Source organism: Cajanus cajan, chromosome 6 (assembly GCF_000230855.2).
Source record: "Cajanus cajan strain Asha chromosome 6, NIPB_CcT2T_4, whole genome shotgun sequence".
NCBI lineage: Eukaryota > Viridiplantae > Streptophyta > Magnoliopsida > Fabales > Fabaceae > Cajanus > Cajanus cajan.
Window position 1 is genome coordinate 41,864,377 of NC_138522.1, and position 72,089 is coordinate 41,936,465.

At 31.5% G+C, this 72,089-nt stretch overlaps 3 protein-coding genes across 4 annotated transcripts; 2 read left to right on the forward strand and 1 right to left on the reverse strand.

Moving 5' to 3' along the window:
- Positions 1–16,244: 16,244 nt before the first annotated feature.
- Positions 16,245–17,464, forward strand: LOC109800336 (uncharacterized). The gene is made up of 2 exons (XM_020361130.3): positions 16,245–16,604; positions 16,713–17,464. Exons 1-2 carry the CDS (start codon positions 16,386–16,388, stop codon positions 17,118–17,120), a joined length of 627 nt encoding a protein of 208 aa, XP_020216719.1. The 5' UTR covers positions 16,245–16,385; the 3' UTR covers positions 17,121–17,464.
- An 11,797-nt stretch (positions 17,465–29,261) lies between these two features.
- Positions 29,262–33,033, forward strand: LOC109791734 (putative mitochondrial adenine nucleotide transporter BTL3). 2 transcript variants are annotated; one of them, XM_083077119.1, is made up of 5 exons: positions 29,262–29,937; positions 30,094–30,397; positions 31,432–31,555; positions 31,628–31,899; positions 32,512–33,033. In XM_083077119.1, the coding sequence occupies exons 1-5, from the start codon at positions 29,528–29,530 to the stop codon at positions 32,578–32,580; spliced, it is 1,179 nt and encodes a 392-aa protein (XP_082933245.1). In that variant the 5' UTR covers positions 29,262–29,527; the 3' UTR covers positions 32,581–33,033. The 2 variants fall into 2 exon arrangements, with proteins under 2 accessions (XP_082933245.1, XP_020206697.1); XM_020351108.3 differs by having other exon boundaries at positions 29,264–29,937; positions 31,432–31,899.
- An 8,503-nt stretch (positions 33,034–41,536) lies between these two features.
- On the reverse strand, positions 41,537–42,723 carry LOC109791818 (peptidase). The gene is made up of 2 exons (XM_020351199.3): positions 42,193–42,723; positions 41,537–42,002 (listed from the first exon to the last, which is right to left on the reverse strand). Exons 1-2 carry the CDS (start codon positions 42,435–42,437, stop codon positions 41,915–41,917), a joined length of 333 nt encoding a protein of 110 aa, XP_020206788.1. The 5' UTR covers positions 42,438–42,723; the 3' UTR covers positions 41,537–41,914.
- Positions 42,724–72,089: the final 29,366 nt, after the last annotated feature.

Below are 72,089 nucleotides of genomic sequence, written 5' to 3' on the forward strand. Positions count from 1 at the left end.
ACAAAATTGTGAAAGTATTGAATATTATGAGATGTATTTTTAGACTAAATGCTTTAGAAAAATGACGACATTAACTTGAATTATGCAAAAAAAAATTCATTTCCTTTAAGAAATGAAAGTGTCAATGATGATGAAACTTACAAATTTGAATCAATGAGTAGATGATATCACATAATGCTATTTTTTAGGCATATTATGAATTATGAAATGGAAATGAATACATGCATTAATAGATTTTTTTTGGTGGCAAGTGTTATTTTGAAAGAAACACATGATATATGATAAAAGTAAAAGAAAAATGCATGATATATATTGTGAGATGATGAACAAGATGAAAAAAATATTATGTATATGTTTATTTTTTTAATACATGTGCTATATTTTGAATACAAGGGTAAGTACTCCCACTACGACTTATAGAGGTTCTATGGGCCATAAACATGTGTACCTCTCACCAAGTGGTTCTAAGGTCCTAAAATGAGTTTCTAGAGCCAAGGATTTTGCCTCAAATATTAATCATAATAATAGGTAAACAATTAGAAGTGATAATACCTTTAAGACAAAATCAAACTTTAGGTGAGGCCTTCGTGATAACCAAACAAAATGTATATCTAAAAGGTTACCGCGACTCAATCTCTTTTCTATCTTATAAGATGCACTCAGGTTTGGGTGTAGGACCCTACTCATGGTTGTGTGAGAACATGTAAGTGTAGTGTGTAGAGGGAGCAATTCCTAATCATCCCAACTTTCAAAATGAATAGTACATGTATAACAAAAGATCATCTATCCTATGATTTGAACACATGCAAAACATAAAACATAATACGTTCATGAAATAAATTATTTACGAAAAAACAAAAATAGAAAATCAATGGATAAGATAAAAAAAATTAAAAGTTACAATAATTTACTTAATTAATTCTAAAAAGGCTCGACTCTCGAAACTTCCCACTAGAGTTATTATCTTAGCAACCTAAGTCTCCAATGAACAAAGAAAATAAATTAAAAATAAGGGATTTCAACGATGTTTATTTTAGGAAAAACATTATAAAAAAAACTCATATAATAGAAAGCGGTATAAGAAAACATATTTCAGTTTGAAAGTCGGTTACGTGTAAAAAAGATATTAACATTTTACAATGTTTATTGTAATAATGGTTACCTTTAATTAATTAAGTAAATTATTTATAACTTTTAAAATATTTTCTCTCCAAAATTAATTATGACAATTAAATATATTCTATTTAACAAGTGTGTTTATTTTATTTTAATGAAAACTAAAATTATTATTATTATTATTGTTACGAAATAAATAAAAAAAATGAGAGCTAATTTTATTAGTTTTATTTTTTTGACTTGACAGGAATGATTTTGTCACTCTTACATATTTCTGTGTGCAATGAGAAATCAAAATCATGTATATCTTTTGGTACAAAATATTTGTGTATTAATTTTTTAATTTATGTTTGTTAGATCTTAGAATTTATGAACTGTCTCAGATCATGGTTTTAAATTGTAAAATTGACAAAGATTTACACCTAATTCAATTTATTCAAATATTTTAATGTTTATTTATTATTATAGAAGGATTATAAAAATTAATTAAAGAAAAAATTCAAACATACTAAACTGTCACAACTTATATCTTCAAAATTTTGAAAAGTTAATCTATTTAACTCTTTTTTTTTTTTTTTACTTTTGTAAGTTTATTTATATAATTGATATAGAATACATTATTATGAATTTACAAGAAAAAAGCAAAATTAAATATTAAATAAAATATCTCTAATAAATTCAAAAATTAAATAAATAGTATAATTATAATAAATATAAGATAAAAGAAACTAACAACAAAACAATAATTTGTTATGACATCTCACATGCTTCTCTTTTGAAGAACACCTTCATGTATATAAAGACTTATGCTTCTCTGATGGAAGCCTCAAACAAGGAAGAAAAATAATATCGGCCTAATGTTTACATCAGGCCGTTAAAATATTATTATGGGTCTAATATTTTCATTAGTCCCAATTTTCAAATACCCAATTGATAAAAAAAAATTGTATGTTTAAAGGCTTGGGATCCCCTCCTTATATAAAAGGAGGAGGATGTGTATGACATTATTGTGGACGTTGAAATTCAATTAGTTGCATAGAGCTTCTAACATAAAACACATGCTTCAAGTGCCTTGTAGATGATGTAGTGAAATTATTAAAAATAAAAATATTTTATTATGTAATATAACTTATAATTAAGTTTAAATATTTAATTTTTTATATATAATTATTAGCTTTTTCAATAAGGCAAGTAGCCTTTATCATTAAAAAAATAGAAATTAAATTTTTATTGAATCACTTATTCTAAAAGTAATTTTATCTAGATTTATTTTATTTAATAACTCATATTCTACATTAAATTTCAACGATATCTAATCATTAAATCAAAATTTCTTAAAACATAAATTAAGCTTGCAAAATTTTAAAAAATTTAAAAATTATTTAATATTTTGTTTCATTAATTCAAATCAACGTATTAAATACTTTTATGATTACTCATCAATTTGAATTAATGAAATAGATTATCAAATAATTTTCAAATTTTTTAAAACTTTGCAAACTTGATTTATGCAATAAGAAATTTTAGTTTAATGGCTGGATAGTTAAAATTTGATGTAAAACATGAGTTATTGAATAGAGTAAGTTTAAGTGGACTTACTCTTGGAATAAGTGGATCCCTCCTTATATATATATAGAGAGATTCGTTTACTTTAGGAATAAGTCTACCTAGACATATTGCGTTCAATAACTCATGTTCTACATCAAATTTCAACGATCCAATCGTTGAATTTAAAATTCTTAATGCATAGATCAAGTCTGCAAATCTTTTTAAAAAAATTTAAAAAATATTTGATACTTCATTTTATTTATTCAAAATGACGAATAATCATTAAATCATTTGATACTTCATTTTAAATTCAACGGTTGAATTGTTGAAATTTGATATAAAACATGAATTATTGAATGGAGTACGTCTAAGTAGACTTACTTCTAGAATAAACGGATCCCTCCTATATATATAAATATATGTATATATATATATATATATATATATATATATATATATATAGAAAATTTGAAAAATATTTGATACTTCATTATATAAATTAAAAATTAATATATAAAATATTTTTTAATTATCTATCAATTTGAATTATTTAAACGAAATATCAAATAATTTTTAATTTTTTTTAAAATTTGCAGACTTAATCTATATATTTAGTGTAACGACCTATCATAGTTCTTATACTTAACAAAATTAACTATTAGTAGTGGAAACAAACTACAATAGGATTAATAATTATATATATATATATATATATATATATATATATATATATATATATATATATATATAAACAATACATGCATATATGTATAATCATATATACTTGAAAAATTTAAACATTAACTGAAGAAAAAGAAATAACTATACAAGCATATACACATGTACAAAATCTAGTACTTTATGTTAATCGTAAGTTGTCAGTCAAGCAACTCAACTATGCTTACTACATTAGATTAGCCAAAAAACTCAACTCTACCATAAGCCAAAATGGCCTCAAAACCTGACATCAAACTTCCCATTTAACCTTACCCTATTCCCATATAAACATGATCATTGTGGTCAAATCACTAGAAAAATATGTAAGAGTAAGTTAGTATACAAAAGAATGAACATATAACAAGTATAAATGAAATACAAATATATTACCAACAACGACATGTAAACCACCCAGCATGCACCTAATGGCTTACATCATACAACACTCAACATGACATCAATAAGTTTGAAAGGCAAACAACTCAAGTAATTCAAACTTACACCACAACCATGTCATCCAACAATATAAACACCAAAGCATATAACAACACCACATCATATACATACACCTCAATTAATGTGTCATTTCGCATTCACCTAAGGAGATCTCCTGTGCCAAAATGAGTAGTCTAAATGGTTTGACCTTATTGAACCAACATGATTTTTTTCATGCCTTTCATGTTTCCTAGGTCAACAAGTAAGTTGGATACCAATCCTTAATTACATGATTTCTCTAATGTCACCACTTAAACTAGAAAATTTTAGTACCACCATTAGGTATAACATAACTTGGATGTGGGCTTATCACGACATTGACATGCATTAATCCTGTCCCTTGTGGATTACAACCTACCTAATTATTCTTGCGATATCACACACCTCTTTAATAATAAGTTAAGGGTTGTAATCTTCGACTTCCTACCTTACTCCAACATCAACTAAGGACCTAGATGAGATTTAACAATCCACTCCAAGAGATAATGCCTACTCAAGGAGGTTTTTAACAATTGGTCCCATAGAGTACCGCATCAATATCCACACAATGAGATATTCAACTTTCAAAAACACCTTCTTCTCTAGTCCTAAGTCAATTAACATGCCTAAATGCCTATAGCATTCTCAGCATCAATAAGTCAACAATTATTCAACATATCATGCCTAAATGCCTAAAGTACTATCACCATCACACCTCAACAAGTCAACTTTGTAACTCCTCAGTTTTCAAAAAGGTTATTATTATTATTATTATTATTATTATTATATGGTATTTGGTCATAATTATTTTAATAATTATAGAAGAATATTATTTTGTACGTTTTAAATAATTGTTGTTTTGGACAATTATTTTGTACGTATTAAATAAGTATTTTTATTAGCATTTTTAAATAAATATTTATATGTTTTAAGAGAAGGTTGATTTTATATGATATTTTGTTATTAAAATTATATTATTATATTTTGGGTCAGAAATATATTATTATAGAGGAAAAATATTTTATAATATACATGTATTTATTTTATTTAATTATTTTGAGAAAAAAAAAAGAAGTGGGTTAGAAGAGAAGGAAAATGGGTTGAGTCAACCCAGCCCAGTGGATTAATTTTAAGAAAAGAGTCGAGTAGCGTTAACCCTATCTGCCTCATTTGCGTTCTGAAGGGTTAGGAAAAAAAAGGAGAAACAAAGAGCTCTAAGGAAGAGTACTCAAGAACGATCTTAGATCACACCAAGACCATTTGTCTTCTGGTCATCCAGGTAAGGGGGGAGTGAGAAACCTCGCTTGGGGTGTGAGAATAATTGTTGGGTAGTTGGATTGGCCCCCAATCCCTTGCCTGATGCATGCTTCTAGGAACATGCAAAGTAAGAATAATTCTGTTTTTCCTTCTGATTGCTTTGTTGTGTTCCTTGTTGGATGTGATGCATGAGTATGTGGTTAATTTTGAAAATGAATGTTTTTATATGAATTAGAGTACTCTGTAGATTCCTATGGGAAACCTTATGAGAAAACGGGCAAAGTATGAATGTTTTCTATTTTTCCTTCTGATTGATCTGTTGTATTCCTTGTTGGATGGGATGTATGAGTATGTGATTAATTTTGAAAATGAATATATTTTGATATGAATTAGAGTGCTCTGTGGCTTTCTACAGGAAATCCTATGAGAAAACAGGCAAAATATGAATGTTTTCTGTTTTATTTTCTGAATGTTTTGTTGCGTTCCTTGTGTGATGTAGAGAGTAATATGTATTTGATTTCAAAATTAGATATGTTTTAATATAAATTAGAGTGCTCTATGGGTTCTTGTGCGAAACCCTATGAGGAACAATTATGAGTATGACTATGTAAAATATGAACAAATGACATGATTCATGATGTGAATGAGAATGTGCTAATGTGAACACTATGACTATGAGGATGTGAAATGTAATGAGATGAGATAATGCATGACTATGAGAATGTGAAATGTGATAAGACATGAAATTCCATGACAAGTGAAGTGATGAGTCCATGAGGTTGTGAACGTGTGACATGCATCATGTGCATATATGAGCTAACCAGGTGTACCTTTTGGTCACCAAGTGATGTAACAAGCTAACCAGATGTACCTTTTGGTCACCAAGTGATGTAACAAGCTAACTGGTGTATCTTTTGGTCACCACGTGATGTAACAAGCTAACCAGGTGTACCTTTTGGTCACCAAGTGATGTAATAAGATAATCAGGTGTACCTTTTGGTCACCACGTGATGTAACAAGCCAACCAGGTGTACCTTTTGGTCACCGAGTGATGTAACAAGCTAATCAGGTGTACCTTTTGGTCACCAAGTGATGTAACAGGTGTACCTTGTGTCACCAAGTGATGTAACAAGTTAACAAGGTGTACCTTGAGTCACTAGTGATGAAATGATGAGAAATGTTATTATGAGACACATGACTGGCGCCACATGCATTTATGAGTTGAGTCCATGAGATCATTGCATGATGAATGACTGTGCATGTGTTACTGTTGTATGTATAATTTGAATTTGCACTTGAATATTGTGTAGTTATGGCTGTGATTGTTATGATTCGTGTGTGTGTTGGCTAATTGTTATTTCTACACCTGGAATCGAGTGAAATGTTTCTCACTCCCTTGTTGTTCTTTGTACATGTTTAAATTATGTTACAGATGATCATCAGCACGAGGATGTTGGTGATGAGGCTTAAGCTTCATTTGGGCATTCTCTGATAAGATATGTGACATCGAGGCATAACTAGATTTAGTTTAGGATTCCTTATTGTTATTCTGTTTTGGAAAAGATTCATTTTGTTATAAATTTCGCATTTGACTATATTTGAAGTATACGAATGTGAATCCTCTACTCTTATGTTAATGGATTTATTGTTTTAATTATAAAGATTTTATTTAAACCAAGAATATGTTTCATATATATGTCGGGGTAGAGGGTGTCACAAACATATAATAATCATATATATATGAGGAGGGTTCAAACGACACCGGTGTAACTTTAACTAAGTGTTACACCGTTCAATAACTTTATATTAAATGTGAATTTTGAAAATCCAACCGTTGGATTGAAAGTTCATATCTCTTAGATCATATATATCAAATTTTATTAAAATTGAACAACAACTTGAAGGTAATCAAAGTGTTCATATTTTAGTATATTTTGAAATGTATATATTACGTCAATTTTATTTTATGAGAATGAAGTATCAAATCATCTTAGATTAATATAAAATTTGACATATATGATCTAATAGATATGAACTTTCAATCCAACGGTTAGATTTTCAAAATTCACATTTAATATAAAGTTATTAAGCGGTGTAACACTTAGTAAAAGTTACACCGGTGTCGTTTGAACCCTCCTCTATATATATATATATATATATATATATATATATATATATATATATATATTATCTCAAATTAATATACATAGAACAAATATCACCAACTATCATACACCATGCAACAAATTCACCTAACTTATCTATATTCACCAATTAATCACATAAACAATAAGTTTTCAAAAGGAAGTCCACACCTGGTGCCATATGCCTTGCACCCGATGCCATTGAGACATGGAGCACTTTGCCTTGCCCACATCCAATGCCATTCAATCCATGCCCAACATAGATAAGGTAGAGAACCCTTGAGCTCTCATGCCTAACATGAAAAAACCCATGCCCAAGCCCATTCCAAACAAAGATGATTCTCTCTCCTCACGTCTGACGCTATCACGCTCAATGTCATGAAAGTGCACCCAATATGATGGTGAGTTCTACAGTTGCAGACTCATGAATTTGACTCAAACCACCTGAAAACTAAAAAATTCCAACATGCAACATAGCCATGCATATATATTGACCATCAACAACTCAACCCACACCATTAAAAAAACATGTAACCATATATAAGCTAGATTCATCAAGATCACCTTAATGTGCATCTCCCACCCAAAACTCATCAAGAACAATATTTTAATCACTCAATCACACACATAGCTACGAATTAAGTGCAATAGCACAACATACAACAACAAAATCAACCAACAATCAACCAAACCACCCAAAAAGAACCATTAATTTGGTTTCCCTTACCTTGGAGTCAGAGTGAACTGAGAAAGGGGAAGAAGAAAGGAATGGCTCCAAGCTATCACCAAAGCTCCACTCCAACACCACCTTGATTCTTAGCTTTCGAGATTTGAATCAACAATCCAACGATAATCCTTATGTACTTAAAGAGCCTAGAAAGTATAAGAGTAATCAAAATCTCAAAGCTCTTGTCTCTAGTTTATCTCTCTAAGGTTTCTTAAGAATTAAACTTATGAGGCTCAATTTTTAAAAGAAATCTTATATAGTTCTCCCCTTAGGGTCAAATTAAACCTTTACCTAAAGAACCCCTCTAAAATACGTGTAATGTGTGAGACCCCCCCCCCCCGTACGGAACCTTTTTCCCCCAACTCTCTCACTCTCTAACTCTCATTTTCCCTCCTTGCTTCCATTTGTGCATTGGATCTCATTTACCATTTTCCTGTCTCAAGGTGGTGGTGCGGATTAAGTTCAGGATTTTTCTAGCTGAGTGTGCGGAGGCCTTTTTCCCCTTGCTGTCCAAGCTTGTTCTTCTTCTCCGAATCAAGCTTTTTCCCCCTTTCTTCGTTTTCCTTCCCGAAGCTCGGATCTTCAAACTAAGGTAAGGGAAGCTGGTTCTTGTGGATTTTTGGTTGTAAACGAGTTCTAGAAACTCAATTTCTGATTTTTGGTTGTTGATTCTTGGTGGTGATTTGCTAAAATGGGTTTTGGGAGTTGGACTTTCATTTCAAAAATTTGGGTTTTTTTGATTCTATGGTTGCATGTTGGAAATGAGAGGTTTTTCGTGATGCTCGATGGAAATGCATTATTTTGGGCCGATTGCATGTGGGATTTCCTGGTTGTTTTGTAGGTTCCGATGAGATTTTCGAAAGTTTGAGGGTAGCTGCTGGATATCACGCCGGGCGTAGTTCTTCGCGCCGGGCGCGTGACCATCAGAGACTCCATTTAGGCAAGCACGTCGGGCGCAACGGTGAATGCGCTGGGCGGACTTGAGGATGTGAGTCTCTGGATGGCCCTCGCAGGGCGTGGTGGAACCGCGCTAGGCGCGATATCAGTGTATGACTCAAGTTTTGAGTTCTGGTGTGGCGCCGGGCTTGGCCTTGTCTCGCCGAGCGTGGAGATTCCACGGGAGTCTCTGCCAGGGGTGGCGCCGGGCGCAATTTATATTGCGCCGAGCGTGAGACTTGGAGAAAGTCTCTACCTATCCTGCGCTGGGCGCGGGTTCGTACGCCGGGCATATGAAATCCTGTGAGGCCTTTGCCTTCCCTCACGCCGAGCGCAATAAGTATTGCGCCGAGCGTATTGGTTCCGGGTGCTCTCTGGTTGTGGCACGCTGGGCGCAACCACGAGTACGCCGGGCGCGGATATGAAAATTCCTTATATACTGAGTTGAATTGGAATGGACGAATATGGTGTGATGATGAGTAAATAATATTGCTGATTGATATGAGTTGCATTAGTTGTATTTTGATTGAAAAATGATATGGTGAGTTGTATTAGTTGTGCATTGTTGCAAATCGATATGTTGAGTTGTACCGTTGTGATGATACGTTTGCTGAAGTGTGTAGGCCGAAAGGCTGAGGTGTGTAGGCCGAAAGGCTGAGGTGTGTAGGCCTAAAGGCTGAGGTGTGTAGGCCGAAAGGCTGAGGTGTGTAGGCCTAAAGGCTGAGGTGTGTAGGCCGAAAGGCTGAGGTGCGGTAGGAGATCTTCGAGGTGATATGCGTGACGACGCATTGTGTGTGCATTGATAAACCGTGTGGTAATGACTGACAGGATGTTATTGATGAATTGTTGATGGTTGTAATTGCTGTTATTACTTAAAAATTTCCCTATATCTTGTTCTTTTTATACTAGCTTACCCTTGTTGTTTTCCATGTGTTTGGACTGCGATGATCATACTTGTATGGGAGCAGAGCAGGGCTAGATTTGTGATAGGAGCAAGCTTATAGCTGGCAGAGGACGGGGAGTCTTAACTGGCTGATGTTTTGGACGTTAAGCCACTATCTGGCTATTTTGGATTGTATTTTATATTTCGGCCTAACTCTAGTCGGATTGGGACATTTGTATATATTTATATTCTAGATCCTATATTTATATACTCGTTCTATTCTGTCTAGTGTTTCCGGTGTACTGCGGTTATGAGTGTGGTGACCTGTCGGGTCGTTACATAATGAGTCTTCAAGAGTTCCTTAACTCTTAGAGTCTTTCAACACCACACCTCTAAACACGACATATAATTTTTGCTAAAGAGACAATAATGCACAAAAACTTACAATGTTACATTAAGAACTATTAATTCAACGATTAGATCGTTAAAATTTGATGTAAAACATGTGTTATTAAGTGGAGTAAATATAAGTAAATTTATTCTTGAAATAGATCCCTTTTCGTATATGTGTCTATATATATATATATTAATATTAATATCAATACTAATACTAATATTCACTTATGTTTTCTATATTGAATGCGTGTTTGTAATAGTTTAGATTATATAGACTTTTTTTATAGATATTTCTTTTTTAATATTCAATCAAAACCAAATTTATGCTTATGATAATCAAGGTTCTAATCGTAATTAGATTTTATTTATAACTTTTTAATTTCTTTTTTTGACATAATATTTGAACTTATCTTATTACATATATATATATATATATATATATATATATATATTTGTGTAAGTATTTATAAAAATAGCATATTTTCATAATTAAGCTGATTTCAATTAATTTATTTGAAAAGGCTGTTTAGGAAAATTTTATAAATCACATATATTTTCTACTAACACAACTACATATAACTTTACCTCAATAATTAAGTTAAACCAATCATGTACAAGTTAACTTATGCGTTTGATGGTATATGAAAAGAAATTTTATTTTATTTTATTTTTAATTATAAAATGATTTATTTTTCATAAATACGTTCATAGTAATTATTTATTAAATAAGTAATAAATATGTTGAGTAATTAATTATCATGTTTATCTAAATTGATTCTAAATAGTTCATTTAAATATGTTGTATTTATAAACATATTAAATTATAATTTTGAATTTAATGTGTCCTTCATTTTAAATTTTGTTAGCATTATTCTGCTAGGATATAAAAATATGATTTTGTTATGATAAAAACAAAACTCCAATGCAAATTTTTAAATATTTTTAGTATTATTTAGTAATTCAAATTAAATTGTTACGGTAATTATTTACATAATAAAAAATTTGCAATATTGAATCAATCCATATATATTAAATAAAAGTCTCTATTTTGCATGAGATTGTTTTTGGAGACTTTTTTTTTTTTTTCAAGAGGAGGGTTTGTAGGGATTTTTATAACCTCTTTTCTAATTTGTTTTTTATTTATCATTATAACACCTTAAATTTTCTAAAATTATTTAAAAAATATTTTGATTAATTAAAAGATTTTATAAAATATTTGAGACTTTTAATAATTATGAGTATTTTAATGAAATAATAAATATTTTTAATTTTTTTGTATAATATTTATTAAAGAAATGTGTACTTTTATGATATTTTGTTATAATTATTTGAAGAAAAATGTGTTTTTTATTATAATTTTTTATTATTTATATATTTTATTTTAATTATAATGATGTTAGCATAAATATATTTATTTTATATATTATATATTTGTTAATTTTTAATTATTGTATTTTGTTTTAATTATTTGGATCGGGAGAAATATGCTTATTTGATATATTATTTATTTATAAGATTTAAAATTTATAAGATTATACAGTTATTTAAATATATATATATATATATATATATATATATATATATATATATATATTGTAAAATTATTAGTTTGAGAAATTTTATTTTATTATATTTATTTTAAATTCAATAAAAATAGTATTGAAATAAATATAAACATTAAACTTTATAAAAAGATATTATGATCTATATATAAAAAATAACGATAGTGATAAGGATCTAGTTAAATATTAATTCTTTTGATTTTTTTAAAATCATATTTTTCTAGTTTTCATTATTTTGTATAAATATTAAATTATTTTATTTTATTCTATTCACAACTTATTTAAAAATATTTTAAAATATGATTTGAAACTTTTCATTTAAATTTCAATAAATATTTTGAAAAAAGAAATATTGTATTAATTGTATATTAGAGATTATGACTTTTCTTTTCTCTCTAAATTGAACTTACAAAAAAAATATTAACAAACAAATTAATGTTTCATTAAAAATATTAAATTATATTTAAATATTTTTAAATGCATGAAATATATGTTAATTTATAGAATATTATAAATAATACTTATAATTATTGTCACTATTATTGTTTCAAAATTATTTTTTTAGATTATCTTGAGATTATGTTGCAAAATAATTATTGAATGAAGGATTATTAAGTGAGATGTTGAAATTTTTTAACTATTAGATTTAATTAACAATTTTGTTATTTTTTTGACAAATAAATATTTTATTGTTAAAAACTAAAAATTAAAAATATATAACTTATTAATTATTTGTGAATAAAATTTTTGTTCTAAACCTAAAATTACACATCCATTTTAGTGATATAATATACCGATAAATAGAAGTGGAGGGATGAAATGAGTGTAAATATTCTTTTTTAATACTAGGTATCTCTTAATAAAAAAATTTGTACTAATTCTTTAACATATTAAGATTGATTTAAGGGGCTGATTTCTCCTAACATATATTTTTTTCATACACATCGACTAAAAATCAAGTTTTTAACCATATACTTAAAAGATAAAGTTATTTATTCATCATATCACAACTTGCTGCTATGGAGTGTGAATTTGAGGTATGGTAGCTGAGTAGATTCTGACAGTTTGTAGTATAGTGTGTAGGAAGTGATTGAAAGAGGAAGGAAGAGGGGTACATAAATGAAGGGAAGGCAGGGTGGGTTGGGGGCATTTAACAGAAGAAAACTGTCGTTGATAATATAATAATGAAGAAGAAAGAAATATGACCAAGAAACACAGACTTGTTTTAATTTGGTCGCTGTTCAAGTCTGCATTTAAGTGAATTCAAGAAGGTTTAATGAAGGCAGGTGGACTTGCTTCAAATTCAATCCTCCATCTATCTCTCAATGCCTTTAATGGCTTGGTAGTTGGGACCCTTTTTTCTTTAGCTTCTTCTTTCCTTTTTATATTCTTGTCTTTCACTCTTTCTGCCTCAATTAGCATGCATGCTAGTAATTCTCTTCATCTACCTCTCCCCCTCCACATTTCTAATTTCTGGATACTGCTTCATTAAGTGACATACTTAAATGCAGGATTCACTTGCAGTATGTATGTATATGACCAATCACTTCTTTACAACCACCAAATTACTCCTACTTCATTTTATTTGTCTATTAACGTAATGTGTACATCTTAAAAAATCAATTAATTATACCAAATCTCTTAAAAATAATTTTGTCTTCTACTATACAATCATGTCTATACATTCTATCTTTATTCCTCGAGAGTATCATTAAAAAAAAAAAGGCAACGACAGTAATATTTGTTTTAATATTCTAAAGTGACAATTTAAGTATAAGTATTCTAAAAGTGTCAATAAGGAGACAAAAGTTGTGGTATATCTACTCAGTTTGTTGATCCAATGTCTGAAAATCTAAACGAATAAACGCTTCAGCATTTTCTATCGAATTCCAATTTGAATTAGTATTAATGTAACTCAATTAGGGAACTTCATCAAATTTAGTTGTATATATTGGTAATGAACACCCCTTGAAACCTAACCGGCCAAGCCTGTACTCTTCCATTTTCCCATGTAAAGAAACATAACCCAGATCCCCTAAAAACATACACATATATGTAACACATCTTTGTCACATCTCTATAGTTGCCTTTTCTGAATTAAGTTGAAACATTTATAAAACAACCGAACAGAAAATAGGAGTAATGATTAACTGTTTGAAAAAATTTGATTTCAGCTTTTATGAGGGGCCCAAATTACCTTAATGTATGGTCTATGATAATAGTGAGAATCAGGTTCTGAAATATGCACTCTGTCATATATACTAGGAGAATCATTTGACGTATACAACAAATTATATATTTTTTAAACTATGTGTTCAATTACTTTTTCACGATCGTATTTAATATGTATGGAGAAAGAGATAGACATAAGATTGGGAAAAAAGGTTTTATATTATATAATTAATTTTTTTTTCTCTTTTATCGTGAATGGATCCATTTCAGTTTTAGAATGTATAAAACGACATTTCGTTGTGATGTAACAAGGTAAGTGATATTTTGTCAAGTTCTTGCGAGGAAGTCAGGGGATGATGCAGGTGATGTGAAGAGAGGTTGTTTGGAAGATTTATTTAAGAGAGAGAGAACATTAAATTGGCGTTTATGTTTTTTGGTAACTCATAGGAGTTGATGGGGGAGGGTGTTGAGAGCCTTTAAAGCCTTCTTCTGGGGTGTTTAATAGCATTGGTCATCTAGGGTGTGGTTCGTTTTAATGGCTGAAGAGGGTGTTGAGAGCTTTAAAGATTTTAGTTTCTTTGAGTGGGGAAGTTGGAGTTATTATATACATTAAAGAACCATTGCTATTCAAGACCTTCTTCAACTGTACACACTCGCAACATTTATGACCATTCTTCTTCCACTTCTCACCGCCTTTCATAACTTCCTATCTTGCCTTTTCGCTCCGCTTTATAGTAGTACGTCATGTCAAGCTCTAGGATCCAATTAATAATTAATTAATCAAATTCATACTAAGTTATCCTTCCAATTAAATACTATTATCTCTAAATTTTGCAAACCACTTTTCAATTAATATAATACAAAGAAACAAATTTTATGATTTGATTTTTCCGATTACGTAAATTCATTAACATTTTTCTTCATACAATGAGAATAAGACCGGAACTTAAAGTCTTGTATATATTATCTAATATCTTATCACTGTACTGAAACCATGATAGTTTATTAAAATCATGTATTACTATCCCTTAATGAAAATGACACTTATATGATCAAAATTTTTCATTTAAAAGTAATAATGGTATAATATTATTTTTGTATTTTTGTGTGTTTATATTTCTCTATCATATCATTATTTATTGATAATCGACAGAGAGAAATAAATATAAAATATTGTATAAATTGTTGCATAAATATTATTACTCTTTTTCCTTTTACGTTTTTTTTATTATTGAGTTATCCTTTTTAACAAAACTAAAGTCTTAAATTATAAGTATTTTATGTTATTTTTCAATCAAATTTAAGGTTTTATTTTGACAACACATGCATATTAGTTTTCATTATACAAATTATCGACATAAAACTTTAATTTTGATTTAAGACCAACCCTCTAAACGTACATATATGATAATACACCTAAGTTTTGTCTTCTCCTTTAAAATTTGGGAAGATGACACGAAAGAAACAAGTGGTTTTCATCTTGTGTGAACTACATATTACACAATACTCGTTTTTTCACTCAATTTTCCTATGCTAAAATTTGATATTCTATCCCTCAATTTCTTTTTAATTTCCACAAAATAGATAGTAGCAAGGAATAGTATTAAAAAAAATGCGAAACTAACACTTTCATTAATATATATTTTATTTGTACTGACACTTTCATTAATATAATAATTTAATATAATGAAAAATCATTTTAAGATTTTATTTCGTCTAGAATTAGAGGTATCATTTAATTCTATTGAAATTGGAAATATCCGTAGATAGAATTAAAGTTTCTCAGAATTAAAAATTCTGCAAGGATACTTAATAAAATTTGACCATATTATCTCATTCATTAATACAAGGTAAGTTCACATTGGAAAATGTTTTACTGACATAATTTCTAAATAAATGCTTTTATGACTATGGATGTGGTTACCTAAATTTTCCTTCATGCATTTTCTAGAGTCCTCATAGATGCTCATCCAAAATTCATGGCACGAAAGAAGAGAGAGAAGAAAAAGAAAAGGTATAAAAAAATTATAAATATGATTTTTGTTAATCATGAACATAGTTGTGTATTCAGAACTAATCTATGTTTGTCAATTTGGTTAATACTGTGATAAAAAATAATATATAAAAAATTATAATAAAAAAAGAGATAAAAAATAAAAATGATCATAACTTTTCCTTTTCTCTTCCATCACATCTAAGACGTTAGTAGTAAAAGCTTGAAGTTATGCATTTATTGCGAAGCCAACTTGGTAAGCACGTTATACATAAGCAACGTCCTTCTATTTGGATCAATCTTCAAATTTCGCCCCCATATTAGATTCTCCTTTGTGGTTATTTATAACTCAAAAGTCCAATCCAAGGGAAACTCACCCTATATAAAGACCTCAGTGTTATACTACATTTGATCACAAAGAAACAGCCAAGGTTCGAGAGTGAAACCACTCTTTGAAGCTATGGTATCCTTTCACAAAGCGCTGGCCGAGAGTACAAGGCCTGAAATCCATGAAGAATTTGAAGCATCATCAAAGAAGAGAAAGTGGGAAGAGCCATTTGCTGAAGATTTCTTCAAGGATCAAACAACTCTAGAGAAAAGCAAATCCGTCTTTGATATAGACCTTCACCCTGACACACCTTTTTCTTCGGATAAATGGCGTCAATACCTCTCTATTCAGGTATGTATTGTATATATATTCTTTCAAAACTTGTTGGAAATTAAAGCCACAACTATGGTATATACTATATACTATAATTTTTTTAATTTTATTTTATTTTATGTGTAGTCAGGGCAGATACAATTGTGTAACCCAACAACAACAACAGAGGACCCCAAAAGAAACCCCGAGCCACCTATTTCTAATCACATGAGTTTAGACCTTGAGCTGAATTTGACATGTGAATCACTGAGGAAAAAAGAAGAGAATTCTGGGGGTTTGAGTGAACGTGATGATCCGTTTATTGAATCAACCAAGTGTAAGAAAGTTTCAGATGGTATAAATATTCGTTCTCCCTCGTGGTTGTCATCATCCGAGGATGATTACAAAGAGATGGTTGCAACAGTTTGCATGAGATGCCACATGTTGGTAATGCTATGCAAGTCATCTCCTTCATGTCCCAACTGCAAATTCATGCACCCTCCAGATCAGAACCCGTCAAAATTCTTGAAGAGAAGGTGCAGTCTCCTCTGCTAGTTATTTATTAAGAACGTCCATCGGATACTATATAAATTTTCACCTTTCACCAACTTACGTTTATCTAGTTTTCCCTATGAACAGCCTAAGTTCTTTATATATAGCTCTCAACTTTCAAGTGTATCTTAAAAAAAACAGCGGGGGTGATAATTAATCTAGCTCTACGTAATATGGTACTTAATTTGATTGTTAGATGCGAATAAATGAGTACCGTAGAGACCAACCTGGTATCATGATCATATATTATATATTTATATGTACATAGACATAGTATTCTCGATCATCAAAATTCTATCCTCCATTTGCCAGAACAGAATTTCGGTAGATTCTTCCTGGATTTGAAACCACGAGAGCCCATTTTTCTGGATGATGATTCTTAATTTGTCAACAAATGTTCATTTGACTGTTGTGATTTTCTATTTTCCCAATTAATAACGATCATTCCCTTGAGAGGGTTACTTTAGAAATGTTGCAGGGTAATATACGTTATATAATAACTAAATACGTTATATAATAACCACATTTACCAAATGAGAGCTCCTGCAAGAAAAATGCTTGACAAATAGTGAGAAAAGTATACATAAATGATCTGCTGCATATATAACGCAAAATTGAGTTCCCTAAAATTAACCAAGATGATCACTCCGATTCAAAGGATCTGCAGGAAAACAGATGAAGATCTGTCAATTCTGCAATGAGGGCAAATAGTAGGTTTGAAAAAGAAATACTAACATTAACATATAGCCAGAAGTTGGTATCATTATTAATTTCTTGATAGATATGTAGTCCCCGGAGCTATAACTTATCTAACATTAACACTTCAATTTTAACAAATTATATGGATAACTTAATTAAATTATCTTGTAGTGTCAATGTGTGACATATATTACTTTAAAGTACATACTATCCACCTTGCATGGGATTTGCTTCCTCTAAGGTGTGAAAATGTATTAATTAAATAAGGATACAGATATCTCTAATTTAAAGTGAGTCAAGTTTCTTTTTAATTCAAATCTCACGGTAGATGCACTCTTAGTTTGAGGAACCAAATCCCATTAAATGCACATTTGTAGTCTCATGAGAAATTACTAGATAATCAGGACCACCAAGTGTGCCTATGGTCCCAATTAATATTTACATGACTTGCATTTGAGTTTTTTAATTTATGAGAAATTAATAATATTTATTATATGCCATATAGGAGTAGAAATTATCAGATTATTCCATCTAACACTACCTAATATTTCTCATGGTCATTTAAGTTCTTTGCTAAATAAATGCAAAGGAAAAGGGATGAAGATAGAGAAGCAATAGATAGATATATAATTAATTCTTAAATAATCCACATGAAAAACCATATTTCTATACTACAATTCATGAACTCCTGGATGTTGGAACTACCATGTCAGCTGCATTTATGAAATGTTTCATTGTAAGAGGCGATCTGCGAAGAGTAGAGATAAGTTTTTCGATGTGAAGTTAGGATATTCCTTTGACCTTAGGTAATTCGAAACGAATGTGGCTTGGAACGAATGGTGGGATACGTGTCCCACAACTAACATTATTGCTACATGTAGTACTTAGAAATTTATGTGTCGGTTCTCTCTTACTTTGGGGACAGCTCCAGTTATATCAATTTATTACTTCGCTGCATGTTTTCAAACGATGTTATCCATTTGTTGCATATAAAGTGCGAATTAAAGGTAAACGTATCTTATAAACGTATCTTATTATAATAGTAATAATAGATAGAATTTAAGTATCAAATAGTAATAGAGAGAATTTAAATATCAAATTCAAAATACTAGGTTAAAGCAATTGTTAACTTATCATGATTTTTAGCCATTTGAAAAGATAAAAATATGATTTGAGATAATGTAACAAAAGATAGAAAATTAAAACTTAAACAAAGTAAGTAAATATTTTTGAAATTAAGAGATAAAAATCTTAGAGTTACCGTTTCTTGTTCTCAATTTTCTCAAGATAAATTTTACAAATTCTAAAATCTTGCCAATAATTTATTTTTAAAATTGTGAACAGTCTTTGATCTAGGATGTCAACTGTTTTTATCTTAGAAAAATTTCAAATTGATATAAAGAAATTTATTCGTAAAGTAAAGTATTGAGAATTGAGAAAATAAGTTTGATCTTGCAAATTTATAAGATTCAACCAAAATAGTCCGATCATACACTTTAAATTAAAAGAGATAAAAATACAAAATACTTAAATAAGTGAAAGAATCCTTCTTTAAGAGGTTTCATTTTTAGCCTCTTACAAAACCAAAACAAAAAATAGTTAGAAGAGAGAAATTAAAAAAAAAAAATCTAAGATTATAACTTATAGAAAAATTAGATATTTTAAGTACAGATGTTCATCCTAGCAAGTATGATCATGTTTCCTTGTTAATAACGACATGCTTTTTTAGACAAAGGTGTTTTAAAGGGAAGCACAACCATACATATCAACAATTACAATCACACTTGATAAAATGACCATATTTTCTTAGCATCAATGACCGTACATGTTAAACTATGACTGACTTTCATTTTAAAAAAATTAGTTATATATTTAAAACTAGTTATAATCCAAATTATCTTTTTTTTTAAAATCAATTTTAATCTTTAAAATTGATTTTAATTAAATAAAACATAATTATTAAAGTATAAAATAATTATAAAAGTGTATTAAGTATAAAATTAGTTTTGAACTATTTTTTAATTTTCAAATCAATTCTAAATATATAAAAAGTTATATTACCGTTTTTTTTATTTATAAATTATGGTTCGAATGTAATAATCACATTAATAAATGATTATTAAATCATTATGATTAATTTATTTAAATAACCTAACTATAAACATTCTTACAAGTATTATATTTGATCTTCTTAAATATTAAAAATTTCATATTTAGTGTTTCCTTAAAAATATCAAATAAAAAACTGTAATATTTAGAAAAATTAATTAAAGAAATCATTTGTTGACAAATTTTTTACTGAAAGATTCATTTTAAAAATTTATTAAGATATCAAACAAAAAAATTACACTTAATCCAATGGAAGCAAATGCAGAAAATTCAAGTGAAGAGAAAATGCTCAATTATTTAATGTCTGTTAACTTTTCAAGGAAAATTGTTCCTATATTCAATGAAAAATATTCTTTGATAAAGAAAAAAAAAAACTTACAAATTTATAAAATATTAAAAAAAATTAATTAAGCATCACTGAAACAAAGAAGAGAATTAGTCATACCTTTTACTGGGGTTCATGTATGTCGCAAAATCATGCGACTAATGAGCTTTATAGGAATTTCTTCATGTACCTACTATTGACGACCACAATAGTAGATTATTCAAAATCTCCTAACTTTATGTTTCTACTTTTACCATTAATTTCTTCCGCTGAAATTCAGGAAGTTTGATTTTATATCGTTTTAACCTGGTGATGATTTAAATTGCGTACAATCAAAAGTAAAAGAGAGATTCCAGTTTTGAGCAATTCCACTTAGGTAAAACAAGTATGAATCCTAGAAATTGAAAAGGAATATTAATCTAAAAATGTAATAACATCCAAGCATGACTTCAACTGCCCCCGAGAAAAGAATAAACTGGAAGTTTTCTTAATCCTATTAGAGTATTAGTTGTTCAAAATACATGATAATTATAATGCCTGTACTTGTTAAAGCAAAATGTTACATGAACAATGTCAATGCCCGTATTGTTCCTGTTTTCATGTCGGCAACCACAAATCTCCTGTATCCGCATCTCTTACTCTTATAATTATAAAAGCATTTCCAAAATTCTCTAAACAGCGATCATATTCATCGATCATCACGAGTTTGTTTCCTCAAAACAGTCACTGCCTAGCTCACATCATTACCTCATTCGGTGAAAGGATTGCAGTGAAGAATAAGAGAGCCAAAAGCAAATCAAGCCAAAAAATTTGGTAGAGCCATAGTTTTCTTGCTGGGGCTGAGAATGCTATGAAAGGACATCGCAACAACGATTTTCACCCAACAAACAAACAACTAGTTGTCCAGTTAAATCCCAATATCATGACTGGAGCCTGGAGGACAAATGGTAATGGCTTCTTGTCATCCACTTTTTTCTTTTGAAGTACATACAAACCAAGTGATCAGTAAAATTTCATTTCTTTCGATCTATGTATTTAGCTTTAGCAATTCATGATTCATTAAATAGCCCTTTCGGTTGTAGCTAGGGTTATGAAAGGCACCAAAAGAACCAACCATGTTAATTTGACAGATCCCTACTTATTAGTTCAATAGCTCAAGTTCCTTTCTCGGACTAAAATGAGCGTGACTTACACACCCACATGTCTCAAGGAAGACAAGAAATATGAGATTTTTTTTTTTATATATATAAATTGCGTGTATCTCAGAAGACAATTTTACTCGAACAGTTAGAATCATTATAGACGATTATACTCTCTCTACAAGCCTCCACATCTATATCACTATTCGTTGATAAACAAAAGAAATAGGAAGTGTGAATGCTTCGTAAAAAGAAAATTGAAAATTGGAGCAAGCAAGCGATGGCGAAAGAAAACTACAACAATGAAAGGTGAACGACACAATTAAAGAGAATGATAGTTCATCGAGTGTGGCGAAGTTGCCAACAGAAAAAGTGTGAAGTGGATGTCTCGAAAGTTTTAAAATAAAACTTACTATTTACCAAAGGGGACTGAGGGAGTTAAAAGTAGTACAAAATTTAGTTACGGTTACTTAGTTTCGCTTGTTCCTGTTTCTTTAATTTATTACATTAGAAGTTTTACCTTATAGATTAAAATTAAATATAAGTGTATATTATTTGGTAAAATTTTAATTTTAATTAAAAAAAATAATACCAAGCTAGTAGTTCAGCAGTAGGGGTTGATTCACATTTAAGCAAGGTCAGGGGTGTATGCAGCTGCGTTAAATCTTAGGGTCAGTTATCTCATCCTTTGACATCCTTTGAGGTGCCTCCCTCATAGCGAGGGGTCGGTTTTAGATACTCCAGGGACGAACCAAAAAAACAAAATAAAGAACTGTCTTTAAGTTTCATTAAAAAAATAAAAGAAAGAAATGTCATAATTTATGCGTTTAATTGAGACAAAATAATTCATAAAATAAGTAATATTATCAAGAAGAAGAAAAAAACAGACACTCATTAATGCATTGGGTAGGAAGATAGCGAAAAGGATAATCCAAAACTAATTAATAAGACGAAGACTCTTGAGGTTTTTTCTTTCCTTAAAAAAATGTGTAAATACATTTATTTCTATTTAAAACACAATACTTGCATATTAATGAACAATTAAATTGGGGGTGTAAACATGTTCGGTTGACCCAAATTTAAAAATTTTATTATATAATCTTATCAAATTTTAATGCGTTGAATTGAATTTGTATTTTTTTTTATAAATTTAATCCAACTTAACTGGATCATGAATAGATTAGATTGAGTGAAATCAATTAGGTCAACTTAATTAAACTTGTTTATTTATTATAAAAATTTAAATATTTTATAATAAATATAAATTATTTGATATATTGTTACAAATATAACGTTATCAACTGCTAAATCAAATAATAATACAAACTAAATTTCAAAAATAAATTTGTTGATTTATTACATTGTTATCAGTTCAAACAATCAATATTAATATAAACAAATTTTAAAACAAATATATTGTACTGTTATAATACTGTCAACTCAAAAACACTTATACTAAATAAGAGTGATAGATATTATTATCCTAAATTAGTGATCACACTAATATTTATTATCCTATTACTCAACGTATACAATATCCATTTTTGATTGGGTTGGTTTGGTTTGGATTTGACTCGAATACTAAAAAAAATTGATCTAAACTTATTTAGTTAATTTGGTCAATTTAAATTTATGAGTTACTTGTACATGCTTATATCCCTGTCATTAAAGAAAATATCATGACGTAAAAGTAATATTTTAGCTATTTTCTTTGAAAGCATTTAGAGTATTAAGAAAATTGGTAAAATATTACTTTTATTTTCATAATGGTTTTTATTTTCTATTCTCGGATAACATTTTTCAAAAAAAATCTTTGTATTTTAAATAGAAGAATATTGACAAGTATGTTAAAAATATTGATTAAAGAATAAAAAAAAAGAAAAATTATACCAAAATATAAGTCATTAATACAAATTAATTTGTGATTTTATTAAGTTTAAATATGATTTTTTATACAATTATTCCTTCTAATTCTTTTTTTTTTGTTTACTCTTGGAAGGAAATATATATTTTATATGTTTATTGAAAGTTTAAAATAACATTAATCCTTATTTTTAATTCTATTTTGTTGGGTATTTTTATTTTTATATAATTATTAAATGTTTTACATAATTTTTATAAATGAAAAAAAAAATAATGACACAAAGCATAAGATAATTTTAGGATTAATTATATTTTTACTCCTTAAAAAATAAATAAGTTTATATTTTAATTTTTATAAAAAAAAATTATTTTTTATTCTTCTAAAATTTGAACAACTGTTTTTAATTCGTATGATTATATGATTGTAACTTCGTTAAGGAAAAAATAATCTTTAGATTTTAGAGATAAAAATTAAAAAAGAATACTTTATAAAAACTAAAATCAAAATGTATTTATTTTATAAAAATAATAATGCTTATAAATTTTAGAATGATGAAAAAAAAAATATCAATCAAAATTAGAATTCACTAATTTTATAGAGATTAAACACATATTTGAGTTATAATTTTAATATAATAAAAAATATTATTTATATTTCTTAATATATATGCTATCTGAAAATTGAATAAATTAGATAATGAAAATATTAGTATTAAATAAATATCAAATGAGAGATCTTCATAGATTAGGGGTCTCTACCTGATGATTTATTAATATTGTGGGAGTCATTCTTTTAAAGTCAAAATGGTCATTAAGCGGATTAAGACACTTACTATGATTCATTGATTTATTCATAATTAAATGAAGATCAGGCTGAAAATAATATATATATATATATATATATATATATATACATATATATATATATATATAATTTTACATATGACATATTAAGTAATATATTGCTATAATTAAATTTATAATTAATTAATTAATTAAATTAACATAAAAATATGATGATCATATCATATATCCTTTTTTTTTGTGCAGTATGGTATATGTCTTTTAAGATAAAATTCATAATAAATAAAAAAAATATATTCATCTATATAGAAATTTATTCATGAACTTTTATTTATTTAAAAATACTTTAAAGTAAAAAGATCAAACCACTTTTTTTAGATGACAGCTCGAAACTAGTTTACTGTACGGTAATAAGTAAAAGGTGTTTATTAAATTTCATTTGTTTTAATTTAGAAGTTAAGTTGTAAGTTATTTGATATTTTTAACTGGAAATCTGAAATTTATATAAAATTACTTATCTCATCAAATTAAAAGTATATTTATAAATAAGAATATAAGGGAAACTTATTTTAATAATAATAAAAGTATTGAAGAACAAATATTTAAGTTTAATTTTAAAATGTCAAAATTACTTAATTAATAAAATTTTATTTTAATAATGATTTGTAAATGATATATATAAAATTAATTAATGAAATTTAACTATAAATTAAAAAAATTAAGTCATTATATATTGTTTAATAATATTTTTAAAGAAATAAAACTTTAATTAAGAAAATTAATAATATTAAATTATATTAAAAAAATTAAAATTTATTATGTGTAATGACCTACCATAGTCTTTACACTATACAGTAAAACTACTCGTAGCAAAAAAATATAAAACAATAACCTAAGGTTAATATGCAAACAGTTCATGAAAAATACATGTAATTATATATGTATGTGTGCATAAGGATTAAAATCACTCAAAAGAGTAAATGTCCCTCAATGGAACTACCACATATTATGTACACATATGTATATATAGTAATTCAAAAACTAAAGATGTAACCTAGGTCAGTCAAGTAACATTACAAAATATATACAAAAGTTAGTAGCAAGCTACACTGCCATCCAACATGACTCTCAGCTTGATACCAGCCTCTAGTCTGTCACTATCTTACTTTCATATCAAGTATAATCAACATAGTCCCACCACAAGAAAACATGCAAAAGTAAGCTAGTATTCAAAATAATAATCATAACATAGATATAGAAGTAAATGCATCTATACTATTCACATTATCATGTAACCACACAATACAATACCTCATGGCTTACAACTTAGCAATACTATAATAATACATCAACATGACATTCAACAACCTTTAAAAAGGTACACAACTTAACCATAGCAACAATTTCAACTTACACTACAATAATGCAACTCAACAACAAATCCACATAACATATGAACAACACCACAATCAACACATTATATGCATAACACCTCAACTACATGTGTCATCACACATTCAATTAAAAAATCTCTTACAACGAAGGTAAGTAGTCTAAATCGTTTGCCCCTACCAAATCAACAACAATGTAATCTTTTCAATACAACTATATCAACAACAAATTTGAATAAAAATCCACAACATTCTTGGATTTTGCCACTTAAAATAGGAAAGTCTAGTATTCTTGTTAGGGTAGAACAACTTGAGTGTGGGTCAACCACGACTTTAATATGCATAACTAAGCCTCTTGTGAGTAAAGTTGTCAAAACGGGCCTTCCAACTCAACTTGGCCACCACGGGTTGGTGGATCAACTTGTTTGGTCCACCAAACCACCTAATTTTTTTTTAAAAAAAACTCCAATTTTAAATACAATTCAATCTAATCGGGTCAAGCTTGCAACGATGGCTCATAGAGGCATAGTGGTAGGCGAATGTGCCAAGACTCGCATTGTGGAGGTGTGATGGCTTGTGGAAAAAAAAAGAGGAGAAGTCAAGCAGGATTGGTAGGTCCGTGAGGCAGCTCACGGAGGCTTAGTGGCTTAGAAAGTTGTGGTGGCTCACAAAAGCACTATGGTACATAGTGGCTTGTGGAGAGAAGTGAGAAGAGGTCAGTCTTGTGCAATGGCTTGTGGAGAGAATGGAGGAATGGTCAAAACTCAAGATGGTTCTACCATCATTATGTTAGGCATGTAGTGGCTTGTGGGAGAAGAAAAGGTTTGTGGCTGGGTTTATGCGATGATTTTTTGGATTTGGAAAAGATGATGAATGAGAATATGATGGGTCGATAGTGGGTTAGGGTTAGGGCTGAAGTGTAAGTGTGCAACTTTATAAAGTTATGTGAATAAGTGGGTTAGGGTGGGTAGCATGACCCACCACAAGTTCAACTTGGGTGGGCCGGGTGAAAGTGAGTCGAGTTCATATTCTTTATCAATCATGAAGTTTTTATTTTTTTGCCCCAACCCAACTCGTTTTCAAGGTGGGTTGGGTTGGCCCATAGGTCACAGCTCACTTTGACAGCTTTACCTATGATATTAGCTCGTTGACTATCCTTCAAATACTATGTACTTTCCCATACTTAGTTAGAGATTTTGGCCTCCAACCTTGTATCTTACTCTAAATTGGCTACTTTATACATGTATGACTCGATCTAACCCCATATAGATCAACATTTGTCACTTTATAATGAGTATAGCTCAACTCGACTCTTATATTGTGGCCGCTTATAGATAATACGCCTCAATTTTGCCCATATACCACTTCAACTAAGGTCCTAAAAAAGACTCAACTACCCATTTCAATGGTTAACATCCCAAGAAGGGTTTTCAACAACTAAGCTCATAAAATACCACAACAGTATCTTCACAATGAGATATCCAACTTTTAAAGCAACTTTTCCTTTATTCTTAAGTCAATCAACACAATTCAACATCATGTCTTTGGCATTCTCAACTCAACTACCTCAATGTTCCATATACAACTATCTCAGCCAATTCCCAACCACACTTCATCATAAAGGCTTGATGACACTCCCTGACAATCTCAGCCTTATTAAACACTACCTAGGTTTACAAATATATTTCTACTCAATAGTATGAATTTTTCACTGACTATGAATATCACCCCATAAGAAACTCTGACATCTCTTGTCCTCCTTAGCAAACACAGACAAAGGGAGGTTTGTGGACTACATTGCATACATCAATAAAGCTTGTAAAATAGATTTTACTAATGTAAGCTTTCCAGCAAAACAAAGTTGGTGAGGCTTCAAGTTTGATAACCTTTGATACACCTTGGACAAAACGAAATTAAAGAAATTTCTAAAGACTCTTTTTATGTGGAATAAGAATGCCAAGATATTTACCCAAGTCATTAATGTGTTGAAAACCCAATTGTTGGCTTATAATTAATCATCTATACAACCCCACATTTTTGAAAAAGAAGACTTGATTCTTTTCATTATTGACCTTCTACCCTAAACTCTAGCAAAAAGAATAACTTTTAGAATAATAACAACTTGTTCCTGACTATAGCTTCTGCAAATAAGAGAAGGTTGTCTGCAAAAGTGAGATGAGACAACTTAGGGCCTTTCACATTTTGAATTGGCTTCCAATGCTTGGTGTCAACTACAATCTGAATAAGGTAAAACAACCTCTCAATACAAAGTACAAATAGATAGGGGACAAATAAGATCTCCTTGTCTCACCTTTCTTTCGATCTTGAACTCCTTAAGAATCTCCCTATTCCTCAACATATGCATCCTAGAAGAAGATATACTATTCCAAATGATTTCAATAAAGTTTTCAGGCTAGCCAACATATCCAACAAGGTATCTTAAACAAAGGCTCAATTAGGCCAATCATACTCTTGCTCCAAATCTATTTTAATTCTCATCCAATTGATAACACCTTTTTTGTGCCCCATCAAATGGAAAACCTCCTGGGCAATAATGATATTATCTCTACTCTAACAGTTTGGGATAAAACTAGACTAACATAGACCAACTAGCTTTTCCATTAAAGGTCTCAAGCAATTAGACAAATTTTTAGTAATGACCTTAAATGATACATTACATAAACTAATGAGTCTAAAATTCTTCAAATTAGTAACATGCTCTACCTTAGAGATTAAAGATATGAGGGTGTCATTAATCTCATGAAGCCTACGAGATTACTTAACAACAACTTTACTATAATAATCCACATTTTAAATAAATAAAATAAATAGAAGTACATCTTAATATTCTATCAAAAATATATGTAAATAAAAGTACATTATTTTCTTAAAAAATAGTAAAAAAAAAGTTTTTACAAGTAACAAAAAAGTCAAAAACATTCCTCTTTCCAAATATAGAGATTGAAGATTTAATCAGATTATATTAAAAAATATTATATTTAAAATAAACTAATTTACATTTTTATTTTCATAATTTTTCTCCTGATTTTAAAACATTTCTTACAAAAAGAATACAGTAGAAAAAAAATCAAGAAATGAGTGTTAAGTAAAGGTGTAAGTGAGTTGAATCTTATTATTTAATTTGATTAAAATTTAACGGGTTAAATTTGACTGAGTTTATATATATATATATATATATATATATATTTTTTTTTTTTTTAAATTCAATCCAATCTAATTCAATTACAAATGAATTAGATCAATAGAGTAAATATAATTAAATTTATTTATTTTTTTATAAAAATATAAATATGTTATAATAAATATAAATAATTTAATATCTTGTTACAAATGTAATATTATTAACTAATAAAATAAATAATAATACAAACTAAATTTTAAAATAAATTTATAAATTTGTTACATTGTTATTATCTCAAATAACTAATATTAATATAAAATAAAATTTAAAATAAATATATTCTACTGTTATAATATTATCAATCAAAATAATTATTATAATATTATTAACCTAAAAATATAATAAAAATAACAAAAAATATATTTTTAAACAAATAATTACACTAACTTATTATTATTATATAATCAAGATTTATGAATAAAAAAATAAAAAATTTGTTACTAAATCTGTATAATATTAACTTTTAATCAGATTTAGGTAAATCTAATTTAAATACTTTAAAAAAAAACTCAATCTGAATTCATCAAGTGGATTTGGATTAATTCTAGTTAACCAATTAACTATCCTTGTTTAGACCCTAGTGTCGAGGAAGGAGGAGATAAAAGGATAACGTTAAATTTTTCTGCTTTGTGCTAAGAAACGGAGAAAGAAACAAAAGGAAGAGGATACTGTTGCAGTATTTGAAACTTGAAAGCAAGAAAGAAAGAAGCGAATAATGGTTAATTTTTGTTGAATTAAGTGTAGAAATTATCCTCTCTCCTTTTTTTTTTTTTTTTTTTTGGCAAGGAAGTGACAAGTGACAACCTCGGAAGCTGGCATTAACTTGGATTTGTGGTAAATAAATAATGTGAGAAAGTGTGAAGATCATTTTACTGAGAATGGCAATGCAGGCAGGGGATCTCTGCCAGCAACGAAATTCGCATTCTTCTCCCATTTTCTTCAATCCGATTTCCGATTTTGGTTCCTTCACCGGAGGGTTGTTTCTCGACCCCAAAATTCCCGATTCCTTTGTTCGTTCCATTTCCTTGAAGATTCACGCCACTGCTTCTTCCGATACCAATCTTCGCCGGCATCGGAGTAGGGTTCCGGCAGGGATTTTTTTGTCCTTGAGCTTGCCCACTGCTAAACTCGTTGCAGAACCCAATCTGCAAAGTGGTGAACACGTGTCCGACAAGGAGACCACCTCGAACGGCGTCGTTCAGCAAAGAAAGGTTAGGGTACGAGGAGGCAATGCCGTCAACACCACCAAGCATCTCTGGGCTGGTGCTATAGCTGCTATGGTCTCTAGGTATATTTAATTTCACCAATTAACCTAAACTTCCTGTTGTTAAATAAATAGGTTATCGTATAATTTCTCTTTTGATTCGGTTTATCAGTTAATACTCCACTTAATATTTGTGTGACGTTAACTAATTAATTAATTATTTTATTTATTTTTTATCAGAACTTGTGTTGCTCCACTTGAAAGACTTAAGTTGGAGTACATAGTTCGTGGTGAGAAGAGGAATATATTGGAGCTTATTAGCAAAATCGCGACCTCTCAAGGGTTGAGAGGGTTTTGGAAAGGGAACCTTGTAAATGTTCTGCGGACAGCTCCATTCAAAGCGGTTAATTTTTGTGCTTACGATACTTATAGAAAGCAACTGCTCAGGTTTTCCGGGAATGAGGAAACTACCAATTTTGAGAGGTTTATTGCTGGTGCTGCTGCTGGGATTACTGCTACCATTATTTGCCTTCCACTTGACACTGTATGTGGGATTTTATGATTTCAGTTATTTTTCTCTGTTACATTCCAACTGAATAAACTTGCATTCATGTGAAACGTAAAGGTCAGATAGCTACACAAATGTATGCATTGATATTGATTGAGTGGTCTTTGAATTCATAGTTCTGTATGAGCTCAACCTCTACCAATAAATAAGCTTTCAACTATTCCAGTTGTTATTGTAGTGTTTAACTGATTACCCTTTTCAATTTTAGGAACTGAATAGCAACCTTCTTGTTATCCGTGTTCAACATCTGTCTCGTCTCCAGGCCTCAGTGTGAACATCTATTTGTGTTCAACTGAACGTTCTAAGTTCTTAACTCTCTTTTTCAGATTTTTTAGTTAAGGAAACATTTGGACTGGGTATGGCATCACTACAATTTAATAATGAGAGAAAAAAAATCCTGTTAGTACTTATATTGTCATGCTGATGTAAATCGTATCCCCCAGAACCCCACCAATATATATAGTTATAGTGGTATATAGTTATTAGTTAATGTTTGTCCTTCTGTAAAGCATGATTGTTTCTTTCTTACTGTGTAGCTAGCTAGCTGTGGCCCCTTATACCCAAATATTTTTCTCCATTATGCATTAAGTTAAATGAAAATGAAAAGTTTAATTGCCTTAAGATGTTTCCGTTTGTACATGGATCCTGTCAAATTAGCTCCTAAGTTCTAACATGGCCATATCATTTTAGTAGATATATACAACAATGGGTCCCTGTCTAGGAAATTCAAGGACATATAAGAAGCTGAAATGAGATGATCCAAATTCACTTCATGTTCCCTTCCAAGTAATTTCTTAATTGCACATGTCTTCTATTTCTAAGTCTGACTTGTAGGAAAATGGTGCAAGTTGCTGTAAATTAGTCTGTGTCTGTTATCTTCAATCAGCATGAACACCTGAATCATATATTAAACAAAATTAGGTTCTGCAGTTAATAAAAACATAAGAATAAACATTTAGCTATTTTGTAGTGTAATCACTTGGAAAAATTTACTATGTGGTTCCTTACAGATCCGGACCAAGTTGGTGGCACCTGGTGGAGAAGCTTTGGGTGGGGTAATTGGTGCTTTCCAGTACATGATTCGAACTGAAGGATTCTTTTCTCTTTACAAGGGTTTAGTACCATCAATTATAAGTATGGCTCCTTCTGGTGCAGTTTTTTATGGTGTATATGATATACTGAAATCAGCGTATCTGCATTCACCAGAAGGAATGAAGAGAATCCAGAATATGCATAAACAGGGTCAGGAACTCAGTGCCTTTGATCAGCTTGAGTTAGGGCCTGTAAGAACATTGTTGTATGGGGCTATTGCTGGTGCATGTGCAGAAGCTGCTACATACCCATTTGAAGTGGTGAGGAGGCAACTTCAATTGCAAGTCCAGGCTACTAAATTAAGTTCTCTAGGAACTTTGGTCAAAATAGTTGACCAGGGAGGCATTCCAGCTCTCTATGCGGGACTTGTTCCCAGCTTATTACAGGTATTTAAATTCTTAACTTCTTGGCAGGCCCTACTGGTATTTTACTGGTCTTCCCTAGGAATCAGGATTATTTTTCTCTGGTTGTAACTTGTCAATCCATTCATATTAATGATTCAACAAATTAGAACGACTTAAAGTTTCTAATGTACAGAATATTGATTTAGATTAACTGATTAAGAAACATAGAGGATGGTGTTTCTGTTTGCTGACATAATCTAAATTCCATTTTTATTTGTACCATGCGGTGATCACAAGTTGGCTTTGCTTACATATCATCCTTCTCTAATTCTTTCATCAAAGCAATGTCTTGTTTATTAAATGGTTTGACCTATTGTATTAGGATTATTTACCCTTGTAGTTGGATTATTTATTGATGTAGGTTGTATATGCCAAAACAGAAACCATTTCATCTGTTTATTGTGGAGATGTAGATTAGGGACCATTTCCTCGGTGTTATATTTAGATATTTTCTTTTGTTATTTTCATATAGTTTATAAATTATAACGACCCTTGTGCCTATTTTTTCCATTTTTGATTTCCATACTGCTTAAGGTTGTTTTTAGTTGATCACAAAAGTTGAATAAATTTCGTATTTTAATTTCCCATGTCCAGGTACTTCCTTCAGCTTCAATAAGTTACTTTGTCTATGAGTTCATGAAGATTGTTCTGAAAGTGGAGTAGGCAACGAATAGATTCTAAGGTATATACTGATAAGAAACTGTAGCATGATTCACGGGAGAACAGCTAAATTAGTTACATAATGGTAACGTTCAACTTTAATTGGCAATCGTATTTGATGCCTGTCATTGAGGGTGAAAGCATTATTCAGGTCTTGCTATCTCGTACGACTGATCACTATATCCTTACCATGTGTATTACCAACAGAATTTTTGGAATGTTCTACAGTCAATATACCCAGGCTTCAAGTCTGCAAAGTGAAAATAAATTTATTTAGTCACTGCCAGATATTGACTCCTATTCTCATTAGGTTTATACAATTTTGTTAGTTTTTTATTTTCCATCTGGTAGTAAGTCTTGATCATTATCATTGTTGGGTGTACAAGCAAATTCCATTTACATTTGGCTGTAACGTAAAACGTTGCTTATTAATTATTCTGTGCATTGCTTGCATTACACCTAACTAGATCATATACCAGTGAGTGCACGTGATTTGGGGGTTTTGATCAGAGTGAAAATATTTAGTAAAATCAGGAAAAATGGATCTCCCACGGCTTTTTGCGGGCCATCAAGAACTTATTCAAATGTGTGGTTGATTGCAGTTTATATGCTCCAATCAAGAAAGTTTAGAAGTGCTGAAGTGGTGTTTTTCAGCTTGTTAGCGGTGTTATTTTTGAATGATATTTTAAAAAGATTAATATATTTATTTAATAATAATTTAGAAAATTATTTTAAATTAATTTTGTTTTGTTAAACAAATATTTTGTTAAGATTTAGTTTTGTTGATTCGATTTTTTAGTCCAAGTATTATTTTATATTTTAATTTAATCTTTTAAGAGTTAGTTAGTTATTATCTTATAATGAATTTGAAAAAGAATTTTTTTTCATTATAAATATAACATACAGAAAGTGATTCATGATTAATTATGGGGAAGAATAAGGATGATCAATAATTTTAAAGACTCAGTGGTGGTCCATGAAAATCTGAGTTTCACTATGGATGAGACGATGCATTGTTGGAGGCCCACACGACCTAAGTCTCGTGTTTCTATGCTCATAATGCGAGTGGAATAAAGGCTCAACATGATCATGGAAGGCAATTTCTTCTCCTGCAATGTAGAATAAAGCTTTAAGTCACTACCACGTGGGCATTGCCCTTCATCGATGGTTGGGGTTAGAACTTAGAAACGTAACAGTCATGGGCATCGGCGGCTGCGAAGCTTCAAGCTTTATGGAATCACCCGGAGGGCTCAAAACCACTTTGCATATTAGCAGATAGGGATTGATCCTAACCGGTAAAAAATAAATATAATAATTAAAATACAAGGTGTGATGGCGGTGGATAATTCATGATGTTATTTTTAGCTTGTATTCCCTCTGCTTTGGAATCCGAATGCGGTTACTTTGAGGCAAACGGTGAATCAGAATTAACCACTAGGGTTAGCCTAGTGTCGAAAGAAAAGGGGTCAGGATAGTTAGAAGTACGAGGATCTAGATTCAATCTTTGTTATATTGTTTTGTAAGTTTTTTATCTTAAAAAATAAAAATAAAAAAGCAGAATAGTGGTCATATATCGAAGCTTAGCAATTAACATGACGTGAGAAGTTGAGAGCATGTGGTGAAGTAGCGCTGTGGTCGATACCGGTAAAACAGCGAAGACACGGACGAAAGAGAGAAACAACTGATAAGAAATAAGACAAAAAAAATGATAAGAAATAAGTTTATTTGTTTGGTAGTATGAATTTTATTAAATAAGAAATTTATAAACCTAGGTCTCATATATGTAAATAATTTTTTTTTTTATAAAATTGAGAAGAAATAACCAAGAGAAACGCATGTCGTATAATTTATTCAAATAATCAAAAAATTTAATCAAATAATAAAAACTTAATTTAAATATGTTTTTAATTCCTATAAAATTGATGATTTTGATTTTGGTTCTTCTAAAAAATTTTCTTTGTTTTTCATTTTTCTAAAAATTATAAACATTGTTTTTGGTCCTAGTAAAATAAGAAAATTGTAATTTTGATCCTTATAAAATATTATTTCTTAGTTTTCATCCCTTTAAAATTTAATCTAATTATTTTTAGTCTTTAATAATTATTTTAAGATAGATAAATAATATTTATTTTAAAGACTTATAAATTTTTTTTAGAGGTATTAAATATTAATATAATATTAATAATGATTATAAATAACACTTAAGATGATTACTTAACTTTTTAATAATACAAAATAATTAAAAAATGATTACATAGAAATAAAGACTAAAAACAACCGTTTTAATTTTATAAGAATGATAAACATTAGAAAAAAATTACAGAAACTAAAATCAAAACTTACTAATTTTATAGAGACCAAAAATATATTTAAGTTTAAAAAATTTTATTCAATAGTTAAATATTTTATTTGAATACAAAATTTTTTATTCAAATAAGAAGTCTTCGTATTTGGAAGTTTTTATAATTATATAATTATTTTTATTTTAATTATTTATTTATTTTATTTCAAAAATATTATTTATTTAGTTATATAATTTGTATTTAATTGATTAAATTAAAAAAATAATTAATAAAAAATCATTTTTTTAAAATTATTTTGTATTTTTTACTCACTTTATTTATTAACTTATTTATTTATTTCTCTTTTTTCATTTCTTCACACCTATTTTTAATTATTTTCATTCATCAAATAGAAGTGTGTTGTTTATTCGAATAAAACAACTTCTCAAAAATAATTTTATTCGAATAAATGTTGTTTAATCAAATAAACGACAATTTTATAGTAAATAACTGAAAAGTAATATTGTAATTTTTTATTAAATATAGGAAAATATTTATATTCAACATATATTTATTCAAATAAAATAACGTTCAAAAATTATTTATTCAAATAAAACAACGTGTAAGAATTTCACATAAGGATAATATTATAATTTTATTTTTTTCTCTATTCATTCAAATTAAAAAATTTAATTATAATATTATTTCTTTTCAATTTTTTTACTTATTTCTCTCAAATCAAATAATCTTATTTCCATTCTATTTCTTACCTATTTCTACTCTCTTATTTCTCTCTTCTATTGCTCTTTACTTTATTTATCATTTATTTCTCCCCTCACAACCAAATATCGCTCCAAAGTTCTACACAATCTCTCTTGAACATTCTTTCAATTATTGACTCTCGTTTCCAAACATCCATTAAAGACTCTGGGGTAGAACTCAACACAATAACAACAACTAATTGAGAAAGAGTAATATTGCAATGAAAATTAAATCGCCTACTTGCAAGAATCTGTAAGGGACACCAACAAAACAGAGAAAAAGATAATCCAAATACACAAGAGACACAAATATTTTTAACATGAAAAACCCTTTAATGTAAGGGTAAAAATCACGAGTCGTCTAGACCAAAAAAAAATTTCATTATAATCAACAAAGGGTATAATAGAGTCTTCAAATAATGCATCAAACAATGTTTATAATCAGTCAAAGAAAAATTGAGTTGCTTACAATTGAGAAATAAAAAGATGAAAAGCCCCTAAAACAGAGTTATTATTGCAAGACACGTTTCTCCTACTCTAAACTTACTTTTGACAATCCAACCTTTAAATATGAAATGCCACATCATATGAACCTGTTGCCTAAAAATCAGCTTTATCCAACAGTAAAAAAACCTTTAGTTGCAATTCAACAAATACTGCCAAGTGGATATGCAACCTATAGCTTTCTCTCTTCTCTCCTCTTTGTACTTTGCTACTATTTTCTCAAATTGAGTCACTCTTTCTCTATACTAATCTAACCCTTCTCCACTTGATTAAGTGAGACATGATGGACTTACACAATTTGGGGATCTATTCTCCACATAGGAAAGGAGTCTAAAATCCAACAAATATCCCCTTCACAACTATGTGGAGATGATCGCCAAACCAACAATCTCACAACAAACTTCAAATTTCCCTCTTGGTAATGCCTTAGTCATCATATTAGCGTAATTATCATCAATGTGAATTTTGATCAGCTCCAACAACTTAGTATCCAAAGCATCACGTATCCAATAATACCTCACATCAATATGTTTAGACCTAAAGTTGAATTTTTACCAAGATGAATACCTCTGACTATCCACAAATAGTAGATATTTATCTTGAATAAAATCTAGCTCCTGTAAGAATTTATTCACCCATACCAACTCCTTACATGCTTCAATAATGACAATGACTTTTGCCTCTATAGTAGACAAAGTTACACACCTTTGTAGTCTATATTGCCAAGACACAGCTCCCCTTGCAAATTTAATAAAATAGCTCGAAGTGGACTTCTTGGAATCAATGTCTCCAGCCATATCAAAGTCTAAGTACCGAACCAAAGTAGGCTTATCACTACCAAAACAAAGCCTCATATTTGTAGTACAATGAAGATACTTCAAAATCCATTTAACAACATTTTAATGCTCTTTACCTTAATTTTCCAGAAATCTACTAACTGTACCAACAACATTTGCTATATCTGATCTTGTGCACACCATTGTATACATCAAACTACCCATCGTAGATGCATAAGGAACCCGTTGCATATCTAATTTCTCAACTTCATTTGATGGACTTTGTTTAGAACTCAACTTAAAATGAGTAGCAAGAAGAGTGCTCACCACCTTAGCCTTTCCCATCTAGAATCTTTACAAACTCTTTTGATATAGTATTACTATAACAACCAAAACTTCTTCTCCTTTTTGTCACGCATGATTCTTATACCAAGAATCTATTTAGCAGCTCTCATGTCCCTCATGGCAAATGACTCACCCAATTGTCTCTTTAACCTATCAATTCTGGGAACATCTTTCCCAACAATAAGCATGTCATCAACATACAATAATAGGATTATGAAGTCATCATCAAAAAATTTTCTAACAAAAACACAATGGTCAGAAGTAGTCTTCTTATAGCCTTACTCACACATAACGAACTCAAATTTCTTATACCACTGCCTAAAATCTTGCTTCAAATCATGTAAGCTCTTTCTCAGCCTACACATATAGTTTTTCTTGCCTTTAACAAGAAAACCATCAGGTTGCTTCATATAGATCTCTTCCTCCAAATCACCATGAAGGAAAGCAATATTAATCAAGAGTAGTAGCCAAACTCAACACAATTTTGATGGATTCCATTTTCACCACAGGTGATAAGATCTCATTAAAATCAACACCTTTTCTTTGACAAAAGGCTTTCACCACTAATATGGCTTTATAACTTGGAAATGTATAATTACTCTCATGTTTCACTCTATAGACCCACCTGTTATCTAAGGCCCTCTTGCGCTAAAACAAATTCACCAAATCAAAAGTGTGATTATCATACAAGGATTTCATCTCATCCTTCGTAGCATCCAATCACTTTTGCTTGTTTTCACTCTCCATGGCTTCTCCAAAGCACTCAAGTTCTCCCCCATCTATCATGATCACATACTCGTTAGAAGAGTTCCTCATAGATGATTGTCTCTGCCTAATAGACCTCCTAAGTTGGGTTGGTGGTGGCTCAGGTGCATCACCAAGGCTGTCATCCTATGACATCTCATGTTCCTCTTCATCAACATCATCAATAGGAACATTTACCTCATCTCCAAATCGTTTCTCACCAACTTAGTCATGTTGCTCACCATTCTGAACATCAATATCTGATAAGTGTCAATTGTGACTAAAAGAAATTATCAATTAGTGACACTTATCTAGTAATTTATTATGAAAATGGAAGTTAAATTTTTGTAATTGTAAATAGAATCAAAAGGGTTTGAAAGGAAGTAATTTTTGAAGAGTTGATGATTTCTGTAACTAATCTACTATTTGTTTTGCAGTATTTGAAGTTGGAAGCTCTAAAAGAACTCTGGAAGCAAACGGCTCAACCTTTAAAAGGGTTGAGCACTTTCAAGGCCGCAAGCATTTCTGGAGCAAGGGACCAAAGGGCTCAGCTGTTTACAAGGGTTAAGCAGTTTGGTCTAGTGGTGGAAACTCAATCTCAGCCTCCCAAGCGCTCAGCGATTCAAAAGGGCTCAACCCTTGAGGTTTCTTCAGGGTGAAGGATTCTTTAAACCACTCAACCATTTCCCAAGCGCTAAGCGATTCTCTCTCTCTCTTTCATGCCCTGTTTTAATTCTAACACGTATATAAGGGTCGAAAAAAGAAAAAGAAAGGGATCGAAGACTTAGCGAAGTGGAGAAACAGAGCGAGAAGTCCAAGAACACTCGGGAACGGGGTTCTAGGGATTCTTCTTCTTCTTCTACACTCTTCTTTATGTTTCTTAGTGTGATTTCCTCCACCATGAGGGGCTAAACTCCATAAGTTGGGATTGAATGTAACCATCAAACTCTTATGTATTCCTTTAGATTCATATATTTAATTATCTATTATTTAGTTATCTTTGATTTTGGATTTAGATTTTGGTTGGAAAATGTTTTCTGAATCTAGTTGTGAATCAAAATCACCTAATAGTTTCAAAGACTAGGAATAGCGTTGGAACCATTAGTTGAAATAGTTATTATTCTTAATGTGGAGTTTCCAACTTAATAAAGTGAGGAATCATTTATTAAGTTAGATACTTTAGAATTTCTAACGATCAAGGAATTGATTTATAATGAATTTTTAGAACTCAATGGTATTAGATAATAGAATCTAGATGTAAGAAAAGTTAGGAATGCGTAAGAGTGAGATCGATGAAATTTAATCCCAACGATTTTATATATTGGAATTCTTCTATTTTAACTGATTTGTATGTTATTCTGCAATTGAACTACTTTTGTTTATGTAAAAAATTGATGATCCAAATTACTACAAATTTTATTTGAACAAGTATCAACTAGTATAAAGGAAATCATATTTATCTCACAAGTCCATGAGGTTGACAACCCTTCTTTCCCTATATTACAGAGACTTGGTGCGATTGCCTGCAAATCTCAACAGTATCTAGATTATGAATTGGATCAACGTAAGCCATGCCACTATCTCCCTTGGGTGTAGACTTCTCCACCTTATCCATGTCTTTAATGGTTTAGTCTTTCATAAATTTCACATCACGACTTCTAACAAACTTCTTTTTAACAAGATCATAAAATCTATAACCAAATTCATCATCACCATAACCAATAAAAATACATTGTCTTGTCTTTGCATCCAACTTGGATTTCTCATCCTTTGCAACATGCAAAAATTCCTTACAATTGAAAACTCTTAAGTGATCATACTTGACATTCTTGCCAAACCTAATTTTATTTGACACCTCATTGTTCAAAGCAATAGCATCATCTTGTACAATGTTTCACCCCAAAAATGCTTAGATAACTTAGCCTCAAAGAGCATACATCTCACTCTCTCAATCAATATTTTGTTCATCCTCTTTACTAAACCATCTAGCTAAGGAGTTTTAGGAGGAGTTTTCTCATGTGCAATACCATGTTGCCTACAGTAATAAACATCCAACATTCTGCAATACTCACCACCATTATCAGTACGAATGTGCTTCAACTTCTTACTTGACTACCTCTCAACTAAGGCATGAAACTCTTTGAACTTCTCCTACACTTGGTCTTTTGTCTTCAAAGCATAGATCCATAATTTCCTAGAACAATCATCAATAAAGGTAACAAAATAAAGTACACCGCTAAAAGATTTTACCTTCAAAGGACCACAAATATCAAAATGCACGAATTTAAGCAACTCAGATTTCCTAGAAGAATGATGCTTCTTAAAGGATACTCTAATTTGCTTAGCAACCATGCAATGAGAACATTTCTCTAATTCTGCATTCTTCAATCCTTGAATTACATCCTTTTTGACTAAATAATTCAACCCTTTCTCACTAATATGACAAAGCCTTCGGTACCACAAAGATGCCTCCATATACACAACATTCACACTACCTTTAGCAACCAAAACTTTTGTTTAGTAAAGTTTAGAATTTCTCTCCTCTTTAGCCACAATTAAGTTACCTTTGTTGAGTTTTCACTTTTTAGAACCAAAGTAATTATCATAACCACCATCATCAAGCACCTACACATAAATCAAATTAAAAAGAACATCTGAAGCATGCTTAACTCCTCTAAGCAACAACTATATTCCCATGTTAGTTTGCAAGCAAATTTCACCAACACCAATCACCTTAAACACGTTATCATTATCCATCTTCAATATTCCAAAATTACCAACAATATAAGATGTAAAAAACTTCTTAATTGTAATATGCAATGTAACACCACTATTTATTATCTACACCACTATTTATTATCTACATATTCTCATCGGATACGAGATTAATTAGATCAATGTTAGGAGAAGAACAAGATTATCACAAATAACAATAGTTATAAAATAGACAACGAAGAGCGACATTAAACTACCATAAAAAAATGCACCGCTAATGTGCAGGATACTCAGATGTTTATAATTTAGATGCAAATATTTGATTTTCGCCCTATTCGGAAAAAAATTTCTGTAGGCACGTTTCGCAAGAGGAAAAAATGAAATTAATTTTTTTAAAATTAAAATTAATTTATGTAAGTTTAAAAATATTTTTAAAAAGTTAATATGAGATAATTTTTATAAATTAGTTCATGTAATTTATATATAAGTTAATTTTATGAAAAATAAGTTTACTATTCCAACATGACTTTTTTTTTTTTTTTTTTAATTTGGTTTTGTGTCTCTTTCATGTGAAGTCCCTGCAGGTATTTTAATTTCACCACCTGCTCCTTAACTTGAGACGACAAGTTACTCTAGTCTTGAGGTAGTACATAGTACATAATGACACGCTTTCTCAAACGGCTGGTGTGAATGTGAGTAATGATGCCCGAAACAATTGAAAACGACAGTGATTAAAAAAGGCTTTTTCAGCCAAATATTATCCGATTAGAAAGTCAGATGCATATAATAATAGTCTTTCAGCTAGCTGAATGTCTGATCAAATTGGCACTACTTGAGTAGAATGCATCGTCTTCGTATACCACATGAAAATACGTAACAAAAATTCATCATATCTAATTTCAAGGTATATTTTTAACATGCGTTTACTTTTCTATTGCGCTACCTAGTTGGGATCACAGGGAAGACTCCTTAGTCCTTAGCATTATTACTAACTATAAGACGAAAAAGGGGATAAACTCATTTTCACTATCCTTTTGATCTCCAACGCCGCAGAAAAACCAATCACCAAGCAACTCTTCGGTAATCACCGATACGGTTATGGATTACTCCAAAATCAAACAAATTAAATCAACAAAAAATTAAACTTACAGCTAAAATTGGGGGTTCAGAAGAATCAGCAGTTGCTGCTGCTAAACAAAGTCGTCAATCATTAGCTTGATACATACACCCACCATTTGTACATAACATATCCATAAACCACGCTATACACAATCACCCTTAGAGGAGAATTCGCAAACCTGTATCACAAAACAATTTATTCAAGTCTTAATTTAATCACCCTCTACAGTATACACCTATATATCCTATGGATACTACACAACATAGAGTAGAGTATATTAGATATCTTGACAAGTGAAACTGATTAATCGAAACCCCTAACCAAGTGAAACATAGGATATATATGTTTGAAAGAGAGAAAGGGGGCACCTTAGAAATCCAGATCCTTGGGCTTGTACAGAATTGGCCCTTTCTTGAGCAGTAACAGGATAAGGCCAACGAGAGAAATCACGGTTGAAGTAATCCCAATCAGGAAGGAGAAGTGCAGAAATTCCAATAACACCCAAGACATAGGTGACCATCATTTTCTTCAAAGAGTGGGTGCATACACCAACCGCCAATATAACCGCTGCCAGCCATAGCAGAGAGGTTCTGAGAGCGGCGTCGTTTGCCATGTTCTGTGAGAAAGAGAGACTGAGAAAGACTTAGTTGGGTCAAAATCCTTTATTGTTTTTTAGGCGCATAAGCTTTAAATGCCAACCCAACGCTCTCTCAACTTTCTCTTTAATGACCTTTCCTCACTTCTTCTTCCTAATGCTTCAACTTTCTCCAACACTTCTCTTTCCTTCCTTGGGATCGTTGCTGCGTTGTGGTTACCATGACCATTTAATTATAATAAATTGTTTACTTTCGTGTGAGAATGAACTTGTGGCTTTGAATGAAATGGCAGTTAAGTAATGAATGTAACTATTTTTTAAATTCGGTCTGCTATAGATCTCAGTAATGAATATACAGTAATATTGAGAATAATGCAAAATGCAATATGTTTTTATTGTCGATATGAAGTTTTTTCTTTTATTACTATAAATGGTTATATATAAATGCACTTATTTTGTTGTGGGCCTGTACCCTAGGTTTCTCCATACATGTTGACATGCCAGTTGCCAACTTGGTTGTGGCTGGCAAGTAAAGAACCCTTCAACGAGATAATTTCATATTTTCATTATTATTATTATCATATTCAACTATTATATTAGATCGAAAGTTTTTAACTTTTAAATTATATATACAAAATTTTATATTAATTTAAAATAATTTAATATTTTATTGTTATAAAATAAAATTGATATAATATATATATATATATATATTAAAATATAATAAATTATGAATACTTTAATTACCTTTAAGTTATTCAATTTTAACAAAATTTGATATAAATTTTCAATTTAATGATTTAAATTACAAAATTTATATTTAATATTAAATTATTAAGCAGTGTAATACTTAGTATAAGTTATAACAGTGTCGTTTGAATCATCTTTCTCTCTCTCTCTCTCTCTCTCTATATATATATATATATATATATATATATATATATATTGTGTAGAACATTATACAATATCAATCTGTAATTTATAGTTCTTGTGATTCGTGGATAATCCACCTTTACACATTTTTATACAAGGACTACTAATTAAGTCTATATATCGTATACAAAATGATTGAATTGTCGTAAAATTTTTTAGAGAAATTCTTATGTATACGAGATAATCAATTAAGTGAATCATTTGCAAATAATTAAATTGAATATTTAAAGAAAATCTTTAAGGGTGTTTCATTTTGTCTGATTGGTAAGAGTTGATTACAAATATGAACAATAATATTGCTAACGAGAGTGATATCTAATGTTTCATATATAGGTAATTAATCTTATCCATGTGCTTAGAGATAATGTTGCATGATTTCAAGAGATATTTATGTTGATAAGTAGAGATATTTGTTTTTGATAATGTGGTCCTTAATTTTGGGAGATATGATATGCAGAGAAAATATTGTATTGTATCTTGGAGATATATTCCTTATTCGTTAGACTTGTAACTGTCTAAGTTACTTTATAATTTTAGTTAGGGGAGCTGAAGAAGTAGGTTGGCCTATCTGAACTCGTTAAGAGCTTGACATGAGCCTATTTCATCCTAAATCCTAAACCTATTATGAGTCAAATTGAGCTAGAAAATTTTGAACTTTAAAATTAGTACGTCAGATCGGGACAATCCACTTAAAAAGTAGATTGAGGTAGACTAAGTCAAACGGGTTAGATCAACCCATTTTGACAATCCTAGGTACTATACATACTTCAGTATCATAAGGCTATTAATACGTCATAAAAATATAATTTTTTAAATATTACTTTGTGTTTATAAAGAAGTCAAATTCTATATATTAAACGCAAATCTCTATTTTGTATGAGAGTGTTTTTATGAATTTTTTTCAACGAGAGGATTTTTAATAATTCTTTTTAATTTCTTAACTAATTCAATTTTTATTTATTATAATTATTTATGACTTAAATGTTAATATTTTTAAACAAATCATCAATAAATAAAAATAATATTATACCACAATATAAATTATTTATCATAAATATAAAATATAATTTATATATTTAAAATATTTATTTATACAAATTTTTAATATAATTTATATATTCAAATATAATATTTATTTATATATATTATTTATTATAAATTTTAGTTACATATAATAAATATTTAACATATGCACTGCACATTCTAAAATACTAACTTTTAAAAATATAAAATTGGTGTGTTATATATTTACATATTATGTTTTTTAATTTTATTTTACATATCTATTATACTTATTATCTCTATTTTCAATTTTGCTTTTGCAAGAACTTGAAACAATATATTTATTTTTTTCGGTATGATTGTTATTGATATTAGTTATTAGTTATTTAATACCTCATAATTTTTTTTTATTTCAGTATAATACTGTCTACATTTTATGTATATATTTTTTTATTAAACAACTTTACCTTTCAATTGTGCATATATCTTTTATTAACCAATTATTAAATCTACATCGATATAAAAGGTCTTGTGTACGGTACATGTACAAAGAGTTAAAGACTTATTATTAATAATAAATAAAATGTTTATTTAACAGTTAAGTTTAGGTCCCGTATCATTAAATTTTATACTGCGGGCATGACATTATACTACCGAACTGTTTTTATATAATTTTTTTTTTTTATTTTATAGATTTAAATATATTTTTAGACTCTATAAAATTAGTAAAAATAATTTATAGTCTTTGTAAAAAAATTATTTTTTATTTTTTATAATTAAAATTATTATTTTTAATTTATATATTTTGTCTGAACTTTTTATTTTCATAGAGTAATTTTGAAAATTATTTATGTAAATGAGGTTCATTTATAATTATTTACATTTATGGAACTATTTTGTATATAGTCGCTATGGTCCATAATAATCTAAGGGGGGTGTATTGGTTTAGGATTTCGTAGGATTTTAAAAGACTTTTTTTGAGTAAAAAAGTCCATTGGTATTCAATCAGGATTTTATGTCACTTAAAAACAATCCAGTGGTATTCAATATGGATTTTTAGGATTTTTTAAAGAGTCCATTAAAATCCACTGGTATTCATTTGAGATTTTTTACAACTTAAAAACAATCCATTGGTATTCAAAAATTTAAGGATTTTAAAGGATTGTTGTGTGAGACGGATTTTGAAAGACTTTCTAGTGTTATTTATAAATACCAGATTCATAAAACAATCCCATCCAAACCCATCGGATTTTGAAGGATTGTTTGAAATGATTTTTCAAGTGTTTTAAAAATTTTCAAGTGAGTTTTTCATCTTTTTTTTCTATGCTCCTGTCTTCTCCATTTTTTCTCTACTAATAATACTACACTATTGTTCATTGCTCATATATAATACTATTCTCATACCATTCTCCTATTTTGTGAAACTCTAATATGTAAATGATAGTGTCATTGACTTGTTTTATTTTTCTGTTCGTTCTCTTTAATTGACTTACTTTATTTTATTTTATGTAGTTGAATTTGTTCCTTTATATAACACAAAAAAATATTTGAAATTTTAACTTTTAAGTGGTAATTTTTTTTATGACACACGTTAAGAAAAGAAAAAGGTGAAAGATGAAATTGATATCATAATCTCAACAATATATATATATATATATATATATATATATATATAAGATGAATTTGTTAGGGTTTTTGTGAGTAGAATGAGATAAAAATGGATCTTAGTAGGGGGAAGAACCCTCTTAGCATAAAAATTGCGAATTCTCTCTTTCCCTTGAATTTGTTACTCTTATCCCTCCTCCTTTTATGACTCAACAATTATTTTATTTTTTTTACTATGAATTTTTCTTTTTTATTTTTATATTATGAAATTAAGATTTTTTATATTTTAAAAAAAGAAAATTAACATAAGACATTGCAATATCTAATTTTTTTTAGGGTTTAGGATTTATGCCTTCATTAACTTATTTTTTAAAAAAGAAAATATTGTTAAAATATTTGTTAGAATAATTTATATTTATAAATATCGTTAAAAATTATCATATATATATATATATATATATATATATATATATATTCTCTATATCTAAATACTTCTGTTTATATAAAAAAAATTATATATCTAAATATTTTTTCAGTATCGAATATACTAATTTTTTTATATAAAAAATTATCTTATGTTTCTATATTTTCGTTTTTACATTTTTTTTATAATAACTGAGGTATTTGATCCATTTGGATAGCAAAAATATATTCGATCTTGTATGATGGTGTGCTTCTAAAAATAATAATATAATTTTATTGATTTTGTCTATTATCCGTAATTATTTATATAACTATTTTTTAACATATATTGTTTTAGTAATTCAAATGGGAGATTCACAAGGAAATAATAAAGAAAAATGAAAAGAGAAAGAAAACTATGAAGCTTGGATTAAGGATGATTCCGATGAATTGTTACAATTGATAGTGGATGCTATAAAAAGAGGATAGAATATTATAGAGAATTATTATTATTATTTATCTAGACATTATTTTTTTTATTTATTATTTTTATCTTTGGCTCTTTTTAAATTTGAATGTATAATTTTTTTTAAATCTTATCAAATATCAAAACTCCACAAAATCCCACAGAATCCATTAAAATCCTAATTTAAAAGTCTTGCAGAATCCATTAAAATCCTGATTTTAAGTCTTGTAGAATCTTGCAAAATCTTAAAAGTCATGAAAATCTTGCAAAGTCTTTTAAAATCCGCAGGATTTTTTTTAACTAAAAAAGTCCTTTAAAATCCTAATCCAATACACCCCCCTAAGTGACACGTGAAATTTTTTTTCTTTTTTTTTTTGACATGAATTGTTACAATTAATAATGACATTAACTAAATTGTTATTAATTATAACGACTTGTTAAATGACACTACATGTAATGGTCATTTTTTTATAAAGGTCATTATGAGCTATAACGACCTTTTTTTTGTCGCTATAACTCATAGTTACACTCATTTTCTTTTTTAAAAAGGTATAGCTTGAGCCATAATGATAAAAGGAAGAAGAAAAAAAAGATTGCTACAACTCATACCGACCCTTATAAAAAAAAAGGATTGTTACAAACAAAAAACCTGCATTTATATCATTTTGTTATGCAATAAATTGATAATTTAATTTTTAAGTCATTTTTCAATATTAGTCTAATATTTTTATAAAGTAATCAACATAAAAAGCGGTTCTTACATTACATAATTGGTATCTAATTCAATATTTTTTGCATCTAAATTTTTAAAAATTAAATATGATATAATTTCTATATATTATAAAGTTTTCTACAAAAAAAAATCTAATTTTGCAAATTAAATTTATAATTATCATGATTCAATTCTCTTTAGACTGGAGTCAACTAACATAGTCTTTTATTTTGTGGAACATCTTTTTTAAGACACTCATATGTATGTTTAGGAAAAATTTATACATGGATATATAAAATTTATCTTATATTTTATACATGACCTATAATATCACCTTTTTTTTTTCTAAGGGTCGCTATAACCCATAAATATATTAATTTTTTTTTAAAAGAGTGTAACTATAAGCTATAGTGACAAAAAAAAAATTAGGACCATCATGTACTGTAGTGACAAAAAAATAGTTGATCTTAAGTCATTACAACCAATAATGACTAAAAGTAGGTTGCTACTAGCTCTAACAACTAATTTTCATGGTTTTTTTTAAATAATTACACATGTCAGTGGGTCACTATGCCCCATAGCTACATTGTATTATACAGTTTCAGAGGTGTAAATAGTTATAAAAGAACTCGTTTACATAATTAGTTTAAAAAACTATACTAGAAGGGTCAAAAAGTCATTTTATGTACAACTATTAGTGATATCATGTCGGTATTTGATATCTTTAATTTCTTTGTATAAATTATTAAAATAAATGTTATTTATATACTTTAAAAAGATCATTAGGGATTAAAGGTTGTAACTATAGATTTTAAAGGGATGAAAATCAAACAAAAACATTTTATAGGAATCAACCAAAATTTATTGATTTCACAAGGACGAAAAGTAATGTTTATAAATTTTAGTAGGGTGAGAAATAAAGAAAAACATTTATAAAGACCAAAATCAAATCTCAATCATTTTATGTAACACTTCATTTTTCATAAAAATATAATATAAATATTTTATTAATAATTTTGATGTTTTAAGTTTTATTAATGAGAGTTGATTAATACTTATTTTATTATTAATTATTATATTTTGTGATAATTAAATGTGTTGGTTTTAATGATTATTTGTAATTATTTCATATGAAGGCCCTCGTGGAGAGGCATTAGGCGTGACTCAGATAGAGAGTTCTTTACCTGATTGGGGACAAGCGTGGGTGTTGCCACACTAGCGCAAGATTGAGAAGTACTCTCTACCTCAATCACGTTAGGCATAAATAGTGAGACACCAGACATGGGTGAGACAGGGAACTTCCTACCTCAGTGACGCCAAGCTTCCAATGAGTGACATCAGGCACAAGCTGTATGATGAGAAGTTGTTAGTTAATGTTGTTTAAAAGTTGATTGATGGTGAATGAGTGGTATGATGTAAAGTTGATTTGTTTAAGTTGTTTAGCAATTGATTTATGATGACATAGTTATATGAATGATGATGTAAGAAGATACATGAGTTGATACGTAGTAAGTTGAGAAAGATGTGAAGTTGTGAGATGTTTTATGTTGTTGGTCTATTAAGTTGCTTACATTGTAGAGATATATGATATTTATGTTGTTTTAATTTGATGTGCTATAAAATTGGAAGTTGAATGTTGTATATTGTTAAAACCAATAAGTTGAATGTTGAAAGCTTATAAAGTTGTTAGGTTGATAAGCTATAGATATGTGAGTCAGATATATGTCTTAGCTATAATACATAGAAACTATATAAGAGTTAAAAATGTTTTTGAGCTTAATATCACATTATGCATATATACGTTGTGGTGCTCCAAGAGCCCAGTTGAAATCCTTTAATAGGTAAGTTGGCCTCTAAAGTTGTTTTTCAGTTATCTCTTTTAGGTTTTATGTGGTATCTGTGTGTGGGAAGGTTGAGACACACATGTATAAAGCGATCAATCAAGAAAGTACTGAGTTGGGAACTTAGTTTTAACTTAGTATCGGAGAGTTGTGGTATTTTGAGGGTAGTCAGTGGGTTAATCCCATAAGTAGCTTAGTTTTGTTGATTAATGTCGTGGTAGGCTCATACCCTGATTGTTGTATCCTAACATAGTATCATACTTCCTTGTTTAAGTGGTGAAACCTAAGAAATCAACCTAGCTTATACTAGCGGTTATTTCTAACCTTATGTTAACCGTTGTTTTTGGTCGCATTGTCAGTTGTTGTTTATGTTATTATATCAGTTGTTGTAATTTGGTAAGGTCAAGCCACTTAAATTACTTATCCTAAAATGTAGGAGATCTTTGTAGTCAATATGTGTGACGATGCATTAGATGACAAAGATACACACACACACACACACACACACACACACACACACACACATATATATATATATATATGTTGATATGTTGAACATGTTGTGAGATGTTAAGTTGTTATGATGATGCTGTCTATGATGATGTTTTTATAAATTTTTATGTTAAATTGTTTCACAAGCTTACCTTGTGTTTTACGTGCAATTGGAACTGCGATAATCATATTTGGTATGAGAGAAAAACAAGATTAATAAGATGGTTTGCACACTTGGAAGATAATTACTTTATTGGTGACTAGTTTTAGTTGTTGGCCACTCCAATATAATAAAGTTTTGTATAAATGTCAACTGACATTTAAATTTACTTTACTCTTAATACTATATTTTGTCTACAACTTCTATATATATGATATTAGTTACTGACTGTATTATAAACTCTTATTCCAATATATGTTACTTAACCTTTTATTACACAATAATTATTTAATAATATGTATAATAACTTATCAAATTGTTACAATATGCATTTGAATCGATATAAGATTTTAAACAACAATACTGTACCGTACAAAAAACTTTTGCATCAAAAATAAAAACACACAAATCCCAAATCATTCTTCTAAATGACCACTAAAAAGAAATAGAAATTAAGTATCATTTTCCAATAAAATAACAATGTGTAATATTTGTAACTTTTTTATTGCAATATTTCATACCACTAATCAAATTTTCAACTTATATATATTTTTAATATCTAAGAAATTTTGACCTGAGTCGGTGTAAAAGGATTTCTTTATTTCTTATCAAAAATTTTAAATTATAATTTTTAGTTGATGAGGAATTTTTTTATAGATTTTTATAAAATACTTTTTTAGTTTTAATCTCTTTAAAATAAAAAATTATTACCTTTTTATCTCTAATTTTTATTTTAAATTAAATAAAATTTAATTTTAAATCTAAATTATTTTTAGGTGCCATATTGTTTTTCATATATTAGTCTGTAACACCAGAAATTATTACTTGCCCTTTCATATGTAGTTAATTAGTATCACATTATAACATTATAATATTGATAAAAATAAAAATTTTATATTTTTTAAGAATATTAGTTAAAGGGAAAAAAATTTCAGAACCCAAATTAAAATTTATCATGAGGTCTAAAATCATATTTAACTGATTTTCGTATTTTAAAATTTGACTATGAGAACATATGTTATATATAATGCGATATATATATATATATATATATATATATATAATAATAATAATAATAATAATAATTATTATTATTAAGGAGTACTTCCCTTCGAACAGGGATAACCAATTAACCATTACCTTTCCTGAACAAGCTATTTATTTCTTTCTGTTTTTTTATTATTTTTATTATTTATTTTTTTTTATTTTTAAATTCTTCATTTCCCATTTTGCAACCCTGAGAGCTATAGAAAGAAGAGCCCGTCCAAGTTAACTATATGCAAGATTTTCAATTTGTGTCATTTTGGGCCTCACATATTGGCGGTCCATAGTTTGGAAATTAACACTTCTATGTAAAGGTGTTGCTCCAAGATTGGTATTTAATTGGGCTCATCATATATATATATAAATAAAAGTATCTCTCTTTTATTTTTTTTAAATTCTTAAAATATTTTTAATCTTTTTCAATTTTTAATTTTATATATCTAACTTTTAATTTAGTATTTTTTCTTCTTTTTTACATATCTTATTTTTTATTTCTTTCGATTTTTATATGTACTTGGATCATAAAATTAGTACGCGACGACGTTTTTAAGCATGTGCGAATTCTTCAACAATTTCAAAGGTGTCGAGCTAAACGTGCATTTTTATTTTTGAATATTTTTTCCCTCTCACATTTTTTGGGACCTTAACATTAAATTTTGTATTTGAAAAATATTTTTTAAAACATTAATTTCAATAATTCATAAAGTACTTTTCAAAATATTGAAATTAGTGTTCTGAAAAATATATTTTAGAATTTTGTTTTTTACATATTTTTGAAAAGTAATTTTTAGAATATTAAAATTAGTGTTATAGAAAATTATAAAAGAAGGAAGTGTATATATGATCCATTTAATTGAGCTCTTGTCCACTAGTCACGTGATCGACAAATAGAGCTGCCCTGACCAATTTCACGCTACTATACCAATTAATGATAGTTGATAGTAATACAGAATAATAAATTTTGAGTAGGTATAAAAGAAAATTTGAGAGTCTCTTTTCAAAACACACATTAAAAAATTTATTAAAATATACAGGTCTCACTATTAATTAAGAAAAAAAAAAGAAATTTATTGAATAAATTATAAAACTCACAAAATTTAATTATTTCAAATAAATTTTGGCTAGTAATAAAAATGTTCATGAGTATAGGTAATCTATATATTTGAACACATCTAAAATAACTGAATTACTTTGATGCAGACTTTTAGGTGTATGAGCTAAACCCAATTCAACTTGTTAAGACTCATTAACTAGTCGTATTATTAAACTTATTTTATATTTTTTTAAAATAGAAAAGTGACTTTAACTTTAGTAATTTTTTGTTATAAATGATAAATATGTTATTTTTATAGTTGTTAAAATGTTTCTTGTTGTGACATTCTCTACCCCACATACCATAATATTTGAAATAAATAAATTGAGTCAAGAAGTTTATCATAATGAAAATCATTTGCGTTCAACATAGATAGTAGCAAATTTAAACAAAACTAAATTAATTAATATCCAAATGAAATCTATTACAAGAAAACTAATAATTATCTCAAAATATAACAAAAGAAGATAATCTCTGACTAAGTCTTGATGTCACATCCTATTAGAGCATAAATCCAACTAAAACACTAAGCCTCACTGACAACATCTTCAATCTCATGATGTAAATCACCTACAAGAACATATATACAATAAAAACAAACACAAAAGAAGAGGAGTGAGAAACATCTCACTCTAGCTCATGATGTAAGATGTAGTCGGACAGTTAAGCTTAAACAAGACATATATCTACATAATATAAACATATCGATCATATAATATATTTCGTTTATTCATAATGTAACAACTAAATATCATATAGCATTAAGATGCATTATACAATTGACACGGACTACATGTTATCATGCATGTGACATTAGTAAAATCATTACATATCACACTTGTACATTGCCGCTAGCAATACATGTAGAGTAATTTAGGAGTATATGTTGAGTCACACCCTCAACACACTCTCACTAGGAGGACATACTACTAGGATCTATTTGTGATAGCTGAGTCGCGTAACATACGTCCCATGCACACAAAGGGCAAGACTGAGACTTTCAAACCAAGCTATCTCCTAGGATTGATCCCCCAAGCTTTTACACAAAGGAACCTTCTTTAGTAGTGTATTCTATATCGTACCTATAAAAATACTTTTATGCATATAATGCATGTCTAACAGACTCTATGGATAACATTTTACACAATCTCATAGCATAAGACATCACACATCTTATCATATAATATCATGGCTAAGCCTCGCTTAGACTTCTCATCATATGACCCTCATAGGATCCATGCAGATCAATATATTAATGTCAAAGCACATCAATAAATTCATACATAGCTCACAATATATCATACCAATGACATACTCACACACTAAATTAGTTATTAAGTAGTACAATGATTACACAACATCATTCGATACACCTCAAGTAAGAATCATTATGAGCTCATATAATCATATGTTAGTACCTTAACCATAGTACCGAGATCAATGTCAATAAGAATTTAAATCAATAGCTTAACTATGGTCTAACAACTTTATCACTATCACATATTAAGTCCTTAGACATCGCTATCATTAAAACACCTCAAGTCATTAACAATCAAATTACGTCATAAATTATTAACAATTGTTTTCTACCATAATTCATCCTTCCTAAACATTGATATAAGTACCTCAAACCATTTATAAGATCAAAATGTCCTATCTAGTGATATATACATATATATATATATATATGATATCAAGTTCATCTTAATTTTATTAGAAAGATAAGACAATTATATCCAATTTCTATGTTGACCTCAAGAGCTAATTATGCCATCTACTATTTTTAAAAAATACAAAATCGCAACATTTCAACTTAAATATGACAGTTGAACCTCTGCTCACTAATTTGATCATAACTTGAGTTATAGACTTCTTTTTCAGGTGATTCCAACGGGATTTTAAAGATAACATCCAAGGCTACATGAATATTATAAAATCTAATTTTGTCATTTAGGTCCACTTGAAAGGCTTACAACATACATATGTTACATTTCGCGCACATAATATGAGGTTCATCTTTTAACTCACACAACTTGATCATTCCTTAACATTTTATGTGATTCATGATTCTAAACTATAGCCCCAAAGTGTACACTCTAACTCAATAATTAGAACTCAATTTCATTAATCACACATAGAGAAGTCACATAAATACCAAGATATGTTCTTACTAGAATATTTAGAACTTGGTACAATTCACATTCAAGCTTTCTTCTCCCAATCCAATTGGCAAAAACATAGATTAAAGCCTAATATTACTTTATTATACCCTCAATTACTCAAATTCAATCTCAATTTCACATAATTGCATACTCATAACATCTCCTCATATAATTTCCCAAATGCATTCCTTTAGAGTTCCCATGGGAATCCATAGACAACTCAAATCATATCAAGAGGGTTCAACACACCAAATTAACTATAAAAAATTACAATTAATTTTAATAAGGGAGTTTAAGAGTCATGGAACTAACAACAAATCACCAACAAAAAATAATAGAGTTTCCCCTTCATACAATGCATACATCTTATAGAGGTTGTGGACCAACCTCACTACCCAACAATTAATTATCCCATGCCCTAGAGTGAGATTACTCACTCTCTCCCTTATCTTGAGGATGAACACTTGATGAAGGACAAGGATCTCCGAAGTGTTCTCCTACAAGCTTTGGTTCTCATACTTGTTCTTCACAGTTGCTTAATATGAAAAATAAGAAACCTAAAAATAAAAGAACTATCGTAATCTCCTATTTAAAAACTTAACTCATACTTAACCCTTCAGTAAAAATAGTTTAACTATAGTTATCTTTTCCTTTCCTCCAAAATATTAAAACAAATAAATAAATAATATATCAAATAAACATATTTCTTTGAACTCAAATAATTATAATAAAATACAATAATTAATAATTAACAAATATATAATATATAAAATAAATATATTTCTTCCAACACAATTATAATTAAAATAAAATATATAAATAATTATAAAAAAAACACATATTTTTCTTGAAATACTTATTATTACAAAATATTATAAAATGTATATTTATCTAATAAATAATGCAAAATAATTTTTACAAATATTTATTATTTAATTAAAAACACTTATACTTATTAAAAGTCTCTAAAATATTTTATAAAATACTTTTAATTAATTAAAATAATTATAAGAAAATAACCTCATTAAATATAAAAATAAATAATAATTAAACAATTATATTAGTAAAAAATTTGGGGTGTTACACTTATTCACTAATACGATTTTCTCAATAACCAATTTATACCGGAGTTAGTTTGATTATGCATAATAATATATATTTAAAATATTTTTTTAATTCCTATAATTTTACTTATTTTATCTTTTAATTCCTATAGTTTAAAACATATATATATTTTTAGTCTACATACTTATATTTTTCAATCCTCTTTAGTCCATATATAGTTGAGATAAATCTTTTAAGTTCTTATATTTGCAAATTTTTAATCTTTTTAGTCTTTGCCATTAATTTTTTTTTTTGCAAGGTTATTTGTTTTGTGTTGACATGAAAGAAATATTAATTCAACTTTGTATGTTTGATATTGAATTTATTTTACTAAAGTTATTCTAAACTAAGTCTTTTAATCCTTCATGTCTCTTTTGTACCTTTACTCCATTGTTGAAACATCTTCTTTTCACTCTCACAAAATGGAAAACCTTTGCTGCCTCCACACAAAACAGATAAGGTTACAAAAGAAAAATTAACGATAAGTGCAATGACTTAGTAGATCCCTACATTTATAGCTCAACAACCATAGTAGTGAAAATCATAAATCTAATTAACTAGGATTAACATGCAAGCAATAGTTATTCCAAGAATAAGTCTTGATAGACTTATTCCACTTAACAACTCATATTTTACATAAAATTTTTACAATCTAATCATTAAATTAAAAGTTCTTAATACATAAATCAAATTTATAAATTTTTAAAAGTTTAAAAACTATTGGATACTTTGTTTCATTAATTTAAATTGACGGATTAATCATAAAAGTATTTTATACACTGATTTGAATTAATGGATCATAGTATCAATAGTTTTCAATTTTTTTTTTTAAATTTAGAGACTTGATCTATGCATTAAAAACTTTTAATTCAACAATTGGATCATTAAAATTTGATCTAAAATATGAGTTATTGATTGAAATAAGTCTAGGTAGATTTATTCTTAGAGTAAATGGATCTCTTCTCATATATATATATATATATATATATATGTATGTATGTGTGTAAGTAACATAACCAACTAAAATAAGATATATTCCTTACTAGAACTACAATGCGAGTCTTATACATACATACATACACACGCACACACATATATCTGCAAACAAATCCAAACTAAATACATGATCTTAGTTACTGGTCAATCAACATCTAAAGAATAGCTACACCAAGGTAGCCCCAATACAATCCCTCCATCCTTTAGCATGGTTCAAAAAATGTACTCATTTTCTAGCCTATTTCTGTTATACTTTCATAACAAGTATGATCATTGCAGTCTAATCACATGGAAATATGCGAGGGTAAGCTTATAGAATTAACATTGTATAAAAGTATTAAAATAACTATACAATAACTTCAACAACTCAACATTCAACAACCATTAAGGTAACAACTTAACAACATAGATCAACACATCAACATAATTTTACAACTTAACATCATAACAACATTTTCAACTTACAACACAATTATGGAACTTATCAACATCTTAACATAGCATATTGTAGACCCCTAAAATTGTCCGGGTCGGAAATAAGACTCGAAGACTCTCGAAGATCAAAGGAAAGTCAGCCAAAGGGACTCTTAGAAGACCGTGGGATGACAATCTGTAGGTTTAGAGGTCTTAGAGTAGCAAAAAATAAGAAAGTGGAGGGAATGAAGCCCAATACGGCCTCCCAAAAGTTCAGTACGGCCGTATTGAACATTTTAAACTACAATACGGCCGCACTGAACTCAATACGGCCGTATTGAAGTTTCTGAACTTCAATACGGCTGCACTGAACTCAATACGGCTGCACTGAACTTCAATACGGCTGCACTGAACTCAATACGGCCGTATTGAGGTTTTTTGAACTTCAATACGGCCATACTGAATTCAATACGGCCGTATTGTAGTTCAAAACTTCAATACGGACCGTATTGACCCCCAAAGGCCGTATTGCGCCTCATCCCTATAAATATGACGTCAATTGGACGTCATTCTACACTTTCACACTGAGTTTTAACCCTCTTCTTGAGTATTCTGGGTTTTTTTGAGCAGTGCTCTGCCTAGAAATCACTCGGAGAGTTGATCCGACAAAGTTCTCGAGTTCTGAGCTTTTTGCTTGAGTCTCGAACTGAGTCGAAGGGAAATCCTCCGGATTTCCATAGTTAAAATTTTCTAGGAGGGAGCGAGCGGGCTTGTAGAGCGAGGGAACGCCAAAAAGCTTCCCAGTTTTACTTGAATATAAAAGCACGCTTCAAAGGTTTCTTCTTAAGACCTTCCTTTTACTGCTTTCTGTGTGTATATTTAACTGTCATCATGTAGATAGTTAAGTTATAATTGTTTAGAATAAATAGGGGTAATTTAGTAATTTCGCACTATTATTTTTAGAAATAATCTGTCATAGGGAACCCGAAAGGGGCGCTGTGGGGTGCTAACACCTTCCCCACGCGTAACCGACTCCCTTACCCGACTCTGGTTGTCATGGCCGAAGTCGATTTTTGAATCGATTGCCTTAAACTTCTTTTTCCAATGTTTTGAGTAAAACATTGGTGGCGACTCCATGAACCCTTCCTTTTTATGAAAACCGCTAATCCATGGAGGGTCCCGTTTGGGATTAACATGGATTGGTGAGCCTTTTAATAAAATTGCTCGTTTGACAAGGTCTCAGTTTGAGAATAAGTCATTCTAGCAATCCATATTTTTAAACAAATAAAAGAGTCCAACCATCCTTCGCGAATGCCGAAAGCCCGTTTCGGGCCGGTGGCGACAGATGGCGACTCCACTGGGGAAGCCTCGAGAGTCAGTCCCATTTAGTGATGGATTCTTTTTTAAATAATAGTTTAAAATTACTTCATTACCCCTTACTTGTATGATAACATGCTTTATTTATATGGCTTTAATAACTGTTGTATGTTTAGTTTCTGCAATTGTTTGAAATATAAATTGCACACAAACCTTTGCACACAACAGTTCCCTCTATACCCGGGGGCATGAGTGGTAAGCCATAGGGAGTGGATGTTAGTACGGCCGGTTGTCGAATGGGTCTATAGGTGCCCGTAGACCGTTGTCGGAAAGCATCACTCAAGGTGATAACCATGAACTCGAGTCCGACAGTGCGTTGGAGCTTTCCATCGGCTTACGACGAGAGGAATTGGGTCCCTATAATGGGGGCACCTTGGGGGCCTCAGACCGGTGAGAACAGTTAGAACCACCTTGAATATGCACTTTTCTGCAGGATACCCCTACCTCGTGATTCGCTCGTGACTGTTCGTGGATGAGTGAATTGTTTGTGCATTGTTTATGTGACATTGTTTGAGCATACATTGCATTCTTTAAACATACAACATTCCCATTCCTTTTTAAATAATAAGAATAAATAGGAATAAGAATCTTCCATTATATGGTGTTAACATCTACCTTCATCACATTCATATAGGTAGTTTCCCTTTTCACCCAAAAAATACAAAAAATACCCAAAAGAAAAATAAAGAAAAATATTATTTATCCAAACCAAGCAATATCATGCATCATCTTAGGGACATCCTAAAAACATGATAATGCTTAGTTGAATAAACACAATGCATGCATATTCAACGTCATCATCTCATATCATGCATATAGATCATGGAGGGATCTAGGAGTCATTCATTTCATACATCTCTCCTAGTAATCCATTAATAACATTAATAAAAAGAAAAAATTAATCGATGCGTATGTTCAAAGAATGGATCGCACGCCGTTCGTTATCAAGTGTAAGCCAACAACCGTGCCAAGCGAACACACGTCAACTCCGTTGTTGGTAATCAAGACGAACAAAGGGGAAGGTCCAACACCGTTAAGGATCACTACTCCAAGACCTTTTCCCTACAAATCAAATAAGGCTGTGCCATGGATATACGACATCCATTCTTCTGCCGACAGCGATATCTCTAACATCGCTGGACTTGGGGGCATAACTAGGAGTGGCAGGATCTACACTCCCGAAGATCTTCATGATAAAGCTCCCAAGAATAAAGGGAAAGAAAAAGAAGAGAAAATCGAGGAAAACAAAGAATCCGAGGAGGAGACAGATAAGCTGTTAAAATATATCCGACAGAGCGAGTACTCCATCGTGGATCAACTTCATAAGACGCCAGCAAAGATTACTCTGTTGTCGTTGATCCTATGCTCCGGACCGCATCGACAAGCTCTGTTGAAAGTCTTGAACGAGGCATACGTGTCGCACACTATCTCCCAAGACAAGTTTGAGGGGATTGTTAGTCACATCACGACTAATGATCACCTCACTTTCACCGATGAAGAGATCCCCGTCGAGGGACCAAATCACAACAAGCCCTTGCACATCTCTGTAAAGTGCAAGGAGTATCACATCGCAAAAGTCTTGGTGGATAATGGATCTTCCTTGAATGTGATGCCGAAAAGAACTCTAGATCAAGTGGCAATCAAGGGAGTCCAAATGCGCCCGAGCAACATGATCGTTCGAGCCTTCGACGGTTCTAAAAGAGAAGTGGTGGGAGAGATCAATCTTCCAATCCAAATTGGACCCACTATCTTTAATGTCGAATTCCAAGTGATGGACATTACTCCGGCATACAGCTGTCTCCTTGGCCGACCTTGGATTCATGATGCGAAAGCTGTACCCTCTACGCTCCACCAGAAAGTCAAGTTCATAGTGGGTGACAAACTGGTGACTGTACTAGCTGAAGATGACATACTCATCAGCAAGCCATCCAACATACCTTATGTGGATGCAGCAGAGGAAGCTTTAGAAACCGCCTTCCAAGCATTGGAGATCGCCAATGTTGAGACATTTCCCCGAGAAATGAAGAAGGTAGCCCATATGCTCACCAAGAATGGATACTTGCCGGGACAAGGACTTGGCAAGGACTCCCAAGGAATTCCGGAGCTACCCATCATCAAGGATAATCCGGGGAAACAAGGGTTAGGATACAACCCTGTTAAAGATCAAAGAACGAAGAGGAATCAAGATCCTTCTCGACGTTCTTTAAGCCAGATCTTTAGGAAGGCCGGTTCACAAGCATCAAGGCCGGTCGTCGTCATCAAGTACTCTCCTCCTTCCGATAGGGATGTGTAAACCTGATGACTATTAGAGATTACTCCTCGGGGACAGCCCGACCCCCGAGCCTCGATAGGGCACATGTTTCCACTATGATTATAATAAAATCATTCTTCATTATTTCTTATTGCTTCTTTTCTTGCTTGCAATAAATCTCTAAACCACATTATTTTTAACCCTGTTTGAATAAGCATGAATGAGGTTAAAATTGTCTTAATAACAATAAACCCACATCATTTTTATGTGGAAGTGTGCGTGACAACTTAGAGCACCTTTCCTTGGCCTCGACAAGTGCCATCATGGATAAAAAGAAATCTTTTAAAATAAAAGAAAGCTCGGCAGGAAACCCAAAAAGGGGGCTGCGCAAAAATAAGAGCAAAAGACCTGCTAGGAATCCCACGAAAGGGTGACCTAGGCAAAAGTTAGGGTTGCAAAAATGAACAGAAATCAAAAGTCCGCTAAAACGCCGCAAAGAGGTGTTTTAGGCAAAAATAAGGACAATCAAAAAACGAAAGAAATCCATGATGGTACCATGAACCGAATTCAAAAAGAAAGGTTCAAGGGAAGTTATCTAAGTTGTCAAATCACAACGTCAATAACAAGATTTGATTAACTTCATGAATGTTTAAACAAACAAGCCTAAACACAATAAGCCTACCATGGCTAGCCATTCTTACAAAAACAATTTTTCAAAAAATAAATAATCCCCTCTAAAACACAAACTTTCGAAAAAATATCCTTTCCTTCTTTTCTCTCTTGTCCCAAACGATTTTTGAATAATCTAGTGGAAACATGGAGATATAGTAGTCAATAGGAGGGTTGACACATCTTCTAAAGGAAAGGAAAATCATTTGGTTGATGACGCCCATCTCAATATAACACGCATCATTCCTTGGTTACAGAAATCGGCAGTGCACAGCCCGTCTAGAGGAATGGCAAAAATCCAAACAGAGAAACGCATCGGTTAATTCTTTTGAAAAGTGAATCAAATAGAATTAGGTGCATCATACTGCATACATGCATACAGATGATAGGTGTAATGGAAGATCACTTATTCTCTGTTTATTGAAAAAAACAAAAAAATATAAACTTCAGAAAAACAATACGCCCGTATCATGTTCAGTACTCCCGTACCAAAATTAGGGTTATGAACAAATTTTCAATTCAATACGGGCATACTGAAATGAATAACGGCCGTATTGACAATAACAGAAATCCTCCCTCACGTCGATGACAAAATTCCTCCAAGAAGAAGAGGATAGGGGGAGCCATTCATTTTTTCTAAAAAAAAAAAAAAAAAAAAAAAAAAAAAAAAAACAAATTAATAAAATAATTAAACTTGCATTTTATGCATCACGCACATTAATTGCACATTCAAAGACCTCATCATGAGGCAGTCGCATAAAATAGAAAAAATAGAAAAATTGCTTGTGTATGACAGCAGCAAACAAAATGCAGAAATTCAGAAAATCAATAAAACGTACAGAATAACTAAGCCTGGAGAGGCTTGCCGAAATAATACTCTCAGAATAACTGAGCCTGGAGAGGCTTGCCGAAATAATACTCTCTCAGAATAATTGAGCCTGGAGAGGCTCGCTGAAATAATACTCTCTCAGAATAACTGAGCCTGGAGAGACTCGCCGAAATAATACTCTCTCAGAATAACTGAGCCTGGAGAGGCTCGCAGAAATAATACTCCCCAGAGATATCTCAGCTTCCACTCACGAGCCAAATTCCCCAGTGAAAGCTATCAAACCAAGATCAGCAAAATTCCCCAAGAGAGGCTTGATCATCTAAACAGAATATCCAAGTCGAAAGGACTTAAACTTCCTCAGTGGAAGGTAGCTTTCCAACTCAAGCGATGAGTGAAGCTAAGCCTGAAGAGGCTTTCTAAATAATACTCTGGGATATATAAACTTCAAATCCCCACTCGCCTACTCAGAGGCACCCCTTCAAAAAGCAAAAAAATAAAAAAAAAACATCAATAACCATTCCCCAAGCGGAATCCGGCACTCAGCCGAACACCGAACATCAAGATCATTCGCCTACTCAGAGGCACTCCTTCAAAAAGAGGAAAAATCAAAAAGATTAATAATCATTCCCCAAAGCGGAATCCGGCACTCGGAACATCAAGATAATTCGCCTACTCAGAGGCACTTCTTCAAAAAGAGAAAATCCAAAAAAGATCAATAATCATTCCCCAAGCGGAATTCGGCATTCAGCCAATCATTAAACGTCAAGATGATCCGCCTAACAGAAGAGGCCAAACAAAATCATCACAATAGAATTCCCCAGCGGATAATAGCCTACACAGAGGCAACAAAACCAGAAAAACAAAAAGAGTCGCCCGAATAAGGATAACCGGGATACTCCACCACCGTCAAAAGGACGTCAGCCAACCATAAGGCACCGCTCATCTCAGAAAGAGCATCTTTGTGTCTACACCCCAAGGAAACAGAAATTCCTCAATGGGCACCAATTACGCAATGCAAAATTGGGACACAAGAACCTATGAGTAACTGCACATCCCCTAGACGGATCCCTGCGTTATCCAGCCCTCAGCGGCACCAAAATCAAAAACAGTCGTCGAAGCAACATCGTGGACTGTGGAGACAAAACTATCACAAATCCCTGGAGAGGGCAAACTCACGCTACCCAGATGTCCAGAGCACCGAGGTATGCACAAGCCTGAAGAGGCAATACTCAGCTACCCAGATGTCCAGAGCACCGAGGTATGCACAAGCCTGGAGAGGCAATACTCAGCTACCCAGATGTCCAGAGCACCGAGGTATGCACAAGCCTGGAGAGGCAATACTTAGCTACCCAGATGTCCAGAGCACCGAGGTATGCACAAGCCTGGAGAGGCAATACTCAGCTACCCAGATGTCCAGAGCACCGAGGTATGCACAAAGCCTGGAGAGGCAATACTTAGCTACCCAGATGTCCAGAGCACCGAGGTATGCACAAGCCTGGAGAGGCAATACTCAGCTACCCAGATGTCCAGAGCACCGAGGTATGCACAAGCCTGGAGAGGCGGTACTCACAACTTCCAGCTCGGGCGTCGAGTGAAGTTGAGCCTGGAGAGGCGGTACTCACAGCTTCCAGCTTGGGCGGCAAGCGAAGCTAACCCTGGAGAGGGCAAACTCAACTGCCTAGGATGTCATAAGCACCGAAGCAGAGCCTGGAGAGGCGGTACTCACAGCTTCCAGCTTGGGCGGCAAGCGAAGCTAAGCCTGGAGAGGCGGTACTCACAACTTCCAGCTCGGGCGTCGAGTGAAGTTGAGCCTGGAGAGGCGGTACTCACGCTACCAGAGTGTTCAGAAGCACGGAGGTATGCAGCTTCCGGCTCGGGCGACGAGCGAAGCAAAACCTGGAGAGGCTACTCAGCAATTTTCCACCGGAAGACACTACAAGTCGGAAGGATGGCCTTATTCCCCGGACAATTGGGTCAACTCCTTTACTTATCAACCGGTACACTAAAAGGCCGTTTGACTAAGTAAAGGGGGGGCAGCTGTAGACCCCTAAAATTGTCCGGGTCGGAAATAAGACTCGAAGACTCTCGAAGATCAAAGGAAAGTCAGCCAAAGGGACTCTTAGAAGACCGTGGGATGACAATCTGTAGGTTTAGAGGTCTTAAAGTAGCAAAAAATAAGAAAGTGGAGGGAATGAAGCCCAATACGGCCTCCCAAAAGTTCAGTACGGCCGTATTGAACATTTTAAACTACAATACGGCCGCACTGAACTCAATACGGCCGTATTGAAGTTTCTGAACTTCAATACGGCTGCACTGAACTCAATACGGCTGCACTGAACTTCAATACGGCTGCACTGAACTCAATACGGCCGTATTGAGGTTTTTTGAACTTCAATACGGCCGTACTGAATTCAATACGGCCGTATTGTAGTTCAAAACTTCAATACGGACCGTATTGACCCCCAGAGGCCATATTGCGCCTCATCCCTATAAATATGACGTCAATTGGACGTCATTCTACACTTTCACACTGAGTTTTAACCCTCTTCTTGAGTATTCTGGGTTTTTTTGAGCAGTGCTCTGCCTAGAAATCACTCGGAGAGTTGATCCGACAAAGTTCTCGAGTTCTGAGCTTTTTGCTTGAGTCTCGAACTGAGTCGAAGGGAAATCCTCCGGATTTCCATAGTTAAAATTTTCTAGGAGGGAGCGAGCGGGCTTGTAGAGCGAGGGAACGCCAAAAAGCTTCCCAGTTTTACTTGAATATAAAAGCACGCTTCAAAGGTTTCTTCTTAAGACCTTCCTTTTACTGCTTTCTGTGTGTATATTTAACTGTCATCATGTAGATAGTTAAGTTATAATTGTTTAGAATAAATAGGGGTAATTTAGTAATTTCGCACTATTATTTTTAGAAATAATCTGTCATAGGGAACCCGAAAGGGGCGCTGTGGGGTGCTAACACCTTCCCCACGCGTAACCGACTCCCTTACCCGACTCTGGTTGTCATGGCCGAAGTCGATTTTTGAATCGATTGCCTTAAACTTCTTTTTCCAATGTTTTGAGTAAAACATTGGTGGCGACTCCATGAACCCTTCCTTTTTATGAAAACCGCTAATCCATGGAGGGTCCCGTTTGGGATTAACATGGATTGGTGAGCCTTTTAATAAAATTGCTCGTTTGACAAGGTCTCAGTTTGAGAATAAGTCATTCTAGCAATCCATATTTTTAAACAAATAAAAGAGTCCAACCATCCTTCGCGAATGCCGAAAGCCCGTTTCGGGCCGGTGGCGACAGATGGCGACTCCACTGGGGAAGCCTCGAGAGTCAGTCCCATTTAGTGATGGATTCTTTTTTAAATAATAGTTTAAAATTACTTCATTACCCCTTACTTGTATGATAACATGCTTTATTTATATGGCTTTAATAACTGTTGTATGTTTAGTTTCTGCAATTGTTTGAAATATAAATTGCACACAAACCTTTGCACACAACAGTTCCCTCTATACCCGGGGGCATGAGTGGTAAGCCATAGGGAGTGGATGTTAGTACGGCCGGTTGTCGAATGGGTCTATAGGTGCCCGTAGACCGTTGTCGGAAAGCATCACTCAAGGTGATAACCATGAACTCGAGTCCGACAGTGCGTTGGAGCTTTCCATCGGCTTACGACGAGAGGAATTGGGTCCCTATAATGGGGGCACCTTGGGGGCCTCAGACCGGTGAGAACAGTTAGAACCACCTTGAATATGCACTTTTCTGCAGGATACCCCTACCTCGTGATTCGCTCGTGACTGTTCGTGGATGAGTGAATTGTTTGTGCATTGTTTATGTGACATTGTTTGAGCATACATTGCATTCTTTAAACATACAACATTCCCATTCCTTTTTAAATAATAAGAATAAATAGGAATAAGAATCTTCCATTATATGGTGTTAACATCTACCTTCATCACATTCATATAGGTAGTTTCCCTTTTCACCCAAAAAATACAAAAAATACCCAAAAGAAAAATAAAGAAAAATATTATTTATCCAAACCAAGCAATATCATGCATCATCTTAGGGACATCCTAAAAACATGATAATGCTTAGTTGAATAAACACAATGCATGCATATTCAACGTCATCATCTCATATCATGCATATAGATCATGGAGGGATCTAGGAGTCATTCATTTCATACATCTCTCCTAGTAATCCATTAATAACATTAATAAAAAGAAAAAATTAATCGATGCGTATGTTCAAAGAATGGATCGCACGCCGTTCGTTATCAAGTGTAAGCCAACAACCGTGCCAAGCGAACACACGTCAACTCCGTTGTTGGTAATCAAGACGAACAAAGGGGAAGGTCCAACACCGTTAAGGATCACTACTCCAAGACCTTTTCCCTACAAATCAAATAAGGCTGTGCCATGGATATACGACATCCATTCTTCTGCCGACAGCGATATCTCTAACATCGCTGGACTTGGGGGCATAACTAGGAGTGGCAGGATCTACACTCCCGAAGATCTTCATGATAAAGCTCCCAAGAATAAAGGGAAAGAAAAAGAAGAGAAAATCGAGGAAAACAAAGAATCCGAGGAGGAGACAGATAAGCTGTTAAAATATATCCGACAGAGCGAGTACTCCATCGTGGATCAACTTCATAAGACGCCAGCAAAGATTACTCTGTTGTCGTTGATCCTATGCTCCGGACCGCATCGACAAGCTCTGTTGAAAGTCTTGAACGAGGCATACGTGTCGCACACTATCTCCCAAGACAAGTTTGAGGGGATTGTTAGTCACATCACGACTAATGATCACCTCACTTTCACCGATGAAGAGATCCCCGTCGAGGGACCAAATCACAACAAGCCCTTGCACATCTCTGTAAAGTGCAAGGAGTATCACATCGCAAAAGTCTTGGTGGATAATGGATCTTCCTTGAATGTGATGCCGAAAAGAACTCTAGATCAAGTGGCAATCAAGGGAGTCCAAATGCGCCCGAGCAACATGATCGTTCGAGCCTTCGACGGTTCTAAAAGAGAAGTGGTGGGAGAGATCAATCTTCCAATCCAAATTGGACCCACTATCTTTAATGTCGAATTCCAAGTGATGGACATTACTCCGGCATACAGCTGTCTCCTTGGCCGACCTTGGATTCATGATGCGAAAGCTGTACCCTCGGAAGGATGGCCTTATTCCCCGGACAATTGGGTCAACTCCTTTACTTATCAACCGGTACACTAAAAGGCCGTTTGACTAAGTAAAGGGGGGGCAGCTGTAGACCCCTAAAATTGTCCGGGTCGGAAATAAGACTCGAAGACTCTCGAAGATCAAAGGAAAGTCAGCCAAAGGGACTCTTAGAAGACCGTGGGATGACAATCTGTAGGTTTAGAGGTCTTAAAGTAGCAAAAAATAAGAAAGTGGAGGGAATGAAGCCCAATACGGCCTCCCAAAAGTTCAGTACGGCCGTATTGAACATTTTAAACTACAATACGGCCGCACTGAACTCAATACGGCCGTATTGAAGTTTCTGAACTTCAATACGGCTGCACTGAACTCAATACGGCTGCACTGAACTTCAATACGGCTGCACTGAACTCAATACGGCCGTATTGAGGTTTTTTGAACTTCAATACGGCCGTACTGAATTCAATACGGCCGTATTGTAGTTCAAAACTTCAATACGGACCGTATTGACCCCCAGAGGCCATATTGCGCCTCATCCCTATAAATATGACGTCAATTGGACGTCATTCTACACTTTCACACTGAGTTTTAACCCTCTTCTTGAGTATTCTGTGTTTTTTTGAGCAGTGCTCTGCCTAGAAATCACTCGGAGAGTTGATCCGACAAAGTTCTCGAGTTCTGAGCTTTTTGCTTGAGTCTCGAACTGAGTCGAAGGGAAATCCTCCGGATTTCCATAGTTAAAATTTTCTAGGAGGGAGCGAGCGGGCTTGTAGAGCGAGGGAACGCCAAAAAGCTTCCCAGTTTTACTTGAATATAAAAGCACGCTTCAAAGGTTTCTTCTTAAGACCTTCCTTTTACTGCTTTCTGTGTGTATATTTAACTGTCATCATGTAGATAGTTAAGTTATAATTGTTTAGAATAAATAGGGGTAATTTAGTAATTTCGCACTATTATTTTTAGAAATAATCTGTCATAGGGAACCCGAAAGGGGCGCTGTGGGGTGCTAACACCTTCCCCACGCGTAACCGACTCCCTTACCCGACTCTGGTTGTCATGGCCGAAGTCGATTTTTGAATCGATTGCCTTAAACTTCTTTTTCCAATGTTTTGAGTAAAACATTGGTGGCGACTCCATGAACCCTTCCTTTTTATGAAAACCGCTAATCCATGGAGGGTCCCGTTTGGGATTAACATGGATTGGTGAGCCTTTTAATAAAATTGCTCGTTTGACAAGGTCTCAGTTTGAGAATAAGTCATTCTAGCAATCCATATTTTTAAACAAATAAAAGAGTCCAACCATCCTTCGCGAATGCCGAAAGCCCGTTTCGGGCCGGTGGCGACACATATGAACAACACAACAATTATATGTGTCTTCATGAATTCAACTAAGAGATCTATTGCAAAATAAGTGAGTAGTCTAAGTGACTTGATCCTAACAAACCAACTTAACAACACGATCATTTTGGGTTTGCTAGATCAACAACAAATGTGGATGGAAATCCACAACACAACATGGTTTTTTGAATTTCGCTACTTAAATTAGGAAAGTTTAGTATTCTTGTTAATGTTAAAACAACTTGGATATGAATCTACCATGACCTTAGCATGCGTAATTAAGCCTTTTATGGAATTAGCCCGTTGACTAGCCTTCAAATACTATGTTTCTTATAGTACTTAGTTAGAAATTTTGACCCCTAACCTTATACTTTACTCAGTTTGGTCACTTTGTACACGTATGACTTGACTTTGCCCCTATATGGATCTATATTGGTCACTATATACACGTATGGTTCAACATAACCTCCATATGACATCAACTAAGGTCCTAAAGGAGACTCAACATTCCACATCATGAGTTAACTTCTCAAGAGGGATTTTTCAACAATTGAGCTCTCAGAGCATGACAACACCATATTCTCACAAAAGGGTATTTATCTTTTAAAATAACACCTCTCCTCTAGTCCTAAGTCAATCAACACAACTCAACTTCATGCATTTAGAATTCTGAACACAACCACTTCAACACTTCACAACATACAACTTAACTTTCATTCAATATACCACTTTAAACAACTTAAACTTTTTTTCCTCATACATCATCCCAGATCAATGTATAAGGAATTAAAATCATACAACAACGTACAACATGTGAGCATTTCCACTTGTACACACAACGTTCAACATGTAGCCAATTAAACAACACATCTTCATTTATTGTCTCACGCCTAACGCCATTCTTCCCACACCTGGCATCATTGAGGTAGAGAGCCCTTATGCCAATCACGCTTGTAACAACTTGTCGTGGTTACTACACTAAACAGAATCACTATAAGTAACAACGAAAATTAGAATACTAGAACATACAAAACTAAAGGGGAGAATATGTCATACATATATATACAAAAGTGAATATAAAAGTAGAACACTTGTACTAGTATAGGCAAGTTATATACATATATACAATGATCCCAAAATAATCCTATGTCCTAGTGTTGATCGAGCACAACTATACAAGCTACCACAATAGCATCGACACCAACCAAAAAAGCATTGCCAACCTCCAAGAAGCAATTGCTCATTTAGCCTAGCCTTGATCTACTCCCATATAACATATATGATCATCATTTTCCAAACTACAAGGAAACAAAAGGGTAAGCTAGAGTTTGAAAACATGTAAGTATAGAAACATACCTATATCATACAAAATCATACCACAATCATACATGGAAGCCAAACACTCCAAGGAAAACATGTATCTCATCCAAACCATGTCACACAAGACATCCAACAATGCACATGATCACACCATAACATACATTATATGCAAACATCTTAATCAATGTGTTTTCAAGCATTCACCTAAAGATATCTCTTAATAACATGAGCAATTCTTAGTGACTCCACCCTACTAAACTAACCCAATCATTTTTGCACGTGAAATGTTGGCTCAATCACAACAAAATGAGATACCAATTCCTCCTCTAGTTTCTCGAACCTTGTCACTTACATTAGGAAGGTCTGGTTCCAACGTTAGGAATAATACAACTAGGTGTAGCCTTACCATGACCTTGACATGCATTACCAAGTCACATATGGAATTCGTTCACTAATTATCCTCAAGACACCATGCAACCTTTCCAAGTACATGGTTAAGGGTTATAGTCCTTAACCTCTTACATTATTCAAATACTAAATAAGGACCTATAGGAGACATCAACACACCTCAAAAACTCACTCCAAGAGACACACCTACTCAAGGAGGGTTTTTCAACAATGGCCTACTTGAGCACCACTCCAAGATTCCCTATGTGAGATCTTCAGTTTCAAAACATTTTCCTTTCTACAAGTCTTAAGTTAGTCAACATGTTTTAATGTCATATCACATTTTAAGCATCCACACCTCATTCATACATCATCTATATACATCACATTCAGTCAATGTATATAGAGATCAACAATATCATACAAATATACAACATACATATCCAACACCATACAATCATCTATATATTTCATATCCAATCAACATATATAAAACCACAACTTTCATAATTCATACAACATGCAATAGAGCTCATACATCTATTCATATTCACCATACAACCTTTCAAAACACAACCATCATTCAAGCATCCTGCGCTTGGCATCATCAAGGCAAGGAACTCTTTGTCTTGCTCACACTCGACGCCATCCAACATGCCTGACACGACTGAGGTGGAGACTCCCTGATGGAAGTGACTTGGAGAAGTGATTGTTTTTCTTCCTCAAGCTCCATCCGTTGTCCAATCTAGCTTTTAGAGGTTCATTAATGGTTGAAAATGGAGGAAGCAAGACCAAGCCTCAAAGCTTGTAGAAGCCACTCAAGTGGTTCAGTTCTTCTCAAAGGAGAAGAAGAAGTGAGAAACCAAGACACAAAGAAGAAAGTCCTTTGTGAAGGTTCCTAAGGGAGAGAGTTTATCCACAGTTTTGGCTCTTGGAAGAGAGAATTTTGAGTGAAAATTATTTTCATTAACATCCAAAAGTGTCTACAAATGAAAGGTTTAGGAATATATAGAAGTAGGAAGCTTGTGGAGGAAGCTAAGCTTAACCATGGTTCAAGTGAACCATGGTTGGCTTAACTTTGATCTTCCGCTCTAGTTTAGGAGGCTTGTGGAGCAAGCTTCTACCTTAGCTTGCTTGGGAAGCAAGCTAAGTTAGAAGCTTGTAGCACAAGCTTCCTAAGGCTTCAAGTGAAGAGAAGCAATTCCGGCCAAACAAAGAGCTAGGCAGCCTTGGCTAGTTTTGCTCACTTTAATTATTTCAAAAATTGTTGATTTGGTTTAGTTAGGTTCATCCAAAAATGGTGAGACCTAGCTAAATCAAATCCTTGAAAAATATGGAGCAAAATAAGTCCAATATGTAAAATTTTGCCTAGGCCCAATTCTAGCCGAATTGCTAATCACACCCTCAAACCTTGCTATTTGCAACCCCCACTTCTACTACTGAAAAAGTAAAAATGAATGACCTTTAATACAAGGTCAAATGGAGTAAAAGTCTCCAAAGAACCTACTCTAAATTCCCTATATAATGATCAATAAAAGGGAATTAAACTGCCTCACAAATACAAAGGCAAAATAAACCTACACAAGTAACTACTATATTTACAAACATATGAAAATGTCTTCAAAATCATCTCATTTCTCTTGGTTTCTTTAATGTATCACCTCTTGGATTTCTTGGCCTTGGAATATTTCCATCACTCCCTAGGACCTCATGCCTGGCATGGCAAAATCCACGCTTAGTCTCATATCAAATAAAAAGTCTCTACTTGATTCACACCAAACATCACCTCAAAGATGCTCGACGTCACCAAGTCAGAGACTTTTCCATGATCTCACATATGACGCCATTCAAATTGCGCCTGATACTATTCCAACCTGAGACAAGTCTCTCTCTTTATACTCGGCA

Coding starts and splice junctions, on each gene's coding strand:
- LOC109791818 (XM_020351199.3), bottom strand. CDS start 42,437: ATGGCAAACGACGCCGCTCTCAGAACCTCTCTGCTATGGCTGGCAGCG. Junction 42,003..42,192: donor CAAGGATCTGGATTTCTAAG/GTGCCCCCTTTC, acceptor TTTGTGATACAG/GTTTGCGAATTCTCCTCTAA.
- LOC109800336 (XM_020361130.3), top strand. CDS start 16,386: ATGGTATCCTTTCACAAAGCGCTGGCCGAGAGTACAAGGCCTGAAATC. Junction 16,605..16,712: donor GTCAATACCTCTCTATTCAG/GTATGTATTGTA, acceptor TTTTATGTGTAG/TCAGGGCAGATACAATTGTG.
- LOC109791734 (XM_020351108.3), top strand. CDS start 29,528: ATGGCAATGCAGGCAGGGGATCTCTGCCAGCAACGAAATTCGCATTCT. Junction 29,938..30,093: donor ATAGCTGCTATGGTCTCTAG/GTATATTTAATT, acceptor ATTTTTTATCAG/AACTTGTGTTGCTCCACTTG. Junction 30,398..31,431: donor TTTGCCTTCCACTTGACACT/GTATGTGGGATT, acceptor GGTTCCTTACAG/ATCCGGACCAAGTTGGTGGC.